Below are 72,089 nucleotides of genomic sequence, written 5' to 3' on the forward strand. Positions count from 1 at the left end.
TTCTAAAGTATGAAGACTGCATACAGGAACTCACTGAAATTAGTTGAATGATAGAAGTGGGGAAGGAGGGTGTGAACAAGTGAAGAGATGACCCCAGAATGAGTTAATCTGATTAAAGTAAATACATGTATTTTGAAAGAGCTAAATGAAACTAATTTGCACACCTAAAATAAATAAAAAAATAATAGCACAGTTCAAAAAGAAATGTACACTGCATGACTATGTAACTATGACTACTCTGAACATCACATTTACAATAAAAAAAAATTAGAAAGCAAAACAAAGCTGGGCAGTGGTGGCTCACGCCTGTAATCGTAACTACTCAGGAGACTGAGACCTGAAGATCCCACTTCAAAGCCAGCCTGGGCAGGAAAGTCCATGAAACACAGCAAAGAAAGGTGACTGTGATGGACTTCTTGGCCCGTGTGAGGCAAAAAGGCTGCAAGATTAGAGGAATCTTTTGAGGTTGTGGAGGATCTCTGCCCATGGTTCCCCAAAGAGGGAACAGTGGATTTGGCTATATGGCAAAAGGTAGATCAAGAATTTTAAAAATCATATAAAAATCAGAGGAAAACATGCTATCTCTCCTTAGACATTTTCTGTTTGCAATATAATTCGAGAGAGTCTTGGTCCCAATCACCAGATTGAAATTATTTCTATAAAATCCTTGTCTGAGGGGAAAAATAAAGAGACCCTCCTTTGTACATCAGATGTGGAGAGAGAGGATTGTCAGCCCTACTGTGGGAGTGTTAGAAACATTAGAAATCTGTGTCAGAGTTTTGACACTCTGTAAAGAAGACAAAGAGCTGGGTGCCAGTGGCTCACGCCTATAATCCTAGCTACTCAGGAGGCTGAGATCTGAGGATCATGGTTCAAAGCCAGCCTGGGCAGGAAAATCCGTGAGACTCTTATCTCCAATAAACTACTAGAAAACCAGAAGTGGTACTTTAGCTCAAGTGGTAGAGTGCTCACCTTGAGCTGAAGAGCACAGAGACAGTGCCCAAACCCAGAGTTCAAGCCCCACAACCTACAAAAAAAGACAAAAACCCTCCAAGGCCACAGCCACTCCTATGCCTATCCCTGTGAGAGCTACTTTCCCTATGATAAAGGGGAAGGCAATTACCCCCTGATCTTAATTCAGACTCCTATGTCTGCAATATAATTATCTATACTGACTGCTTAAGATGTGGTGGGAGGATACTGGGGATTTCCAACATTGTCCTGTTTTACAAGATGGAGACAAACAACAGAGGCTGTATTTGGGGGGAGAACTCCAGTTGCCATTCCTACAGGGGTTGGGGACCTTTGCTACCTGGGACAGGTGTTGAGCAAGTCTAGCTGGACTATAAAAGGACTGTTTGTTTACCCTGGAGTATTGATAATGATTATATCAGAGACATTAAAATTATGGATGGCTTAAAAAAAGGAACCTTGCTTGTTCCTGCTCATACTCCCATTGCTCAATTGATTTTGCTTTCTTTAGTTTCTCCTTCTAATAAGTCTCTTCAACCTAACAGGGAAGATAGAGGCTTTGGCTCCACAGATAAGGCCTTTCACTTCAAAAATTGGACAAGAGCAACTTAAGTTAGAACTCTACATAGAAAGGAAGCTTTTCACAGGCCTAATTGGCACTGGAGCTAATGTTTCTGTTATACCTGGCCTACAATGGCCTCCCTCCTGGCCAAAAGAAGATACCCTCACCCTGCTGCAGGGTACAGGCATGTCCAAAGTTACTCAAAAAGGTTCTGCCATGCTGTGGTGGCTGACCAAGGAAGGTCATCTGGGTGTCTTTCAACCCTTTGTTTTGCCTGATCTTCCAGTAAATCTGTGGGGCCAGAACCAGTTGTCTCTGATGGGTGCTTCCATCAACAGTCCCAGCCCAGTTGTTACTCAACAAATGCTTAATCAAGGGTATGGTAAAATGTTCCACAAGGGAAAGGAAGGTTCGAACCTCACCAGCCTGTTGCAAATTCAGACAGACAGGGCTTAGGTTTTCCACAGGGCCACACTGATAATGGCAGCTCTACATACAAAACCTTTACGTTGAAAGACCTCAACACCTCTATGGGTCATTGAGTGGCCCTTGCCTTAAAAAACTAAAAAACTTAAAGCTGCCAAGGGTCTAGTTCATAAACAGTTGTCACAAGGCCCCATTAAGCCTTCCACTAGTTCCTGAAACATCCCTGTCTTTATTATTTTTTTAAAAAACCAAGGAAATGGAGACTTCTTCAGGACTTGTGAGCGAATAATAAAGCTGTTTCCTATAGGTGCCTTGCAAGCTGGCTTGCCCTCACCAACAGCTATTCCATTATTTTTTTCTCTATGGTATTGGATTGAAAGGATTGTTGTTGTTTTTTTATTTTTTTTAACCATACTTCTTTATACAGGGAATGGGAAAATATTTGCTTTTTCTGTTCTCAGCATCAATATGATTGAGCCCTATGACAAGTATAAATGGACAGTGCTGCCTCAGAAAATGGCCAACAGCCCCATGGAATGCCAACTCAATGTGGACAAAGCCATACAGCCCATGTAAAAAGTACCCCTCTGCCTATGTAATCCATTACATGTATGATATCCTGATTGGAGTGTCAAATAAAAAACAAGTTGATCTTATTTTTTAATATATACAACAGTCTTTATGGCTGTACGACCTGATAATGGCCCCTGAAAAGTTGAGAGACAACATCCTCTTTCATATCTAGAGTATCACATCTTCCACAGCAAAGTTACTCTCCAAAAACTAAAAATAAGGACTGAACAATTACAAACACTGAGTGATTTTCTTTTCTTTTTTTTTTGTCGGTCGTGGGGCTTGAACTCTGGGCCTGGGCGCTGTCCCTCAGCTCAAAGCGAACGCTCTACCACTTGAGCTACAGTGCCACTTCCGGTTTTCTGGTGGTTTATTGGAGATAAGAGTCTCACGGTCTCTCCTGCCCGGGCTGCTTTGAACCGCGATCCTCAGATCTCAGCCTCCTGAGTAGCTAGGATTACAGGCATGAGCCACCAGCGCCCAGCTACTGAGTGATTTTCAAAAGTTATTGGGGGACATCAATTGGATTCTCCCCTCATTACAAATTAATTCAAAGCAGTTACAATCTCTTTTTCAGATTTTACAGGATGACTCTAACTCAGCCTCCCCAACGCCTAAAGTTGTTAAAGCCCTAAAAATTGTTAAATGGGGGTTGGGAATGTGGCTCAGTGGTAGAGTGTTTGCCTTGCATTCATGAGGCCCTGGGTTTGATTCCTCAGCACCACATAAGCAAAAAAAAAGCTGGAAGTGTCGCTGTGGCTCAAGCACTAGCTTTGAGCTGAAGAGCTCAAGGACAGCACCCAGAAAGAGTTCAAGTACCACACCCAACTTTTTAAAAAAGTTATTAAATGTACAATTGGTGAGGCCCACTTGTCCACATAGATCTAAACAATTGTTTTATATATTTTAAATCCTAGTAAATTCCCTATTGCTGTCCTTTGGCAGGATACTCCCATTAAATGGATATTTTTGGCCTTGCATTCCAAAAAATTTATTAACCCTTTAATTGCTTCAATTTCCTTACTTATTTCTAAAGGACATAGGCATTTTATTCAATTGACTGGGCATGAACCTAATGCCTTGGGCCTGCACATAACTAGAATGGAGTTTAATAGCCTATTACAGACCTTAAAATGACAAATTGCTATGGCCAATTTTTCTGGGCAAGTACTTTTTCACTTGCCTACATCACCATTACATTTTGCTGAGATCATTTGATTACTGCCTGCTCCTTTATTTATTCTTTCTTTTTGTCTGTCATGGGGCCTAAACTTGGGCCTGAGCACTGTTCCTCAGCTCTTCAGCTCAAGGTTAGTGCTCTACCACTTAAGCCACAGTGCCGCTTCCAACTTTTTCTGCTTATGTGGTGCTGAGGAATTGAACCAGAGCCTCATGCATGCAAGTCAAGCACTCTACCACTGAGCCATTTCCCCAGCCCTTCCTTTATTTATTCTAAGCCCATTGCTAATGTCCCCAATATGTTTATTGGTGGGTCTAAAAATAAAAAGGTGGAGCTCGTATTGTAATCCCCACGTCACACTTCCACCATACAGGTACAATATAATAACACTTTTGCACAAAGGGTGGAGGTGTTTTCTGATACTTTGGCTTTACAACAGTACCCTTTTGCTATAAATTTGTACTCAGATTGTCAGTATGTTGTTTCTGTTGTACAACACATTTGTGATGCCATTATTCTCACCTCAAATGAGGAACTGTTACATCTTTTTACAACCCTCCAACAGCAACTTTTATTGTACACAACTCCTGTATTTATTTGCCATGTATGCTCTCATTCTCTTTTACCTGGATCTTTAACATTTGGCAATGCCCTTGCTGATAAATTAACTTGGTTGGTGATACTTATTCAATCCCCTGTTGATGCAGCACTTGAGGCCCATCAAAAATTTCATCAAAATGCAGCTGCCCTTTGTAAGCAGTTTAGATTAACTCATAAACAAGCCTGTGCAATAGTTTGCCAATGTGCCCGTTATCCACTTGCACATGCTTCCCACACCATTGGGGTTAACCCACAGGGTCTTCTGCAGGGGCAGCTATGGCAAATGGATGTGACTCATGTTCCCTCTTTTGGCTACTTGTCCTATATTCATGTTTCTTTAGACACTTACTCTAGATTACTTCTTGCCTCCTATCACACAGGAAAGGCTTATAGAGATGTTACTAAACATTTATTTGAGCTATTGCCTTTATGGATTTGCCCCTACAAATTAAAACATAATGGTCCTACTTGTATTTCTCAAGCCTTTAAAACATTGTGCTCACAACTACATATTACTCTTACCATGGGTATCCCCTATAATCCACAAGGACAGGGCATTGTGGAGCATGCCCATACTACTTTAAAAAATCAAATTCAGAAGATAAAAAAGGGAAAATTCGCTACCCAGAAGATCTCACCACATACTATTACATTTTATCCATTTTTGTTTAAAAATTTTTAAATGTCTCAGAGGATGGCTTTAATGCTGCACAGTGCACATTAGAATTCTTATTTTTGGTGAATCAAAGAATAATACTTTTAGAGGTTGGGCTCATGAAAAATGGCTTTTACAAAATAAAATACTGTCGGGGACCAATGGTTCATGCCTGTAATCCTAGCTACTTATGAGGCTGATATCTGAGGATCATGGTTCAAAGCCAGCCCAGACACAAAGGTTTGTGAGACTCTTATCTCCAATTAACCACCAGAAAACTGAAGGTGGTGCTGTGGCTCAAGCGGTAGAGCACTTGCCTTGAGATGAAGAGCTGAAGTACAGTGCCGAGGTCCAGAGTTCAAGCCCCATGACCAGAAAAAAGAAAAAGAAGGAACTTTTTTAACCCTTTTGAAAATAATGTAGAGGATCAGATATTTTATGGAATGTTAGAATAAAACATTTCCATCTATATATACACAGAAATATTAACTACGTTTGGAATTCCTAGAACCAACATGGATGCCATTATATGGTTAAGTAATTAAATACATCCTGCAGGAGTTTAAAAACATGTTTGTGTTACCTCAGGAAGTGCTTAGTAAACCAAGACCAGGAATCCAAATCCTATATAACCCAGTCATCCCTAATAAGGCCTGAACTGTTTGCTTGAATTAAAAGAAGTTGTTTATGAAGAACTCTTTTTTTCTTGTGCCAAACCTAGGTCTTGAACTCAGGACCTGAGTGTCATCCTTGACCTTTTATCTTTTTTGTTGTTGGTGGTGGTGGTCATAGGGCTTGAACTCTGGGCTTGAATGCTGTCCCTGGACTCTTCAGCTCAAAGCCAGTGCTCTACTGCATGAGCCACTGCACTACTTCCAGTTTTCTAGTGGTTTGTTGTAGATAAGAATTTCATGGACTTTCCTTCCCAGGCTGGCTTTGAACCATGATCTTTAGATCTCAGCCTCCTGAGTAGCTAGGATTATCGGCTTGAGCCCCCGGCACCCAGCTATTTTTTTGGGAGGGGGTCCGGTTGTGGGGCCTAAACTTTGGGTCTGGACGCTGTCCCTCAGCTCTTTAGCTCAAGGCTAGCGCTCTACACTTGAGCTACAGTGCCACTTCCGGTTTTTCTGGTGGTTTATTAGAGATAAGAGTTTCACTGACTTTCCTACCCCAGCAGGCTTTGAACCACAATCCTCAGATCTCAGCCTCCTGAGTAGCTAGGATTACAGGTGTGAGCCACCGGCACCCAGCTTCCAGCTATTTTTTTAAACTAACACTAGTACCACTTGAGCTACAGCTCCACTTCACAATTTTTAGGTGGTCAATTGGAAATATATGTACTAACTTTTCTGCCAAGGCTAGCTTCAAACCAAGATTCTCAAATCTTGGCCTCTGGAGAAGCTAAGAATAAAAACATGAGCCCTCAGGGGCAAGCTGAAGGAATCTTTTCTCTTTAGGAAAAAGAGGTTTCACTCAGAGTCTCACCTCAGGCTTCCTAAATCTACCATAATTCCAATATTTTTTTTTCCAACAGAGTCTTTAAGTTCTGGCCATGTCTACATCTATAAGAAAAAGACAGTGGATTTACATAGCAAGATTTGCTATTGCTAGCTTATTCCTACCAGTCACCCTGTTCTCTCCACTGCCTCTTCTATAGAACCTTAGCAAAAAATAGGGAGATTGGCAGTCACATGTAGCCTTGGCTCTTCTATTTTTACACCATACTGACAGACACAGAAACATACACATAGACACAGGCACAAATACACACATAAACACACACATGGCCATTTGGGAGTCATTCACTTTCCCATCTGTCTTCTATAAACTGTGTTCTATAAAAAAGGGCTGGTTCACATACTGAAGTACTCCTACTAGGCCTCTCATATAGCTGGAATTATATGTATGAATCACAACATCCCATTTATTCAAAGGAGTTCAGCTGGTAACACATTTATTATTATTATTATTGTTGTTATTATTGCCAATACTGGGGATTGAACTCAGGATTTGAGGTCTCTCCTTGATATTTTCCACTCAACAGTGGTACTACTCTATATTAGACTCGAACTCGAGACCCCCAAGCAACCCCCAGAGACCACGACCAATGCAAACAGCAAAAGAGTTGTTTATTTGCAAGCTTTAGCCTGGACTCACAATTGTCACCAATGCAGTGGGTCAGAGTTGTGAGCCCCGACCACATATTCAGCAGGGTTGTTATAGGGTTTCCAGCATATAGGAGGGAGTTTAAGGTTCGTGAGTTTCTACATAATTGGTCAGCATTTCGAGAGCAAATTTCAGGGTAGGCTCATTGGTTAGGGGCATAATCATTTCCAGTAAAGGTAGGGGCTTTCCAACTTAGTAGTTACAGGATTGGTTAAATCATACATAGCAAGCAGATCATTAGTTGGGATACATAAGACTGACCACAGGAATGCAGGCAACAATATATTTTTAAACTGTTTATCAGTTGTGGCCAGGGGTTTATTGTTTAAGGTGGCTCCTGTGGTTGGGTTAGGTGGCCCTGACTCTACAGCCTCTTCTACCAGGAATCTGACCATCCCGCCCATTTTCCAGTAACTTTGTGTTTCTCAACCCTTGTCTAACTGACGGTTCTAGGGGTATAATTGCAGCTTCGATTGCAGGCTTTCTGATAACCTTTCGAGGACTGGTTTTTCCAATAATTGTTTTGTCCCTTAAGTTCAACCTGAGGCCAGTTTTACAGGAAATGATGGCTTGCTTTTAGAACAGAATTAGCCTAGTCCTTCACTCTACACCTTGAGACACTATTCTTCTCTGTTTTTGGAAATGCCCCATCTCCTGTGAGAAGGTTTGTCCAGATGATCCTTGGAGGCAGAGGCAGGCACTTGGCTGATAGGTATAGGTTACTGAACCTGTCAGCCTGGGACTAGGAATGTCCGTTGGGCCTGCCCCCATTAGAACCTTCTTTAGTCCATACCACATGTGTCTCCATGATTGTGTCCTTTGTCCTGTCTCCTGGCTCATCTCCAGTCATCATGGTGTCCCAATTCAGCTCTCCATGGGAGGTGAATTGGTTTGTTGGTATTGTTTTGTTTTGTTTTGTTTTTCATTTCTCTCTGGCCTATTTCCTAGCCATATTATGTGTATTTTGGGGCCTGTAGGCGTTCATAACAATGGGCTGCCTGCTGACTGCTAGTGGTGTAATAAAGACTCCAATATCCCATCTTCCAAAATGTGCCTTCTGGGATCATTTCACCTTACAACAGATGGGGTCTCATTGGGGATCCCAGTGCCAAGGAAGGCATCGGGGCTCCTTGAAGCCACTGGTGGATGGTCTTGGTGGGCCGGCTGCCAAGGGAAGGAAACCCATACAGAAGAGGTATGCCCTCCTGTGAAGTTCCAGGGCCCAGTAGTCTTTGCGCCACTCTGACAGCCAACTCATCGATGCTTGAAATTTCATCCAAACATCTTTTGGGAGTGGCTTAGAAATCTTCTGGAAGGGGCTGGGAAGGTGCCTCAGTGGTAGAGCGCTTGCCTTGCATGCATGAGGCCCTGGGTTCGATTCCTCAGCACCACATAAGCAAAAAGAAAAAAGCCAGAAGTGGTGCTGTGGCTCAAGTGGTAGAGCGCTAGCCTTGAGCTGAAGAGCTGAAGGACAGCGCCCAGGCCCAGAGTTCAGGACCCACGACCGGACCCAAACAAAAAAAAATTAAAAAAGAAATCTTCTGGAACTGTTTCTTTGTCCTATATTTTGTCTATGTATTTTTCTGAAACCTGAGACTACACAGTCCATCTGTAAATTGAAGTGGTAAAGGGAGATGTGCTCTCCCATTGATGGGTGCTGAGAGGTTTTGGTGGCCCTGAGTGGGAGTCACTCACTCAGCAGACTCTCATACTGTGGAGAATTCTGCAGCCTCTAGTGGGAAGATCTGTAGATCAACTCCCACCAAAAGTGCTCTCATACCGAAGAGAATTCTGGATATGGTTGTGTTGGGGTTTGCCTGACCTTAGCTGGCTTTTTTCTGTGTTTGTCTTGGTCTTGAGCCTCTTCTGTTTGGTCTTGTGTCTTCTCTATGGGGGAAACCAGATCCTGCTATGTGCTGTGTCCTACTCTGCATACTCTGAGAGTGTGCAGGAAGCTGAGGACCTGGTTCAAAACAACTAGCTAATCTTAGCAGTTTAAAAATTGTAAAATGCTCCCCGCTAAAATTGACAAAAGAAAGTCAGGCTGCAAGGTGAGTAGAGAGAGTAGCTCCATCAAACTGAAGGTATTCAAAGGTCAATTGATATGTAAAATGCTCTAGACAATTGGGACAAAAAGTAGAGTCAGTTACTGGGTGGGCTCCAGGGAATCCCCACCCAGCATTCTTCAATAGAAGTATTTAATATGCTAATATGAGGTTGAGCCTGGTCAAGAGCAGCTGACCCTGGAAAAATGTTGCCAAGCTAAGGTAATTTGCTTAAAAGTTTGTCTTAAATCTTAGTCATCTTAGTAAGCTTGGCAAAAATATCTCTTGCCACTAACAATTCAGGAAAATGCATAACTGGTATCTGTTAGTATTATCCACACATTTGGTCCTCAGCTCAACCTAGACCCGGGGCCTCCTATAGTAGGAGGCCTACTCAGGCAGGCAAGCCCACCTAATCGTCCAAAGTGACAGAGCCCACCACAACGAAGTTGTTAACAAAGAAGCAACTTTATTGAGAAGGTTCCTACACAGACCAGTCAGGGCCGAAGCAATTGCGGGAGCTGATACTGCAACCCCAAGAGGCCCCCATTCTTTGGTTTTTAAAGGCAAAATCCATGAGGTTGAGCCTGGTCACAAGCAGCTGACCAATGGGATCGTAACACACACAAAGGATTGTACAATCATACCAGACCACACACAGGTGGCCAATAGGCAGAGTTTACTGTAAGCATGTGCAAAAGTAAGGGTTTACCTTAAGCATGTGATATTGCCAGTTGGAGCCAGATTACAACCTGTTTTATGGGTCAGTCTTTTTTTTTTTTTTTTTGTCCGGTCGTGGGACCTGAACTCTGGGCCTGGGCACTGTCCCTCAGCTCTTCAGCTCAAGGCTATTGCTCTACCACTTGAGCCACAGTGCCACTTCTGGCTTTTTTCTTTTTGCTTGTGTGGTACTGAGGAATCGAACCCAGGGCCTCAGGCATGCAAGGCAAGCGCTCTACCACTGAGCCACCTTCCCAGCCCCTTATGGGTCAGTCTTTAACTGAACAATCAAGAGTGGGTTAGGTTGTTAAGGGGAGGGGGACCAGATGCATTTTCTTCATTCCAGGTGAACTAGGCCCTGCTTCTTTACAGGTTTTTTTTTGTTTTAGGGATTATAGAAAAAAACAAAAACCTTGGCTCCAACCAGCCCAGTTCTTGGAATGAAAAGAATGCTTCTAGGTCCCCCTCCCCTTATCTTAACCCACCTTCATTGTTTTGTTAAAGACTGACCGATTAGCCGGGCGCTGGTGGCTCACGCCTGTAATCCTAGCTACTCAGGAGGCTGAGATCTGAGGATCGCAGTTCAAAGCCAGCCCAGGCAGGAGAGGCCGTGAGACTCCTATCTCCAATAAACCACCAGAAAACCGGAAGTGGCGCCGTAGCTCAAGTGGTAGAGCGCTCGCCTTGAGCTGAAGAGCTGAGGGACAGCGCCCAGGCCCAGAGTTCAAGCCCCACGGCCGACCAAAAAAAAAAAGACTGACCGATTAAACAGGTAGCCAGTAATCCAGCTCATGCTGGCATGCTGGCTGGCATGCTGGCGACATCCCGAGTTTACTATAAACTCTACCTTTTTCACATGCTTATGTTAAATTCCACTAAACTCCCTTGTGTATGTTTACCTTAAGCTCCACTTTACCATTGAATTTGTGAGTCATTTAAACCAAAAGTGATAGGCTGGTTTAAACAACCATTATGTGACAAAGTGTAACCTCACTGGCCACCTGCGTGTGGTCTGGTATGACTGTGCAATCTTTTGGGTGTGTGAAAATCTCATTGGTCACCTACATGACCAGGCTTCACCTTCTGATTTTTGGAATGGAATCATACCAATCCTTCCAAACAGCTGGCCACTCCATCCCTTCACTCAGACCTACCTAGCAAGCACTTACCTCACTCACTTCAGCTCTCACTTTCTCCCCTAGATGCTCCTGCAACTTGAATAGGGGTATATGCCAACTGCTCTCTTTCCTGAGGAGATATGAAGTAAGGAGGCCAAGTCTGGCCAGCGCCATATCGGCCACATGGTAGATGGTAGGGTCTGGCATCTTATCTTCATGCTGGGGGAAGGACCCCTCCCCCACCCCCCATCGCCTGCCTAGCAAGTAATAGGCATGCGCAGACCCCTGGAGGCAGGGGCAGGCACTTGGCTGATAGGTTACTGAATCAGGGACTGGGAATTTTCTGAGGATCTGCCCTCTGTGCCAACGTATTTTAGGCCTGGACCAGCCTAGCCGCTGGACTCCATGCCACTTGTGTCTCTGATCCTGTCATGTGTCCCGTCTCCTGGCTTATCTCCAGTCATCATGGAGTCCCAATTCAGCTCTCCATTGGAGCTGAATTGGCTTGTTGGTATTGTTCTTGTTATTACTTTCCTCTTTAGCATGTTTCCTAGCTGGGTTATGTGTATTTGTGTGCTGTAGGCCTTTGTAACAACTGGTGGCCTGCAGCCTGTTCACTGTATAATAAAGACTCCAATACTCTATATTTTAAAATGTGGCTTTTGGATGATTTACCTTACAACAGATATAGCCCCTCTAATAAACCTTATAATAATCTTTCTCCTGTGCCTGCATCCCTGTGGTCCCCTGTGATGGTCATGACAGATTCTTACATTTGGTGCACAAAACCTGGGATAGGTTCCCCAGTAGGTATGCTCCCCCTCCACTTCAGACAGGGTACTGACTAGCTGCTCTGGGCCTTAGCCCATGGTCCTACAATGGAGTCGCCAGAGGACCACCAAGATAACTTTCTCCTAATCAAGTGCTGTAACTTCTGCCCATCCAACACTGGCTAATTCATTCCTACCCAGGTGAGTGACCAATCCAGAGGCTTAGATTCTGCTGTTCAGGCCACCAGGCCTGTGTGGGGGCTTCAGGGCCCCAGAAAGCTTGGCCAAGTATCTAAGCCACATTCCGAGGTTTCTCTTCTGTGTCAGTTCTCTGATGCGTGCTGAGAGATGAGTTATGGGTGGAAAATTTCTTACATTCCTCATTTTCATAGGGTTTCTCTTCTGTGGGTGTTTGAGGTTGGAAAGCCAGGTCTGACTTCTGAGAGGTAGCTTTTGTACATTGCTTATGCTCATTGGACTTCTCTGAATAATTGCTCTGAGCTTCCGTAGGGTTTAATTTCTTACAAAACAATTTCCCCATTTACTACATATATAGAGATGCTGTCTAGTGTGTATTTTCTGATATGTAGTGACTGTAGGTCTTAAGTAGAATGCCTTTTCACATGCAGTACATTCAGATATATTCCTTCCACCCTGAAGAATTTCTTTGTTATGGTTATAGGAGGGTTCTCCTACACAAACCCAATTACGTTTAAAGAATACAGTCTATGAATTTAGTACTTTCTCTTCTCCACCATATTCAAAATATGGCAGCTCATTTGGACTCCCATCATTTTGACTAAAATGCCCCAAATACTTGATGGATTCTTCAACTACACGAAACACACCAGGCCTATCGTCAGCATGCATCTCCTCAGGCTCACTATAGCAAAGCATGTTCTGACACTCAATGAAATCTTCAGCCCTCATGCCTAAAGAGTTCTCCTTAATCCTAATAAGCTCTGGTATATGTGTGGAGCTCAAACAAAGTTGTTACTAATCTCACGCTTTCCTCCACTGTGGTAGAATTTGTGATTGCTACTTCATACAGACATTCATCTGGACTTTCCTGGAAGGTCTTAAGCATGTCTTCCTTTTCTTAGACATCTAAAATGAGTCATAGAAAAAAATAGACAAAAACAGAGATCCAAAATTCCTTTTTATAAAGACAATAACATTTTTCCCATCCTGTTAGAGATTTTGAAATATCAAAATAAGAATTGATTTACGAGAAATATGTGCTTTGCTCTCTAATGTATTAACAAAGTAATAGTGATATTTTGCAAGGGAAAAGAATTTTTTTTCTGTTTCTGTTTTTTCTTCTTTTTATATCATAAGAAATATTTACTCAAACTACTCAACTACATAATGGTAGAGTTTTAAGCTGAGTACTTACCATATGCCTTTTGTATTCTTGGGATTTTTCAATTTTTTTATCACATGGGAATAAATGCATTGTTCTCTTTTATATTATTGAAATAATTTATATATTCTACTGCTTTGCTTCTCAATCAGTAGGTGATGAACAGGATGATTTTGTAGATTTGGAGAACATAGGATGTTTTAATCATCCCTTTAGCTTTTGCTTAAGCAGTAATGTTTCCTGAGAGCAAGGATTTATAATTACATCTCTTCAATTCTAAATTCTCACTAAGAATTACTTTGGGTATCTGTGGGAATTTTAAAATTCATTTCTCCCCATCTTAGACAAAGTCTCTTCAGATTTCCTTTTCTGGCATTCCATCCCCTCACAACCATGGAAGGCCAAAAATATTCCAGCTCACCTCCTACTCAATCATTCTCTGTAGACTAAAAGCATTGGTCTAACTCTCAGTCTCAGTGCATCACCAATTGCTACTTTCCTTATCATATGAGAGCAGCTCTGGTGTACTCAATTCCTACACCTGCATAGTCCTAGCTTCAAAGAAAATGAAATCTCATATTCTACATTTGAATTTTCTTTCTTTTGTTTCAGTATGATTTCCACAAAAAGAAAGAGAATTCCTAACTTGAACTCTACTGCCACACAGAGTTCAGTATGTCTCCATACAAATTATTAATTCATAAGTGTTTGAGACAAAGGATCACCTAGTTCTCTCCCACAAACAGGACTCAGGGGAATTAGGAACATTATTGCTCAGTACAGCACAAGATGAACTTATCAACTGGGTTCAGGCTCCAACATCACTATCCCAGATGAATTAACTCACCTGTGTAATTCTTGTCTGAGGCTACGCCTATCCATGGTTCTGCACCTTGCTCCAAATGACAATCTGAAAGACCCCAGCCCGTGCTTGCCCACTAGGTACCCCAAGAAAATTGCTGCCCCTTACCCTGCATACCTAAGAGGGTGGTGGGGCAGGATAAGTGCAGGCCGCTAACCAGGAAACGAAACCTCGAGCCTCTGAGTCACCGCCTGCAGACCCTAGCCTGACCCTAGTACATGCCTTAAAACCAGGCATTCCGGTAAAATAGCCGACCAACACATTCCTTCCTGTAACACTTAACCCTGATAGCGGGGTAGGGCAGGATGTAGTAAATCACTTGTCAAAATTAGGGAACGAACAGTTTCGGTGCATAACGACCCGCACAGACTTGTCCGGGCAAGTACCGACACGTCAGCCTTCCCCCAACCCCACCTACCCCATCTGGCTAGCTTAACCTGACCAATCCCCACCCTGAACATAATTTAAAATTAACCAATCATCCCCCTGTAACCACGCATCTCGCTTCTGTAACCCTGCTTCTGCTTCCCATAAAAGAGGATGCTTTCATGCATCAAGGCGCGCAAGTCTCCCGATAGACTTTGTCGCCCCGGGTACCCGTGTAACCGGTTCTCAGACACTCAACCCGAACCTTGTGGATCTCGAGGTTGAGTGCACCTGGGAGCCGAGGGCTTGCCCGAATAAACCTCTTGCTGTTTGCATCCGCACAAGTGGTCTCGTTGTTCCTTGGGGAAGGGTCTCTTCAGATTGAAGGACACCCCACGCCGTCGGGGGTCTTTCATCTGGGGGCTCGTCCGGGATAGAGACCCCCACCCAGGGACCACCGACCCATTTCCGGGAGGTAAGCTGGCCAGCGTCTGTGTGTTGTCTGCGTGTTGTCTGTAGCTAAGTTATGTTGTCAATTACTGTGCGCTTGCGAATCTGGTGAGTTCGGCCGTACTCGTCCATATCTGGCGGGCCCGTGGAGGAGCTGACGAGCTCGTACTCCCGACCGCAACCCCCAGGAGACGTCTTGGGGGTGTCCGGAGCCTGAAACAGTGGCTCATCCGGAGCCTGAAACAGTGGCTCATCCGGAGCCTGAAACAGTGGCTCATCCGGAGCCTGAAACAGTGGCTCATCCGGAGCCTGAAACAGTGGCTCATCCGAGGGCCTGAAAAAGTGGCCCATCTGGAACCCGGTCCTTTTGGACGCGTGGTTCGTCTGGGAGACGAGAGATCCGGACTCTCAATAAAGTCTCCATCTGGTTTTGCTTTCGGTTTGTTGGCAAAAACGCGCAGCGAAGCTAAGTGTTGTCTGTGTTCATCTTTTATTTGTGTTTGTTAAAATTTTTTTTAGCATGGGACAGACTGTCACAACCCCCCTTAGCCTTACTTTACAGCACTGGAAGGACAGCCCGAGCCTAGATTGTCAGGTTTTAGGAACTTGCTTGTTTGTCAATTATGAAATTGCCACTGACCACCTGTGAGTGGCCCCAGTTAGATCTCAGCCTTGGGCCTTGGCTCAGGGGGTCTGAGCGTGGGGGAGAACCTGCCAGTCTGAGGGGACGGCCGCTAGGGATTTTTCTTTTCCCTTGCCCCAGATGACTGGGAATTCTCCTCCGCCTTGGAAGGCCCCTGGGTCAACGTCTGCAGAAAAAAAAAAAAAAAATCCTCCGGAGGTAAATAGGGGGTTTGAGTCCCCTGGTAAGTGAATGGTGGTGAGAAGTTGCCCCATTCACTGAGACTTCATTTTGTCTTTGTGGCCACTTGGTTGTATTGTTAACTTTAGTGTGTGTTTGTTTTATGTTTTCTGGGGTAAGAAAGTTCTGGGTGAGTGTGGCAGGCTCAATCAGCAGCTTCTGGATTCAGCTTGCTGAGTGAGAACAGCACAGAGTTCCAGTAGGGATAAACTGGGGCTCATTAGTCCCCAACTCAGCCTTCAGTTTTTGTCTAGTTTTGTTTTAGAATTGGTACCAGTTTTAAATGTGGATCCTTGGTTTTTGTGTTTATCTGTGTTTTTGTTATTTAGTTAAACATCTCTGGGGGAATAAAAGTTCCAGCTGGGCTGGGTCACAGACCTGCTACGCCCACCCTCCCTGTGAGGCATGGAAGGTTACTGGGCTAGTTTGGTTCCCTTCAAGCCTCAGGCTGCATTTTTCTCCTTGTGCAGGCTGCTAGCAGGGAGGGTGTAAAAGGCCGTGTGTCTGGTTTGGACTTTTTCAACTAGTCCTGACAATGTAAAAATCTGGCCAGTTTAGTTTTAGGTGACCCCCTCCCCCAGCCCTCCTCCTACAGAAGGGATTCAAAAGACTAATTAGTGAATTGCCTTGCTAGATAAGCAAGCTCTGGGAAAATAAAGCCCAACAAAGGTACCTAGTTAAAAAGAAATACTGTCTTAAATTTTTGTCTAAGAACTTTAAAAGGTGTACATACGACTGATTTTGATTTTTGCGCGCTTTAAGATCTGTGTGAGTGCTTTGTGTGTGTCTGTGAACATGTTCAAAGATAAGAATTGTCAGCATGCTGTAACAATTGGGTGAGTTTAAATTTAAAATTCAAAAGGTTATGAGGTTTGGACATTACCAAAGATTTTAAAAAATCTTCACATTGTTTTAAATGGCTTTGTAAAGATTCTTTAACTTGCAAATTAGAAAATCTGGTATTTTAAAAGACTAATGTTTTAAAATGCATAAGACTGTTTATTCTGTAATCAAGTTATCTGGCTTAACAAAAATGCATTGGCTGTTTGGGATCTAATTCCCTTGGCTAAAATTTGGGGATAAATATTAAAAATTTAAATGTAAAGGTTAGTTTAACACTGTCAAAGATGTTACCTGTTCTGTCTGTCTAAAACTGTATTTCATTCGAGAACCAAGAGAAGAGATGGAGAAAAGAAACCAACAGAAGACCTATCTTTAGGGGTAAGGGGTGAACAAGCAGAAGTGCAGTTCAGCTGGCCATGCATGGTGGGACAGGCCCTGGGAAGGGTCCACGCAGGGTGAAAGAGGGTAAGCTGGCACAAGCGCAGTTCATCTAACCCTAAAGAGTCAGATTGGGTGTGCCCATTCCATAGAAGGGGCCGAACGGCCCATCTTTGTTCTCTCTTTTCTCTGCAGTCAGACACTGAAAACATGATGGTTAAAATGAGTGATGTGATGATCTGATTAGTATTGCTAAAACTTCCCCTTGGATGTGTTAACATTAAAATTAGAAAGGCCTTAAAAAGAGGGCTAAAAAGTTATTTCTATAATGTGACTTGCTTTTAATGTTTTACAATTAAGATATTTTTGAAAGTTATAGAGGTGTTAAGTCTAGCCTCGTGGTATAATGATGGTGACTGTAATTTTTGCATTAAGGAACAATTGTCATTTGAGTTTAAAAATCTTAATGTGTGTCTGCCTTAAAACAAGCAACCAAGAGGCAATGAGTGACACTTGGCCTCAAGATTTCAAGGGATCTTTTCAAAACGCAAATGAAAACTAAAGTATAAAATATTAAAGGTGATTAATAAGAGGCTTTTAAAAAAATAAAAAAAATGGATTTTGGGATATAAAGTTTAAATATAAAATTGTTCTTGACATTGGCCTCAATGTGCACAAAGGAAAAAATTAAAATTACCAAAATAATTGCTATTCTAGCTTGCTCTTATAGGTTTTTTTAAGTTTCCAGCAAGCCCAGAGCAAAGCACAGAGGATTCTTAAAAGTTTGTCAAATGTAACTTTGACTCTTAATAAGTTTCAGGTAAGAGCATGCTTAAAAGCTACTTCTATGTTGACCACCTTGTTGCTTTTAATTGGAGTAAAGTGGCCTTTTATAAGACGCATTGATCTGCAAACTGGTTTGAAGCCAGCCCGGGCAGAAAAAGGTCCCTGTGAGACTGTCACCTCTATTCAGCCAGCAGAGTACTAGCCCTGGACTAAAGAGTCAGGGGACAGTACTCAAGCCCCAAGCTCGAGACTCATAGTGGCAGAGTACTAGCCCTGGACTGAAGAGTTAGGGGACAGCATTCAAGCCCCGAGTCTGGGACTCATAGTGGCAGAGTGCTAGCCTTGAGCTGTAGAGCTGAGGGACAGTGCTCAGGCCCTGAGTTCGAGTCCAGCAACCAGCTAAAGGGAAATGCCAATAAGGCATTTATCCCAATGTGGAGAAGACACTCCTGGGACAAAAGCAATGGAGGAGCATCCAGAGGCAGTAAGCCACTGCTTGGATGGCAGAAATGTCAGATCCTAGTGTCATTTGTGGGTGGCCTTTCAAAACTGGTCAGAGCCGGGAGGTCATAGGAAAAAAGTTTGGAAGCATGCCTAATGTTCATGACTACCTTGTAAGGGACAGGAACTTGCCAGACCTCTGTGATAGTAAAAAGCTAATGTTATAAAATGTGGGGGATAGTTTAAATCTCAACCCCTTTATGTGCCTAATTGGCAGCTCTAATTGAGCTGACACTAGTTACATGAAGTTCATCTGCTCAGGAAAAAGTTTGCAAACCTGAGTGTGTTTCTATTAATATCTGTCTAAAGGCCTGCAAAGGTAACTTAGGCATCTTAGGCATTGTTGAGATCACATTCCTAAGCCATCTAGGAAGATGCTTTTACAAACCAGAGTGCTAAACAAGCTACACTACTGCTGTAGCCGGAGAAAAGGTCTGTACAGTTGTCAAAGGTTAAATATTGTTCTTAATGACATCTAACCCTGATGTCCTCTTTATAAAATAGGCTAAGGTTATAGGTTCCTGGTTAGGTAGGATCAACGCCCCTGAAGTCAGCTTGAAGAAGTTACAGAAGATTGACCTTCGCCCTTCTACCCCCATTTTAAGATCAAGGGTCCAGAGTCAGTTTTGGAAAAATGAGGCAAAATAGATAAAATAATTTTTTAAAGGCATAAAAAATAGTGCTAACAGTTGTTGATATGCAAGGTGTGGAGACTGCATCTGTCAGAGATGGTTACAAGACTAAACCTTCTGAGCCTTCTGTGTCCATTTACAAAAATATCTCGTTAGTAAAAAAGTTGTGATTTTGGTAAATTGTCCTGGGCTATTGTTTAATGATCTTAAAAACCAGCAGGATCAGAGCCTGCCAAGCCTATGCAATGTATCCTTAACCAGTCTGTGTAGAAATTTACAGCCCAGCATGAGGTGTGACAGTCCCTTGGAGCCACTGAGAGATCCTGCTGCTGCTGCTGCTGCTGCATACCCTAATGGTTAAAGTTCAACGACTGCCTGACAGCCACCTGGAGAAACTCCTGCCTAAAGATTTCATCACCTGAGTCTGCTTCCTGGTTGACTGCTGCTAAATCTAAGATCTTGTGGGACATTCTTTTGGGTGATATCCAAAAACCCTCTCTTCCCACAGTGGATATTGGGGACAAGGATATCACTGGCTTACTTGTCTTAGGCACTTCAGTGCATAGTGACTGGAAATCCACTCTATGGTCACAGCCTAGTTTGGCTCTGGTATGGTAATAACCTGAGTGTGTTATCAATGGAGGTAATACTCTTAGCCTTAAAATCTAGCAAGCTTCTACATCACAGTGGTGCCTTAAGGCTGTTCTAAGATAAAGGTTCCGCAAGCAAAAGGAAAATTGTGCAGTTTTAAACTACAGCTACAAAGATGCTCAGGGATTGTAAAGAAAGAGGGTGGTAAAAAAAAAGGCCTTGAAAAAGGGATTGTAAAGAAGGTAGTAAAAAAAGCCTTGGAAAAGGAATTGGGGAAAAAATTAATATCCACTTTGGATAAGAAAGGATTTAAGAAGTAAAAATTGTCTTTAAAGAAGACAAACCTCAGAAAGTTTAAGTATGTAGCAAATGGTATGAGTATGTCTTAAAATTGGAGCTTACAAGTACAGCTGGTACAAAGGATCATGGAACAAGTCCCCATGGTTCGCTACCCTGTTATCCTCCCTAATGGGACCATTAATTCTTACCTTAGGTCCCTGCATTATAAATCGCCTGATACAATTTGTAAAAGACCGACTATCGGTCGTACAGGCCCTAGTACTAACCCAACAATATCATCAGCTTAAATTAACGGAGGAAACGTCGGGTGAATGAAGGATTTCATTCAGGCAAAAGGAAATGGGGGAATGAAAGACCCCAGCCCGTGCTTGCCCACTAGGTACCCCAAGAAAATTGCTGCCCCTTACCCTGCATACCTAAGAGGGTGGTGGGGCAGGATAAGTGCAGGCCGCTAACCAGGAAACGAAACCTCGAGCCTCTGAGTCACCGCCTGCAGACCCTAGCCTGACCCTAGTACATGCCTTAAAACCAGGCATTCCGGTAAAATAGCCGACCAACACATTCCTTCCTGTAACACTTAACCCTGATAGCGGGGTAGGGCAGGATGTAGTAAATCACTTGTCAAAATTAGGGAACGAACAGTTTCGGTGCATAACGACCCGCACAGACTTGTCCGGGCAAGTACCGACACGTCAGCCTTCCCCCAACCCCACCTACCCCATCTGGCTAGCTTAACCTGACCAATCCCCACCCTGAACATAATTTAAAATTAACCAATCATCCCCCTGTAACCACGCATCTCGCTTCTGTAACCCTGCTTCTGCTTCCCATAAAAGAGGATGCTTTCATGCATCAAGGCGCGCAAGTCTCCCGATAGACTTTGTCGCCCCGGGTACCCGTGTAACCGGTTCTCAGACACTCAACCCGAACCTTGTGGATCTCGAGGTTGAGTGCACCTGGGAGCCGAGGGCTTGCCCGAATAAACCTCTTGCTGTTTGCATCCGCACAAGTGGTCTCGTTGTTCCTTGGGGAAGGGTCTCTTCAGATTGAAGGACACCCCACGCCGTCGGGGGTCTTTCACAATCAATTTAGGCTTAGGAACACAGTGCCCTGATAATAAGAAGTAGAGGAGAACTGTTGCTCATGCTGGGTAATCATTGGTCTAAGATCTCAGATATCCTGTTCAGAATGTTGTTCCTAAATCATATTTCTCATTGCTCACTGGCTCCTTGGCTCCCAGGCTTGGATCTATTTTGCTGGTTGTGTGGCTTGAAATCAGCTCTTTTATTCAAGGCTAGCATTCTACCAGTTTTGAGTCCCAGTTCTACTCCAGTTTTGTTTTTTTCTTTTGTTGGTTGTGAGTCTTGTACTCTGGGCCTGGGCATTCTCCCTCAGTGCTTCAGCTCAAGGCTAGTGCTCTCCCACTTGAGCCACAGCACTGCTTCTGGTTTTATAGCAGTTTATTGGAAATGAGAATTTCACAGACTTTCCTGCCCAGGCTGGCTTTGAAACACAAACCTCAGATCTCAGCCTCCTGAGTAGCTAGGATTACAACCATGAGCCACTGGCACTCGGCCCACTTCTAGTTTTTGAAGTTAATTGGAGATAAGAGTCTTATGTGGAATTTTTGGCCATTGCTGGCTTCAAACCAAAATCCTCAGATTTCAGCCTCCTAAATAGCTAGGATTACAGGTATGAAAAACTGTACCCAGTGACAGGTTTGGATTATAAATACCCACTTTAAATTGGTGATTTACAAAGCATACTTCCAATAGTGATATACATTCTGTCCTAGATTGGAATCAACATACAAAAATTACCTCAGGTTTGGGAAGACAGTCTCCTGTCCGAGGAACATAGTTTGGAACTTTTGTCAACCTGCTGGTTTGGATTCTTGAAGAATGAGAATAAAATTGCCTCAGGAGTTATATCATCAAGTTGAAGTTGTCTTTAAAAAGAAATTAAACTTCTTACAGACTGGACTCATGTCTAATAGAATTGAAAGTTTGATAAATATTCACATATATACTAAAAATGAACCACTTGGCCCTAGCAAGTTAATGTGACTTTTGATCACCCAAGAACACCAGGTTACTGTAGGTCTCCAGCATTATATCCCCATACCAGGTACTCTGAGCAATGTCCAGGTCCTGCCACTCCTCCCAGCTGAAGTTCACAGCTACATCATCAAATGACAACAGCTTTTATAAGGGTACATTTACATCAAGTAATCATGAGAACACCAAGACTAGAATTTCATTTTCCTGTATATATGCTTTTGTTTTACATAAAATATCTGGAGCTTGCTGTGCTGTTATCTATACAATGGGAGAAGGAAAAATCAAAGTAGAAATGTTTGTTTCTATTTTAACTTAGTCATTAATAATATGGTTTCCCTATGATATGTATCAAAAGAGACATACACTAAGTATAGAAAAATAAAAATAAATAAATACAAAGATAACATAAGCAAAATCAGTGATGAACAATGCAAGTAATGATAATATGAAATGGAATAAACATCAGCAGAAATTGTATGATTGCACCACAGACCATTGATAATTAACAGATCATATATCTCAATGTAAAAGTTGTATGCTGAAAAGCAAAGTCTCCAAGGACACGTTTAAAAGGCCATACAATTTTTTTTAATCTACCTTTACTACTGGAGAACTACTATTCCTTGTACTGATAGAACAGCCAGACAAAAAGTGAGCAGGAGCCGGGTGCCGGTGGCTCACACCTGTAATCCTAGCTACTCAGGAGGCTGAGATCTGAGGATTGTGGTTCAAAGCCAGCCCGGGCAGGAAAATCTGTGAGACTCATATCTCCAATAAACCACTAGAAAACCGGAAGTGGTGCTGTGGCTCAAGCGGTAGAGTGCTTGCCTTGAGCTGAAGAGCTGAGGGACAGCACCAAGCCCAGAGTTCAAGGCCATGACCGACAAAAAAAAAAAAAGTGAACAGGAACACATAAATGGATGGCATTATCTTAACCTAAATGCTATTTATAAAGTACTTGGTGTTACATTTACCAAGAGAGACACATTGAAAGTAAGTCCCGGGACAAACTTTCTAGAAATCAATATGAGAAATAAAGCTGTGATAAATACATTATAGTTAAATAATCTATTTCCAATAATCTCAGTGAAATAAACAATAGGGAAAGTACAATGGACATCGGCGAAATGTTTCCTACCATTGAGATTTATACAATATTAAAGGTAGCCATTTTCTTACTTCATCTTTGAAATAAAAACATATGTTTTTAATTATGTATGTTATATGCACAAGGGTATCTTCTGAGGGGTGGGGGAAAGCCAAAGAAATGGGTGCAAATAGGATGAAAAAGTGCATCAGTGGAGGTCATTCAACACTGATGAAAATAAACTATATAACTTGTGAGTAGAAATGGGGGAAAGTGCTTGGGAGAGAGTGAACATAAGACATTGAACAAAAGGAAATATCCTCATTACCTGACTCATGTAACTGTAATCTCTCTGTACATCTCCTCTATAATAAATTAAATTATTTAGAAAACAATTCTCCATGGAGTTGTGTTAGCCTAAACTATTTGCTTACTGAAGAAAATCTACCATAGTTACAAGAACAGTTACAATAATTAGAAATAAAATAAAACACTTAATTTGAAACATGAAATATTTTGAGTTTAGGTTGAATATAAATTCTACATAAACTAATAACAATAATTTTGTTTTATTGTAGTATCCAATTCAGTTAGTGGTAAATAGTCAGGTAAGAGAAAACAAAGTAAAATAAGTATTTCTGGCTCAAAACTGTTATCCTACCCTAGCTACTAAGGAGGCTGGGGTTTGGAAGCCAGCCTGAGTAGACAAATTAATCAGCTAATAAACAGGCTGGAAGCAAGGCTCAAGTGACAGTACCAATAGTGAATGAGGCCTGTGAGTTCAAGCTTCAGTCCTAGCACAAGAAAGGCATGGTGAGGCTGAGGTAGGTGTGTCACATGAGTTTTGAAATTAGACACCAATTATGGTAACACAGCAAGTGCTCATCTCAGACATACAGAGAAAAGAAAATGGGTGAAGGCGGAGGGGGGGGGAGGGAAGCAAAAGGATAGGGAAAAGAAGGAAGAAGAGGAGACAAGAGAGGAGTGGCGAGGAGAGAAAAAGAAAGGGAAAGGAGGACAAGAAGACAAGATGGTAAGACAGGATCATGAGATTACATTTGATTCCTTGGATAGGCCACCATAAGTGATTGATCCAAAGCCAAACAAGACTAAGTACATACAATTGAAATTTTGTGCACCAAAAGGCATGATCAACAAAGAAGAAAAAACATGGTATATGAGAAAATATTTGCATATATCTTTAAATAGATTACTAAATGAAAAGAATTAGAAAATATAAAATGAACTCCTATAATTAACCCCCAACACCAATCTGATTTTGAAATGGGAAAAAAAGACTAAAAAGAATATATACATATAGTTGATTAAAATATAAAAAGAAGTTCAATATCAATATTAACGAGAAAAATTCAAATCAAAATTACAATGAAATAGACACTTCACACTGTTAATATGTTCATAGTTTTAAGTAATAACAACAACAAAAATCCAAAGTCTAACAACTGCTGAAAAGGATGTGAAAATATGAACTTTGGTGCATCTCTGGCAGGAATGTAAAACAAAGATGGTATGGAGACTCCCAAAAATAACTATAGAGAGAATTAGGAATATGGTGCAGCACTTCTATTTCTAGATTTGTACCCAACAGAACAGAAAGCAGGGACTAGAACAAATATTTGGAGAATCACTTCACTAAAATGACTCACAATAACCAAAAGATAAAAGCACGTAAAACAATAGATAAATGCATTGAAAAGGAAGACAATTTGATTACATTTTACAGCAGCATGAACCTTGAATACAATAAGCTAAATAAAATACAACAGTCATAAAGGAGCAACCATGGTATTATTCCCCTTATTGAACTTTCAAGGATGAACAAACTTATTGAGGCAAAAAGTATGATGATTCCAGAGACTGGGACAGAGAGGAATAGGAGCTGTATACTTAATGATTACACAGCTTCATACGTGGACAATAAAAAATGCTGTACACGGATGGAAGGGATGCTCACACAATGAGGCCATGTGCAATTTCAATGAATTATACATTTAAGAGTGGTTTAGTAGCCAAATACCTATACTTCTGGAACTTGGGAAATTCAAGAAGGATTAGCCTACCTACCTAGGCTACATAACAAGTTCAATTGTTTCCTGGACTAGCAAGACCTGTCTTCAAAAGGAATATGGAAAATTCAAATTTTGGATTCTGAATTTTATCAGTGATAAAAGTGACTTATGTATCTATTTTTCCTAGTGAAATAGCAAGTGAATTGAAAGTGTTTGAAAACATGTTAAAACAGATTTTAGTTGGAAACACACATTAGAAATAACATTAATAACAAACACATTAACAAAAGACACACATTATTATAATCTATGCATCTTGCTGTTTGTTTTTTGTATATTTTTCACTGACTACAATTCAAATGTGTCACATATTCATGAATCATTTCTCCCAGTAGATTCCTAAGGATATTTTGCCATACATGTTGGCTACATTAGCATAGGCAAGTTGAACAGTAAGAAAAACTGGTTCCCAGAAAGATAATTTGAAGAAAAGAAAAAAATGAGAGGTATATGAAAGAGAGACTGAGAGAAAGAAAGAGGAAAAGAGACAGAAAGAAAAAATAGACCTGAAGAGAGAGAAAGAGAAAAATTGGGGGGGAGGGGGTCACTCATGGGGCCTGAATTCTGGGCCTGGGCGCTGTCCCTCAGCTCTTCAGCTCAAGGCTAGCACTCTACTACTCGAGCCTCAGCAACACTTCTGGCTTTTTTTTTTTTTTCTGCATATGTGGTACTGAGGAATTGAACTCAAGGTCTCATGCATGCAGGGCAAGCACTCTACCACTAAGCCACCTTCCTAGCCCCGAGAGAAAGAGAAATTTTTAAAAAGCTAATGAGTAGGAAATGGAATGAAGAGAGAAAATAGAGCAAAAAAAAAAAAAATACTGTGAGGACACTTTAGAAAAAAATAGGGATTTCAAGAAACACCGTAGACTATACCATCAAATATAGTCTTAAGTTTTAAGTAAGACAAAGACCACAAAGCATTCCAAGAAGCATGTATAGAGAGTAATTTAAGTACCTATAGCTTACTCCGTCCTCTACAGCATTTGAAGAGTACGTGACCACACTATTTCAGCATCTCCCATCAAACTTCATTAATATAGTTTAATGTTACTCATGGGGATGTGATACTGGACTAGTTGATAATGAACATTCACCTTCCAGGGGATTTCATCTCTTTGCTGTCAGTGACTCATATTACAAGTGTGACTATTTTTTCTCACATCAGAAAAAGTAGAAGCAAACTGAAGCAAATCAGCACTCAACTTACACAGAATGTAAGATTTTATATTTCGCTAAATCTATGATCAATCTTTATCTATTTAGGAACATGTTCCTGAAGCAGAATCTGCTTTTCTGTTCTTCAATCTTGGATACTCTTAGGTTCCCAAAATGGAATGTAAAATAAAGTGAGAAATCAAAAGTAACTCACCAGAAATCCTTGCATTCTTTCTTGCCTTTGACAATGAACAGGAGATACTGGAAGCATGGCTGGTAGAGAGGCAAATGAGGTAGTCAGGAAAGAACCTGTGTGATTGTGCCCCAGATTTTTCTTCTCAAAACATCATACATGGGCTGGAAAAGCATAAAGCTTTCTTATGAAAAAATAATGTTTTCTGTCTCAAATAGAACATTAAACTATCCACTAAAGATGAAACCACAGTCCATTAGTCAGTAGCTAGATAGTATAAAAGCAATTCATTTCTAGGTTACCGGTAGCTAGATAGTATAAAAGCAATTCATTTCTAGGTTACCATATGTGTGTATACACACACACACACATACACACACACACACACACACACACACATATATAGTTAAAACTACTATTCCCACAAAATAATTGGATAATTAAAACAATAAACATATCACATCTTCACTAAAACTAGTTATTAGTGAAGTACACTTAGGGATGTATGAACTACTTTTCTCTTAATGCAAAGATATGCTAGAACTTAACTCAGCATTTGTACTCTACTTCATTCATTTACATATTTAAACACCGTGGTAGTGATGTCTGTTATAATTCAGTTTTTTTTCACCCAAAGTTCTACAGGAAAAATGTATACAATATATATTTCTTGCATTACGTTTCCATAATGGTTTTGAAATGGCACATTTCTTTGTATCCAAATACTGAGAGCACCTTTGTACAATGACTTGCAATTTGTCATTTAACCTGCTTTGGCCAAAGGAGCATCAGCAAATACTCACTTTCCTAAATGGTCACATGAAGAACCTTGGCCATCCTGCTCGAGATATAGAACCTCATAAAAATGCAACATAAAATACTGGTCATAGGATTGACACAATCCAACCCCATCCTGAGCCAATGAACCAGAAAATTAAAGTCTTCTATGTTACTGAAACAAAATATCAAGCTGAGGACACCCTAAAATGTAGATCCATAAAACTTAAACTAAATAGCTATGTGCCTTTTGCTTGTACTTGTTGGTTGTCTTATTATAGAGGAAATGCTCTTATCCACACGTGTTTTTTTACACAATTACATAGAATGTAAACTTTTAATATAAAATAACATGAGCATTACAGTGATGTACGAAATGAAATCTACTCTGTAGATTTCAAAGTTTTTTGTTGTTTTGTTTGGAATGACAATATGAGTTATTAAAAAGCAATGTTTGCACATCAGTATTGAATTTTTCTACATCACAAGAATGTTTACAAAACTTAGAAGGTTTTACTATAGACAAAGTTGTCCATATTCACACTGCTTGAAACGGAGTGTTATAGATTTCACGGTGGGATATTTTCCAAAAATAGAAACAAAAGAACAACAAGAAAAAAAACCCCACACTTTCAAAGGATTTGTGTTCAAATGGAGACTACAACTCCCACAATGCTCTGTGCCATGCTGGAGGAAGTGGGATCTTACATGGGTTTGACCACTGCTAGACCCTAGGTCCATGGAGGGCATAAATGAATGGGGACCTTTCTCTTCCAGCTGTGGGAGCTGAGTTGGATTTTTTTTTTTTGAAAAACATTATTTGCCTCCTGAAATACTCTAAGACCAACCAGAAGATGGAAATGTATTGGGAGCATTAGATAAGCTGTTTTTTTAAAATTCTTACTTCTAATAATATATTTGAGGTTATGAGAATACATTTAAATTTTTTGATTAATGGATACATTTTGTTGAATGTAAATTATGTCTCTGTTTTGCCTTACATTTTTTTGTCGTCCTGGGGCTTGAACTCTGGGCCTCGGTGCTGTCCCTAAGCTCTTCTGCTTACAGCAGTGCTCTACCACTTGAGACACAGCACTGGTTTTGTGGCGGCTAATTGGAAATAAGAGTATCACAGACTTTCCTGGCTTTCAACCATGATCTTTAGATCTCAGCCTCCTGAGCAGCTAGGATTCCAGTGCCTGGATTGCCTAAAATTTCTGAATATCTCCCCTCTCACTTTAAAAAGGTATTCACAGCCATTAAACTTGGACCATTTTCCACTGCTCTAATTTATACCCTGGAAAAAAGTATCAGGATTGCTATAATCTTGTGTCAATTTAGATTTCTCAAAATCTAACAATTTCCCAGAAACTCCAAAACTCCATCTATGAAATCTTAAGGAGTTTTTCGTTATTTATTTCTGAATTTTGTCTTTCCTTTAAAGGATTTATTTTCTCTTTTTTTTTTCCTTTCCAATCTTCAGCAAGGAGTGGAAGTCTGATTAACACTTCTTTCAGAAATAAATAGTTCAAATAACTTAAGTATAAAAGAACAGTGGAAAATGGCCACAGTCTTATGATTGCAAATAAATGAGAAAAAGAATATAACTGAAAACAAAACAAAACAATTCATAGCATAAATCCTGTATTTCCCACATTTGTAAGGAAATAACTCTTTGAAAGAAACAAAAAATATCAGCTGGGCACCTGTGGCTCAGGCCTATAATCCTAGCTACTCAGGAGGCTGAGATCTAAGGATTGAGGTTCAAACCCAAGCCAGGCAGCAAAGTCCATGAGACTCATATCTCCAATAAATTACTCAGAAAACCAGAAGTGGCGCTGTGGATCAAGTGGTAGAGCACTTGCCTTGAGCTGAAGAGCTGAGGGACAGTGCCAAGGCCCAGAGTTCAAGCCCCACAACCGACCAAAAAAAAAAGAAAAGAAATCAATCAATGTTTGTTCTTGTATGGGTTGAGCAGACACAGCCTTCCAGAGGTTGGAAGCTGTTCCTCCACTCTGTCAGGATTTGGAGGCAGAGGGCCTGCATGCACTTTTACAGCTCAGTACCTGGGCAAACAGAAATGGAGTAGAGACACTGTATCCTGTGATGCATGAGGAAATGCCCATAGAAAAAACACCAGCAGCAAAAGGACCTAGCAGCGGCACTGTCACAGCAACTGCTGAGGGAGGATCTCCCATACAGTCTTCTACTAAAAGAGAAGCATCTGTTCCTGCATAAATGTGATAGGTTTGTCCCTAGAAATATAGAATTTGAATATTTGGAAGTAAACATTCCACAATCATTCCCATTCAACAGCTGAAGAATCTCATGTGACTTCATGCTGTAGTGTGTCCACTCTAAAAGAATTAGATCAACATTTCTTTTCATCTTACTTTCATCCTGTAAATACTGATGGAAAATTTCACAGATCTTGCTTCCCTTTTGGGTCCAGTCGTGGGCCTGAACTCTGGGCCTGGGCGCTGTCCCTCAGCTCTTCAGCTCAAGGCTAACGCTCTACCACTTGAGCCACAGTGCCACTTCCGGCTTTTTTCTTTTGTTGCTTATGTGGTACTGAGGAATTGAACCCAGGGCCTCAGGCATGCAAGGCAAGCGCTCTACCACTGAGCCAGCTTCCCAGCCCATCTTGCTTCCCTTTTGTCCCATAAAGTCCAGATACTTAAGATATTTTTATCTTAGATCTGTCACCACCAGGATCCAATGTAACTTCCAATGAATAGACACAGAATAAGTTTTTGTTCAAAGTGGTTTGCCCCTTTGGTCCATCGTTTCACTGCTTGGTAATCCCCAGACTTAGGTCAGGATAGAAGAAAGTAATGACTGCATGAAAGTACTGGATAGCCTTGCTTTTATTTCTTTCCATTAGGAGATTCATGTAAAAATTAGTGACCTCATCAGTGAACAAGTTTTTTAAGGTTTGATATCTCCCTCAGTAATTCTCAATTTGAAAGCACTACTGAGGATCTCATCCTGTGGGCCATGGTCTAGGGCATTATTGATTTTCTTTTCCAGGTCTTCAATAAGTTCAAGATAATCTGTTCTTCTGTCCTTCTCTTTGCCTAAGAAATTCTTTTTCTTGGCCTCAACTACTACTATTTTCCTCCTAAATAAGACATTGCTTCCAAGCTGGGCACTGGTGGCTCATGCCTGTAATCCTAGCCACTCAGGAGGCTAAGATCTGAGGATTGCGGTTCAAAGCCAGCCAGGGCAGGAAAGTCCATGAGACTCTTTTTTTTTTTTTTGATCGGTCATGGGGCTTGAACTCTGGGCCGAGGCGCTGCCCCTCAGCTCTTCAGCTCAAGGCAAGCACTCTACCACTTGAGCTACAACACCACTTCTGGTTTTCTCGTGGTTTTATTGGAGATAGGAGTCTCACAGTCTTTCCTGCCCGGGGTTGGCTTTGAACCCTGATCCTCAGATCTCAGCCTCCTGAGTAGCTAGGATTACAGGCGTGAGCCACCAGCGCCCTGCTCTAGGAAAGTCCATGAGACTCTAATCTCCAATAAACCACTAGAAAACCAGAAGTGGCACTGTGGCTCAAGAAGTAGAGTGCTCACCTTGAGCTGAAGAGCACAGGGACAGCGCCCAAGCCCAGAGTTCAAGCCCCATGACCGACCAAAAAAAAAAAAAAAAAGACATTGCTTCCAGGCAGAGTCAGGCTGACACTTCTGATAGGTCACGTTCTGCCGGATGCCCTCTTTTATTGTCATTTTCAGGTCTTACAGTGATCTTTTCTTTTCTTTTTTGTTGGACATAGGGCTTGAACTCTGGGCCTGAGGGCTGTCCCTCAGCTCTTCAGCTCAAGGCTAGCGCTCTACCATTTGAGCCATAGTGCTACTTCCTGTTTTCTGGTACTTTTTTTTATTGGAGATAAGAGTTTCATGGCCTTTCCTGTTATTTCCTTCTTTTTGAGTACCCTAGCTGATCTTGCCTTCCTGGACAACTAACAATTCTTCTTTGCATGTCAGTCTCCGCTGAAGATTATTCCTTCTTGTTCCTGCCATAACGCTGATGGTTTTGTCCATCTCTTTTCCCTTCTTACATTTTTCTCTGAATGATCATATCAGTTTCCTTGATTTAAATAATCCATGGAGGGCTGGGAAGGTGGATCAGTGGTAAAGTGCTTGCCTGGCATGCATGAGGCCCTGGGTTTGATTCATCAGCACCACAGAAACAGAAAAAGAAGGAAGTAACACTGTGGCGCAAGTGGTAGAGCGCTAGCCTTGAACTGAAGAGTACAGGGAGAGCGCCCAGGCCCAGAATTCAAGCCCCATGACTGACAAAATAAAAATAAATAATAAATAAATAAATAACCTATGGAGAAAATTCAAAAGTGTGTCTCTAACTTCTCAAAACTCCCATCACATGTATCCAAGTGCCTACGGTAGAAGTGTTCTTGCATGTTTCATAGGCACTTTAAACAATTTCCAAGAATGAAGTCATCATTTTTACCCAATATTTCTAGAATTTACCTCTGTATAATACTCATAAACATTTGGTCAGTTCTGTTTCTGTGATTTCTCACCTCCTCTCCAAAACAATGGGGACACCTCATACCCTTGCTACCCTCTTCAGAAATATCTGTTATATCCTGTTCTTGAGGTTTCCATGTTATGCAACTCTCTGAATTGCCCCTGCTGTGGCCACAGCCAATTGCTGTTCTATCATAGTCTTCTGAATTCAAAGTAAAACCAAAGGAAGGCAGGACACTACAGGGCTGATCTCATGTAACTGCCACTGATCTTTGGATAGTCACTTATTCCATTAGGAGATTTATTATCCATTTTCAGCATGTTGTTCTGAGATCCAGAACCTGTCAGTTCACAAGATGAAGAGTTCAAAAATACCTCTCCTCAAGAGGCCACATTTCATGTTCCATTACAAGCAGAAATCACCATGGGCATTGTAATGGGAATCCAAATAAGTTACCAACATTGTAGCAACTTTTTCAGTTGGTGAATAAAGCAATCTAATCTTTGTCTTTAACGGGTATTTTCATCAGTACCCACTGGAGAAAACAGAGTGTTGTGTGAGTGCCACCTCTTGAGGAGGGGCCAAACTCGGGGCAACGACCAGTTGCAGAAATGGAAAATGGCACCCAGAATCCTATTCAGCCCTGTTTACATACCAGACTGGAGCAGTGGAGGCCAACACACACGAGGTGAAAACCTCAGACCTCTTGCAGCCATTGCCGCCTTCGCAGCTTTGGCCACCACCATCAAGCCTCTCAGTCATTGCACATTGTGATGTTTCTTTGTTGGCGGTAGACTCTGCTTGCCTTTGCCTGTTATCCACTTTCTGGCTTGATCTTTCAATTAAAGCTTCTTAGTTCTTTTTGAAGCATACAGGGCTCTGTATTGCTTTATCTCTAGTCTGCCATCTAGGATTTTCATTTTCCCTTTTAAAAATTAGCATATATATATTTATTTACCTCCTCTGTGATTTTCCTCATTAATTTGCATTTTGAAATAACTCATAAGACCTTTGAACTCAAATAACATGGTTTTAGAAAATACTCTATAGCCATGAAGAAAAACCATTTTGAATTGTACATTTTTAAAATGTAATAACACCTAGACACACTTAGCACCTAAATCTTAAAATCAGTCTTGTAGTTTTATTTTAAAGTACTCCCCCACCTTGTTTATACCTGCTGTGCCAGATGATTCATGGTTACAGTGATAAAAGTTTTATGAATTAAAAATATCAGATAATTTAAAATTCTGAATATGTCTACTGGCAAATGAATATATTTGCCAAATGCTTGACAGACCCGTGCACAACAATAACAGTCACAATAAAGTATATTAATTTCAAAGATTGATTATGATTTTACCTAGGGACAGGGTGCCAAGATATCACAGACCTTTGTCCCACAGCTTTAAGAAGGATTTCATGACCAGACAAGTGGTAGAAAACAAAAAGTAAAAGAAACAGCTTTGTGGGCTGGGAATGTGGCTTAGTGGTAGAGTACTTGACTAGCATGCATGAAACCCTACATTCCATCCCTCAGTACCACGTAAATAGAAAAGGCTGGAAGTGGTCCTGTAGCTAAAGTGCTAGAGCACTAGCCTTGAGCACAGAGAGGCTCAGGGCCAGTGCCAGCTCCACCCCTAATGAAAACTGGGTACTTAGAATGGAATATATGTCACAAAATTTCTTCAAGATTCTGGCTGTATTTATCATATAAGTTGACCTTTACACTCCATAGGTTGGCATTAGTCTTGAGAGCCTCTAAAGAGAATTGGAAAGTTTTAAAAATGGTTTTTGTAAAGGTAATGTACAAATGGGTCACCATTTTGTAAGTTAGGTAAAGTGTACATTTCTTGTTGGACAATGTCACCACTTCCTTTGCTCTCTTCCAGTTTTCCCCCCTGTTCTTGCTCACAAGTTGTCAACATCATATCTACTGGGTACCACTGCTGCTTTTGATTCCCCATTTTCCCTCAATTTCTGTGTCCTCTTACTCTCCCTCAAAAATATGGATAAATCGGGGCTGGGAAGGTGGCTCAGTGGTAGAGCCCTTGCCTTGCATGCATGAGGCTCTGAGTTCAATTCCTCAGCACCACATAAGCAGAAAAAAAGCCGGCAGTGGCGCTGTGGCTCAAGTGGTAGAGTGCTAGCCTTGAGCTGAAGAGCTGAGGGACAGCACCCAGGCCCAGAATTCAGGCCCATGACCGGACCCAAAAAGAAAAAAAAATATGGATAAATAAACAAACAAGACAAAAAGACAAAAACAAATCCTCTTGTTTTCATTTTCTGGAATTCATTTCAATATAAAAATCAGCAGCTTTATGCAAGCATCAGGCTTTGCTCACACATACATGACACTTATACTTCCTGCACCCAGTCATAGCTCACACCAGATTCTAAGGTCCACAAAGTAATTCTTTTCACTTTCCACAGAAAGGAGCTGAGGATCAGAAAGATTAAGTGACTTTTTGGGAATGCTGGCTGAGCATAGCGGCTCACTCTTATAGCTTTCTTTACTCCAGAGAGTGAGATCTGAAGATCATAATTTGAAACCAACCCAGATTGACAAATGTCTAATGGTAGACATTCACCATCAGTTAACTGTCAGAAAGCCAGAATTTTGTGTTTCAAGCAGTAGAGCTACAACACTACCATACTTAAATGAGAAACTTAAAGGATACTGAAGGATAGTGCAAATACAATGATCTTAAGAACAACTACTGTCCCATACACACACCAACACCACCAACACACACACACACACACATATTAAGAGAGATATTAGTACTGAAATCCAAATACAGTTTTTATATTTGTATATGCTTTATTATTGGCTTTAGTAAGGTTTGACCTGATAGTCTCTCTACCTATGAGCCACAATTCAAGCACTTTGTTGCAATTACTACCCAGGTTTGTGTACAGAAATACATTTTCCTAGTTAAGGATACCTCCTTTTCCAACAATGGTGCATTGTCTCTACTTGGCCCAGGTTCTTCTATTGAGACCCAGTATCTTACACTATTTGTCCTGCATGGCCTGTAAGTTGATTGGTCCAGTAGATCTCAGCCATCCTAATAACTAGGATAATAGGTGGCAGCTATTGTACTGGATGGTACCTGCTTTAGGAAAAGTGCTCTGAGTTCACCATTCAGTGGAGGTTGTTAGAACTCACCCATTAATACTTTTTGTTCAGAATTGGGAACTTCATATATCTAGGACTGCAGGGGGAACATGGTGTTATTTCATAATGGTTTGATTTTTTTTTTTTTTTTTGCCGGTCATGGGGCCTGAACTCTGGGACTGGGCGCTGTCCCTCAGCTCTTCAGCTCAAGACTAGTGCTCTACCACTGGAGCCACAGCGCCACTTCCGGTTTTCTCTGTTTATGTGGTGCTGAGGAATCAAACCCAGGGCCTCATGCTTGCAAGGCATGCACTCTACCACTGAGCTACCTTCCCAGCCCACATACTGGTTTGATTTTATGGCAGCTTGTACCTATTGCCTACTTTAAGCCCTGTATGAAGAGAAAGGGAGCTCCTGGGAGACAAATGCCTGTACTAACTGCTGCTCTCAGAATACAGAAGTGAAAAGAAGACTCAAAGAGCCAAATAGCATAGACACTGAGCTCTTAGAAACTCAGGCTATCTGGTACCTTACATTCAATGTAGAAAGTCAAAGCCTACAGGGCTTGTAAGATCCATTTATATTCCTGAACATGGGATTCCTTTCTCCTCAGCCCTTTTGACTCTTTGTATCAGGGTTTGTTGGTGTGGCATTCTTTCCTGTTAACTTACTATACAGGTTAAAACATTATGTACACCAAACAACAGGTTTCCTTTGTCCTCCTAGATGTTCTACATTCTGTTACCTTCCTGTTTGGGAGCTTGTTTTGTACTTGGACCATCATATACATATCCTTACTAAGGGAATAGCTCACAGACTGTGCAACGTAGTTTCTCAATGATGATTAACTCACCCAGAGACTGAGCCTTGGGAGGTTGGTTTTAGGCCTTTTTGAGAGGCTTTGGCCTAGGCACTGTGGGCAACATTGGTGGAAATATCCTCAGAGCAATCCCACAGACAGTGAGTGAGCCCTGATTAGTATGTAGTTATTGACAGTTCTACCTAGGAGTGTGAACAAATGACTGAGTCCTTTTTAGCTTATTGCACAATATGGAAATTGGAAACAATTATCAGCTTGTGAATTCCTAGCCCAACTTCCTGGCTATTCCTAGGAACCACTTTCAGGAAATGGCGAGATTATCATGATCTCAAAAAGGAGTTGTTATTCCCAGGCTCAAATTCTAGGTATTCTTGTTATATCATCTCACTTGCCCTTTATACCAAATAGATGTGGCGAAGGTCATATTCCTCAAAGACCTGATCTTGTGCAGGCAAGTTGTCACACCATCTCATGATAGAGAAGGATGGAACAGTTCTTGACAAATGGGTCCTTAAGTGATTGTTCTTAATATGCTAATCCCATAAATGTATTTAAGAAGATAGAGGTGGTCAAGACCTCACTGGGCCACATGCACATGTTTATCATTGTCTTCACAGTCCACGATTACACAAATATCATGTGTGACACTTCAGTGTAGCTATGTCTACAAGAACTATGAAGTTTTTCCTGCCCACCTATTATTTAGAATTGCTCTGTTTTCTGCTCCCAGAATGCACCAATGAATTGAACTGTGCAAACTTTCATTCCTGGCAGGCAGGATTTGATGAATAGAATGACATCTGCTGGAGGGGGACCCAAGAAAACCAGGTTTTGCTGAGAGCAGCTTACTCAGAAATATTCAGGCATACCTAGAGATGGACAGTGTTTCTGCACCTTTCAGGTATCAGCATCTTCTCACTCCTCAGGATTCCTTTTGAAAAGTCACATCTTCAGTGATAAGGAAGGGGAAGAAAATGATGTGTTTAGTGGGCCAGGGGAGACATTTTTAGAAGTAAGGACATAGATGGCTTGCATAATTTTCTTTCAAGAAATATAGTGGCTACTGGTGGGCTCACATCTGTAATTCTAGTTACTCAGGAGGCTGAGATATGAGGACTGTGCTCTGAAGCCAGCTGGGTCAAGAAAATTCAGGAGACTCATCTCTAACTACTAAAAATAAAAATAAAAAGCCGGTGACTCAATGAGTAGAGCAGTAGCCTGGAGCAAAAAGAGCTCAGAATCAGTGCCCAGGTGCTGAATTTAAGCTGTATGACAGGCACATAAACCCCGATCTCCACCCCCTCACACACAGAAGGAATACAGGAAAACTAATTAGCAACCAGACTGGCAGCTGGTGTGTGTGTGTGTGAGTACACAGGAAAATAAGAGAAGTAACAATCTGCAGGCAGTCAAGATGGTTCCAGGATGAGAAGTCTATTTTATCACTTCCATTTTCCTGTCATGCTGAATGCCTGCCCCTTCAGCAGGTTGAATTACAAGGAGAGCCTGTGGGAACTGGCAAGGCTGCCATGAACTGGTGTTAGGAAGAGTCATCTCATGTGTCATTGTTGGAGGTGACAAGAGTGTGGTTCAGCTCTCACTCTGGACTTCCCTACCTTCCAAACTCACCAAAGTCAACAGTAGGAAGACAAAAGATTCCCTAGATGTTTGCGACAGTAGAAAGTTGTCCTGCCATTCCTATTTAAGGCCCCTGGAAAATACAGCATTGAGAGAAGCAGCTCAAGCACCTTTGGCTGCAGACAGGAGTGGGCTCCTGCTTCCAGGCCACCCAACCCAGCTGTGCCCCCCTGGGAGCATTCAGCAGGTCCTGATATTCAGCGAGGAAATTACTGGATCCCAGACTGACTCGTATTTGTCCAATCTCTTTGTTCCAACAGTTCTGGAGCCCTCTGGGAACCTGGAGTCACCTGAGGGTACTATGTCTCTACCTGAGCTTTGTAAGCATCCTATCTCTAAGTGTGGCTTTGTATGCCACATTGCAATACAATGCTCACATGGAGAAGTTAAAGGACACTGAATCTTAAGTTTTATGCGTTCCTTGAATTCATTTGTGAAGTTTTCTCCAATGATACAAATGTAACAGATTTTACTTCATGTTTAGAAAACATTGCTTTCTGAAATACTTCACATTATGCAATTTTCTAAAGTGATAGAAACAACAAAGGACTGGTTTAAATTAGGACGTGTTAGAACAGTGTGAGTAGTGTTAAATATGTTCTACAGTTTGAAGGATAATGGAGGAGAACTCCAGGCAGCTGTCCATAATTAACACAGAGCACTGTGTTGCCTCCCAGGGGGAGATATGGTGGGTGGGAAAACATGGGGTCCAGCAGTGTGTGATGAGCCTTTCCTTCCCAGGACATAAAAAACACCTTTCTTCTCTGGGAGGGAAGGTATCTTCCTCTGCAGTCTGCCCAGGTGAATGCTTGGACATTTACTTCTGGAGAACATTTGTAATCCCTGTGCTCACCTTCAGCCCAGAGGAGAAGGCAGGTCTTAGAGCCCATGGACCCAAGCCCCGCCCCAGGTGACCTTTAGGATCTGAGGAGTCTTCTTTGTCCTGCCCCCAATAAGTTCTCCTCCCTCATCTGGTCTCCCCAGTGACCCTGAACCTGTATCTGTGTTCCACATTTCTGCTCTGTCCCCTTCCCCAACAGCAAAGTGGATTGTGGGGACACAGTGTAAATGAAGTCTTAAGAGAAACTGGAAGCACACATAGAGACCTCAAATTTGACCTACATCTCTGCACATCCTGAAATTTTGTTAGTTTTTTACTTACTTTTGCTAATTTATTTGTTAGGTACTTATTGGATTGTATGAACAACATATTTTGTTTAGTATGGTATTGAATATAGCTACATCACCTATAGTTTAGTGATATAATGTAAAAGATAAGGATTGGTTTCAATAATGTCCATTAAATGTTACTGATTAGGTCCCTTGCAATTAGTTGCTTAAAGTTTCTTTTTTCCTACAAAAGGAAAGTCCTGTTAGGAAAACATCCTAAACTGAAGAGGAACATGGAATATAAAATTCACCCTAATGATTGTCCCTCCCATAACTCCTTTCCTATTTCATCATTCAATCTCAAGGAAACTCAGCATCAATAAAGTCAACAATCTATTTGTCACTGTTCCTCTGGGGATTTTATTGGATGAAATCTGTTTGCTCTCTTTGTTCCTCCCATTGGTGTGACGATAGGAACAGGATTACTGAGGTCTTCCAGAATGACTTGGATGTCAGGCCTTTATACCTAACAGCCCCACTCTCTGCTACTATCAAATGCATGCTTCCCATGCCTTTCTCTTAGAATACTTCATTCTTTTTTTTGGTGGTCGTGGGGCTTGAATTCTGGGCTTGGGCGCTGTCCCTCAGCTATTCAGCTCAAGGCGAGCGCTCTACCACTTGAGCCACAGCGCCACTTCCGGTTTTCTGGTGGTTTATTGGAGATAGGAGTCTCACGGTCTCTCCTGCCCCGGCTGGCTTTGAACCGCAATCCTCAGATCTCAGCCTCCTGAGTAGCTAGGATTACAGGCGTGAGCCACTGGCGCCTGGCTGAATACTTCATTCTTAAAGGCTGGAGAGATTTTGTGGTTCCAGAAAGACTTGTCCTTTTTCTTAAGGATTTTTCTACTTTCAAATCCATTTTTTAGTCCAGGATATTCTGTCACATGTACACCTTCTCTCTCTCTCTCTCTCTGTCTCCCTCTCTGTCTCTCTCTCTCTTTCTCTCTCTCTCCTTTCTTGCTTTATCTCTCTGTCCATTTGTTAGTGATCTATGAGCTTTAACATGCTTTTTTACTTCTGTTGGGTTTTTGTTTTGTTTTGTTTTTTGTTGGTGTGGTGCTTGAACTCTTGGCTTGGGCGCTGTCCTTGTGCTCTTCAGCTCAAAGTGAGCACTCTACCACTTGAGCCCCAGCACCATTTCCGGTATTCTAGTGGTTTATTGGAGATAAGAGTCTCGTGGGACTTTCCTGCCTTGGCTGGCTTTGAACCACGATCCTCAGATCTCAGCCTCCTGAGTAGCTAGGATTACAGGCGTGAGCCACTGGTGCCCAGCTCTCTTACTTCTGTTGGTATATCTCTCTTCCTCTCTCTTCTTACTTCTCTCTGTGTGTCTTTCTCTGTCTCTTGTCTGTCTCTCTCTGTATTTCTCACCCTCTGTCCATTTGATTGTCGTGGGTCAAATATAGGAGCTTTAACATGCTTAGCCTCTAATCTCTATCTTCAGCCACTTTATATTCTCCTATTTTCTATAAAAGTTAGAAATAGGGGCTGGGAAGGTGGCTTAGTGGTAGAGCGCTTGCCTTGCATGCCTGAGGCCCTGGGTTTGATTCCTCAGCACCACATAAGCCAAAAGAAAAAAGCCAGAAGTGGCGCTGTGGCTCAAGTGGTAGAGCGCTAACCTTGAGCTGAAGAGCTGAGGGACAGCGCCCAGGCCCAGAGTTCAAGCCCCATGACCGGACCCAAAAAAAAAAGTTAGAAATATTATATTTTATTGAGGCATTATTTGGATTTTGTGGGGTGTGTAACAACATTGGGTGTTGTGTTGAAGCCAAGGCCTTGACTAGTGATCTTCTGTCCTCAGCCTTCTAAGTGCTAGAAATACAGGCTGATAATTTGAGATACAATATTTAATCTTTCTTTTGTGTCTTTACTTAGGTATTTCCTTTTCTTTTTCAAGCTCTGCATTCATTTATTCATCAGGAGTTTTATAACATAAAGGGTGTGCATTTCTCAGATGTTTACTACCTTTTATAAATGTCTTTTTCTTCTCTTTTTGTTGTTGTTCTGGTAGTGATGGGACTGTGTCTCTTCATTAGGTGATCCAACACACTCATTTGACCTTTTTACTTCAAGCTGGTGCTTTATCACTTGAACTATACCTCCAGTAGAGTTTCTTTGGGCAGCTACTTGGAGACATTGGAGACAAAGTCTCTCAAACTTTTCTGTTTCAGCTAATATATAACTGTGATCCACAGAGCTTCGCCTCTAAAGTAACTAAGATTATAAGCATGAGACAAAGGCTCCAAATGCGTTTTGAAAATAATTATTTCCCTTTCCTCTTCTTATCCTTGTCACAGTGCTTCTCTACTTTGCATTTCCTGGCTTTAATGATTTCCCAGTGACATTTATTATCTCTTGAATAGAGTTTCCTTATTCTGTGTTTCTCTCTGTACTTTTGGGATCATCCAAGCTTGATATGACTTTTTTTTCTTACTTTTTCCTAATTTTCCTTGCCCTGTAGATAATTTTCAAGACTGACCACTTTCATTTCCTTGGGGGTATTACTTTGTCCTTATTCTGTTTTTCATCAAAGGACCCTTGTATGGAACTGGAATTTATTCTCTTCTTTTGCTCAATTTTTTTTTGTCAGTTGTGGGGCCTGAACTCTGGGCCTGGGCACTGTTCCTCAGCTCTTCAGCTCAAGGCTAGTGCTCTACCACTTGAGCCACAGTGCCACTTTTGGTTTTTTCTGCTAATGTTGTGCTGAGGAATCAAACCCAGGGCCTCATGCATACAAGGCAAGCGCTCTACCACTGAGTCACCTTTGCAGCCCCTTTTGCTCACTTTTGTATGAAATTTGTTTATAGAAATTTTTATAAGTGCAACATTTTCAGCAAGTTTTCTGTCCAAGCAGAGTTTCTTTCTAATGTGTCTGTACAATGCTCACAAAGATGTTATTTTTTTTTACCTCCCCCCATTCTTTACCCCAAGCTTTCTCTCTCTTCACCTCTACATGAGGCCTTCTCTATTGGGCCCCTACTCCTGCTTGTTGTTCCCTTGTGTGAGGCCTGTCTTAGAAGGAAACAGCAGCTACTTCTAGACCTGTTGTCTTTCTCCTAAATTGGTACTGATCTGCAAAACTTTCAGAAACTATGTATTTTCTTTATCTAAAAAAATTATTTCCTTTCTGAATTATTGGACTTTATTTTCCAGTAAATCAGTCTTCATTACAGTTACAGGAATTATTCATCCTTTCATATTAGTGCTTGAGTCATTAGATTTCAGATTTACTTCTTCTCAGTTCATTTCTTGAAAGAAACCAGATTTCCCTATGGCAGCTGATTCCTAATTAGCTGATATTGATTTTAAGTCCTGTAGATCCCAGACCTTCCCATAAAGTTCATGTGAACCTAAACTACAACTCATTGACAAGGGTGTGTTTAGTTGTCAGAGGTGAAGCTTTACCCCAGACCTGGATCCTGAAAGATTGTTCTTTCTTACCCATATTATTTGTAGAAATATATTTAGGAATAAATTCTGATTATTGAAATTTTGATTTTCCCTAGTGATTTTTTTCAAAAGTAGATTCAGTTATAAAAATATGTGCCGCATAGTATATACAGGTATTACTCATTCGTCAAAGGAAATAATGCTGTTCTTTGATAGAATTTTATTAGAGGACATTGTATTTAAGTGAAGCAGAAAAGACACAGCAAGAAATATTACATGGTCTCACTTGTCACATCTAAGCAAGTTGAACTCTAGGAAGCAAAGAGGAGCGTAGTTGTAGCTAGTTTGGAAGATGGGCAACTCTAGGTCAAAGGAAGCAAAGTTTCACTGATATACAATGAGTAAGTCCTGGAAATCTAATTAACAGTAAGATTCTTACAGGAGGTAATATTGACTGGTTTAGCTGTAATTAACATTCCAGTGTATAATCATTGACATGGGTTCCCTTGGTTCTTATGTCACATAATGTGTTGTCTTTATGGATTTATATTGAATCAATTAATTTCAGAATTTTTTATTTTTTTCACCATTATTTCTAGATGTATCTATTTTTCAACTGATTTGTTTTAGCAAGCCCTTGAAAATAGATGCTTGAGGGGTTAAGAAGGTGGCTCAGTAGTAGAGTGCTTGCCTTGCATGCATGAGGCCCTGAGTTTGATTCCTCAGCACTACATAATCAGAAAAAGCCAGAAGTGGTGCTGTGGTTCAAGTGGTAGAGCACTAGTTTTGAGCTGAAGAGCTGAGGGACAATGCCCAGGCCCAGAGTTCAGGGCCACTACTGGGCCTGAACAAACAAACAAACAAAAAAAAGAAAATAGATGCTTGAATTTTCTGTGAGTTCTCTTCATACAAAGTATATGCCTTGTTAAGTGTATTAGCTTTATGGTGGTAACCACTCAAAGGTTTTTGGTAATATGAAAATATCACATAGTAGTCCTCCAAAATATGCAATTTTCTATGACAAATTCACTTCGTTAAGGGTTAAATATTTTGAAAATTATATCTATACTTGCACCAGATTATTTTTGGAGCCTACGTCGTTCAACAGATTGTTATGTGTTCGACAGATTCTTAATCATAGGCATAATAAAATGTATATTTTGAAAATAGATCAGAAATTTGTCATGTGTAGTCACAGTCATGAAATACCACTAACAATTCTCAATGTTTGAAGCCAAACTTCCTATTATCAGTCATATATTAGTAAGATTATTTGTGATCTTTCATTTCATGAAAGTGACTGATGTGGTTTTCAATTATATCAACTCAATATAAAGTTATTGATTTTTTTACATTCTCCTGAGAAGAAGAAAATTTACATAAGTGTTAGTCAGAAAGAGTTCAGCATGATGAAACTGAAATATTTCCAAAAACAAGGATGGCATAAAATTATTTGTTATGTTTAAGTTTACATGATTCCTTATGTATTTATGCTCAATGAATAATGTTTTAAAGAAAAACATATTAAGATTGGCCCTTTTCTTCCTGCTTTTTATCAATGGGCTTTTCATCGGAGCAGCCAATGTAAATGAGTAATAAGGTGAACACTATACTAAGGAATGGCTGAACAGCACAAGTTGGTCTTTGCAGGAAACTTGATCATGGGGTTTGGCTCTCAGTGTCCACACAGATTCAGCTCTCCTTAGTTGGTGGCATGATTTTTCCTGTTGTTGTTTTATTCATTGACTTTGTCTCCCTCCAAATGAAAGGTGCCTTGGCTATTATTTGCCATATGACACTTGGCTGGTTTCTGTAATTAAACCATGTCAATGTGCTCTATCACTTCATGATCCTGCATTTCCTGACTCTATCAAACTTCTTTACCTGTATCCTTCACCTGGTCCTGATCTGTAGGACCAGCTGTTCCTGGACAGCACACTTGTAGGCCCTTTAGAAGATCATCTCACTTGTGCAGGTGTTCAACATTCCCTGGCAGAAGCATTTCTATCAAGTACTATAGGGGATTCAATATCTCTCACATTTTCCCTTATCACAACTCATGCATCTCTACCTCACTAGGTGAAGAACACCAGCGTATCTTCCTGTCACACTACAACAAGCTTGCAGAGCTCCTTCATGTCATTGACAGGAGGTTAAATCCAGTACCTCAGGTGGGGCCTCCAGCACATAAATTCCCTGTCCTTCTCAGGTTCTACCCTTGTTTTTGCATTTTCTTTACATAGACCCAAGCACACCCTCTGGTCCCACCTCATTTTGTAGCTGAATTTATAGCTTCTGTCTCCCATAGCAGGCCTAGAACCTGCCTGATTTAAGTTTCTTGCAACTCAGTCCTATTCCAGTAGCCTTCAAATGATGAGAAGGCTGGTCACTGGGAGTGTTTTATTGTGAAAATTATTTCACATATCAAAGACCTTATTATTATTATTAAGTAGTTGTACAAAGAACTTCCCGTTCTACAAAACAGTATATGAAGACAAGGTGTCTGACAACATTGTCACTCATTGCTCCTAACCCATCCCTTCTCTTACTTTTCTTTTAAATTGAGATTAGATGATTACATAAATTTCTCATATTTCACAGTATTGTGGAATAGTGATACTTAAAGTCAAAAACATTAAAACCTTCACAAAGCAAATTGTCATTATGATGGTCTATAAAGTTTGTGAATTCTATGAGCTTTGACAATACAAATTACTTCTTCCACATCAAGTGATGTTTACATTTCTTTCCTTTTGCTTAATGTAAGCTGTTCCCTCTTTTTTTTTTTTTTTTGGTCAGTTGTGGGGCCTGAACTCTGGGCCTGGGCACTGTCCTTCAGCTCTTCAGCTCAAAGCTAGTACTCTACCACTTGAGCCATAGCACCATTTCTGGCTTTTTCTGCTTATGTGGTGCTGAGGAATTGAACCCAGGGCCTCATGCATGCAAGGCAAGCACTCTTCCACTGAGCCACTTTCCCAGCCCAAGCTGTTCCCTCTTTTCCTCTCATTCCTCCCTTCCCATCACTGTATTTGGGTTGCTCAGTTTATTTTCATCTGTGTCCAGTGCAGCTGATGGGCCTTTTGTTGTATGTTGTTCGGTTTCCCACTTGTTCTGTGTCCTCCTCTTGGCTTCCCTCCTTTGCATGCATATATCCACCATATATATGGTCAAGAACATGGAGTCATTTAGTAATGATACAACAAAATGAGTGGCTGTCCTTTGTTTCTCAAGTCCTGTTTACTTTGTCATATCTCCTTGCATTTTGGCTTTAGCATCCACATATCAGAGAGACCATGTGCCATTTGTCTGTTTGTTCTTGGCTTAGCTTGCTCAAAATAATTTGTTCTAGTTCATTCCATTTCTCTGGAAATGCCATCATTTTGTCCTTTCTAATAGCTGCATAATATTCCATTATATATAGGCACCACAATTTTTGGATCCACTCATCAGTAGTGGGGCATCTGGGTTGTTTCCAAATCTTGGCTATTGTGAACAGTGCTGCACATGTCTCAGCATCATTTTATTTTATTTTATTTGAGAACATACTGTACAGAGGGGTTACAATTACATGGGCAGGATAATGCATACATTTCTTACCAATCAGCATCATTTTTAATTGAAGTGAATGTAGACATTGATTCCAATCAATAAGAGCTACTACTAAGGTCTCAGACACATCCAAGGAATTACTGAATCAGATACTGAGGTAGAGCTCATTTTGCAACTCAGGATTTTATTAGTACATAATCTGGGCCCTGACACTATCATTAAAAGCTGCTCATGAGTGCTAGCCTTGGACAAAAAAGGCTCAGTGACAGTGCTTGGACCCTGAGTTCAAACCCCACAACTAAACAACAAAACAAAACCAAACTCATGGACAGTTACTGTTCTACTCTCTGTTACTCCCAAGATGAAATTGTGGGCTGCATCTACCCTCATCCTCTCTGAAAAGATGGAAGGCTTATTACTTTCACTGCCAAAAAGTTAAAAGTATACCAGTGTGACATATTGGCTATGGAAGTTAAATGTGCTTGAAGAAAATGGTGAAAACTGCTTTTTTTTTTTTGTCTGACTTTTTCGTTTTTTAAAAGCAAATGACTTTCTCATGCAAATACTTCCTATTTCTCGAAGGTAAAACTTGCCTCGAAAGTGCTGGAAGTGCCAGGCGCTGGTGGCTCACGCCTGTAATCCTAGCTACTCAGGAGGCTGAGATCTGAGGATCGAGGTTCAAAGCCAGCCCGGGCAGGAGAGACCGTGAGACTCCTATCTCCAATAAACTACCAGAAAACCGGAAGTGGCGCTGTAGCTCAAGTGGTAGAGCGCTTGCCTTGAGCTGAAGAGCTGAGGGACAGCGCTCAGGCCCAGAGTTCAAGTCCCACGACCGACAAAAAAAAAAAAAAAAGAAAGTGCTGGAAGTGACAGGCTTTTATAAATCAAAGGGGAAGAAATTATATTTTCCATTTCTGTCCCTATGCCTTATGCAATCCTGAAGCATATTAACAGAGGTATTCATAGGACTGTCCTGTCATTTAGAAACGAAGTGTATCTGTAACTAGGTAGGGTATGTGGATTTGTTAAACTCATGGAAAGACTGGATGATAGAAAAGTTAAAGTTCTGATTCTTATCTCCTTGAAAAGTAGGCAAGCTTTAGCTTCAGAAAACAATTCTTATGAACCATTTATTTAGAATCTCTTGGATTAATTAATTTTTAAATGGATGACACAAATAACTCCATTTAGACTCTGCCAACATCCCCACTTATCTTAACAATTTACTTCTCTAGTATTAGAATCTGAATGGTCCCTCATTGCTGGAATAAAGTTTGTCCGTAGAAACCTTTTTTGTTGCCTGGAAGAGATGTCTTAGTCGTTGTTATCCCAAGTTGGCGTGAAATGACAGTTGAGAAGGGATTCAGTGCTAAAAAGACCTTTTAGGATCAAATTGGGAGAAATTAGCTTAGGAGGAATGTTTCTGAAACTGGTCTTGAAGTCGGTTAAGGTTGTTTTTTATCCCCCTATTGTTGGGTTAGGTAAGAGGAAGGTTAACTGGAACACATTTTTTACCTACATAGGAAGTATCCATGAATACTCCCCCCCCCTCACCTGCTGCTTATGTATATCAGTTAATTTAAAATAATGAACACATGGACAGAAGCTTTTAAGTAGCTAGGCTTGTTAACCTGAATAACTTTGAGGATGCTAGCTTTTTAAAGCATTTTCCTTATTCCATCATAGAAGCCTTATATTAACTTGGGAAACAAATATATTTAACAGACAAGAGAGCCATCAATACTTAGCTTATCACTTTACAAATACAGAGCACAGAGTATGTTAGAATCACTTAAAATAATAGTTTGTTTACTCTGCTATAAAATATAGTAGGTATTTGGCTTAAAAGGAAAAAAAAATCTCTTCCTTAAATCAGTTGCTTAAGAAAATATTTATTGGGGCTGGGAAGGTGGCTCAGTGGTAGAGTGCTTGCCTTGCATGTATGAGGCCCTGGGTTTGATTCCTCAGCACCACATAAGCAGAAAAAGCGGGAAGTGGTGCTGTGGCTCAAGTGGTAGAGCACTAGCCTTGAGCTGAAGAGCTGAGGCACAACGCCCAGGCCCAGAGTTCAGGCCCACTACCGACAAAAAAAAAAAAAAGAAAGAAAAAAAAGAAAAAGAAAATATTTACTAACAGCAGAGCAATATTCTTAAGATAGCCTTGTTACTACAGAAAAAGAGAATGAGATATTATATAGAAAATCATTTACATAACTCTTGAATTATGCTTTAACAACACAAAAATGTTATAAGCTCCATATAATTTGTTTTAAGACTTAGTAAGTTATATTGTAGCATTTTGTTCTATCCTACTTTTTCTGTGAAAGTTGTGCTGCCTGATTTCATGGCCAGGACACCGTCTTGAGCTTTTTGTTCACTGCTAGCCCTGTATCACTGGGTCTACAGTTCCACTTCTGGATTTTTTTGGTAGTTATTTGGACAGAAGTAGCTCAAGGCCATACTGCCCAGGCTGGCTTTAAACCAACATCCTCAGATCTCAGCCTCCTCAGCAGATAGAATTAAAGGTATGAGCCATCAGTGCTCAGCCATCCTTCTTTTGTTTAGGAAAAAAATCCTTTGCAATAGTGTTTACCCTACATAATTGTTTTATTCAAAAACATTTTCTCCTATTATCTTTTTTTTATTGTGAAAATACCGAACAGAGAGGTTACAATTACATGACCAAGGTAATGAGTACATTTCTTATCAAGCATTGTTGCCTCCTCCTTTGTTTCCCCTTCCCATTCCTCCTATTATCTTTAAGAATTTGTATAAAGGGTTTCCATTCCACAGCTTTGTGAGTATAGTGCATCTGGGTCACTGTCACCCTTTATTATTATCCCCATCTCCCTCAAACACACCAATCCAAATTCATCTTAATTACCTTGCATAGAATACATTACCAACAGATCTATCTTGAATGAATTGGATCTTGCGGTTCATGCGTGTTAATTCCAGCAATATGAGAGGCCTAGTTAGAACTATAGTCTGAAAACCATCCCTTCTCAGAAAGCATCCAGTTTATAAAAGGTGGACCAATGAGCCACTTCCAACTAGCTTGTATATGTATGTGTGTATGTGCATGTGCATGTGCGTGTGTGTGTGTGTGTGTGTGTGTGTGTGTGTGTGTGTCTGCGTGTATGTCTATGTGGCATAAAAGGTAGAAAAACAGGTGCGTCCCAATTTTTCTATTTTCTTATATTTTCAATATTTTTTCTAAGCCTTTGCAGTCAAGCAAAGGGATGAACAATGTGAGCAGACAACACTTAAAGTGTAATTTCACTGTCTTCATCTTGTAAATATACTCATGGTCAGGAATAAATGGCCCTGTTTGAACAAAATAAATACTAGAATTGTGGAAGGCCTAGGAAACCTGAAATGAGACTCTGGATGAAGCCTCTATTTCCCAGAGAGAAAAGATTTCTTCAGGACAGCACAAAGGGCTCATGTTTTTATTCCTAGCTTTTCTGGAAACCAAGATCAGAGAATCTCCTTTGAAGCCAGCCCTGGCAGGAAAGTCAGTAGAAATCTCTGCAATTAACCATGAATTGTTGCTGGGGCTCAAATGGTAGACCGATAGCATTGGTTAAAAGAAGATAAAAGGTCAAGGATGGCACTCAAGTCTGGAGTACAAAACCCCAGAAAAGCACACAAAATTTTCTTCATGTAAGTAATTTAAGCAAACAGTTCAGGCCTTATCAAGAATGTCTGGGTTATATAGGATTTGGAGTCCTGGTCTTGGTTTACTAATTAAGCACTTCCTGGGGAAATACAGACATATTTCCAAATGCCTACAGGACATATTTACTTTTACTATATACTGGCATGTAACATGGCTCTAGGAATTCTAAACTTAGGTCAACTTTTGTGTGTCTATGTAAATGAAGACAGTATATTAGTGGATTTATTCCAACAGTCTACAAAAATATCAGAGCCTTTGTTTACATCATTTTCTAAACGATTCAAGAGTTTGCTTTTTGTAAAAGCCATTTTTCTTGAGTCCTACTTCTAAAAGAATAATTGTTTCACCAGATATCAGACATTCTTCTTTTGAATACTGTTTATCCCTCTCTTCCTTCATTCCTTTTTTCTCAGGGTCTGGGACTGTCCCCCACCATCTTTACTAAGGCTAGTCCTCTGACTTCAGGTACAACTCAGAACTAAATATCTTAATGTTGACCAAAACCTTTCCAATCATTAGATTTGTAGCTTTTTACATTATCCTTTAAAGTAAAGGGGCAATGGAAACTTTCTAAAATGTTGAAAAATATTGTGCAGTCTGAGCTGAGGATCACAGTTCAAAATCAACATTGCAGTAAAGTCAGGCAATACTTCAGACTTTACCTTTAATTACTAAACAGGCAAAACTGGAGCTGGGCCTTCAAAAGAAGAATACCATCACTGACTGAAAAACCTCAAGAAAAATTGCAAGGTTCTTCACCCACTACCTGGGGGGCGGGGGGGAGGTGGGGAGGGATGCCCAGGAAGCAAAAATTAAATATTTTGCAAATCTGGTTTACCTTGAATTAGTGAGATATCGTGTGTGTGTGTGTGTGTGTGTGTGTGTGTGTGTGTGTGTGTGTGTGTATTTCTAGTTACATAGACCAAAGAAAAAGGAGTGTAATCTCTGAAACATCCCTTGAGATTTATCTAATTTTACCTAGTTTGCAAAAAGGTCTAAGTAAATAAAAACATTTGGGGGCTATGGGTAATGCTCCAATTTAAGGCATCTTTGTATCAAGTGCAAAGCTACAAATTCATCATCAATAGTGTCACCTAGGTGCTATAAAGAAAACAAACTGAAAAGTAGTTCAGAGAAAACTCATACTACAACAGTGAGAAACTTAAATATATAGCATGTCATGAGTACAATCACAATAAGTAAGTGAAAAGAAAAGGTTTCCTTCACTTATCATTACCTAGCCTAACAAATCCCATTGTGTTCAAAATAAGGGCAGAAATGTTTCTCTTAGTGCTAGTTTATAGACAGGTGAAATGTACAGCAGAAAATTTATAAGGGACAGCAGAGGAAGTGAACGTCCTCTCAGTCAGACCCTGCACAGTGCTATTGAAAGTGAACTAAAGTCACTTGTAAGATTTTGAATTGTAGGGAAAACATTGAGTAACTTAAATAAGCAGACTTTTTATGTTAAAAGAAGAAAGAATAGTCTGGTCTATAGTATCTACATTCCATAGTTCAATACCCAAAAGTGAAAAGGAAGAAGGTAGAAAATGGAATGACATGAAGTATTCAGTTACAGGTAGATAAGGAAAAAAGGTATTGAGTGAAAGAAACATAGAGGAACAAAGACAAAGACGAAGAAATCAGTTTGTTTGTTTTTTTAAGCTTTGGTTGTAGGGTTTGAACTCAGGACCTGTTGGAACTCAGGTATGTGACAGGACTAAGTAGGGGAACTGAAGTCTGTGAACCATCCCTTCTCAGAAATCATCCAGTTCATAAAAGATGGGAGAATATGCCACTTCCAAATGGTGTGTGTCTGTCTGTCTCTTTGTCTTATCTGTATGTCTATGTGCTATAAAAGTAGAAAAGCCAATTTTATGGGTGCTTTTCAATCACCTTATTCTTTTCTAGTCCTTTGTAGACAGGCAAAGGAGTGAACAGTGTGAGGGGAGGGGCTAAGCGAGCAACCTAGCCAGCTCTAGGAATGTAAGTTCACTGCAGTCATGGCCAGGACTTAATAGCCTAGGTATTCTGAGATTGTTTTTGTCAGTCGTGGGGCCTGAAATCTGGGCCTGGGCACTGTTCTTCAATTTTTCAGCTCAGGGCTCGCGCTCTACCACTTGAGCCACAGCACCACTTCCAGCTTTTTTTTTTTCTGCTTACATGGTGCTGAGGAATTGAACCCAGGGCCTCATGCATGCAAGGCAAGCACTCTACCACTGATTCACCTTCCCAGCCCTCCCTGAGCTTTTTGATTGAAGGATGGCACTCTGCCACTTTGAGCCACAGAGCCACTTCCAGTTTTCTGCTAGTTAATTGGTGATTCATCTCACTGACTGTCCAGGCTAACTTTAAGCCACAATTCTGACATCTCAGCCTTCTGAGCAACTAGGATTACAGGCATGAGCCACTGATACCTGGGTAAAAGTCAGGTTTGTGTATTATTTCTACTAAACCAAATATATCAGTAATCAGTTCATTTTAATCATGAGCTATAACATCAAAATATACCTTTGAAAATTTCAAGTTCATATTGTTAAGCATGTATCACTATTATGTTTATATATTCACAAGGTAGTTTCTTTTTTTGTGGGGGGGGGCCCAGTCGTGGGGCCGGAACTCTGGGCCTGGGCGCTGTACCTCAGCTCTTCAGCTAGCACTCTACCACTTGAGCCACAGTGCCACTTTCGGCTTTTTTCTTTTTGCTTATGTGGTGCTGAGGAATTGAACCCAGGGCCTCAGGCATGCAAGGCAAGTGCTCTACCACTGAGCCACCCACCAAGCCCCAAGGCCAGTTTCTTAATGTTTGTAGTAGTTAAGGTTCAAACCTTGGGCCTCACCCATGTAGAGCACATGCTTTACTCCTGAGCCACCATCCCCCATCTCTTGAGTAGTTGACAGTAACGTTTTCAATATGGTTGAACAATTTTGTGTGCATTTGTGTGGCCTGCAGGTGAACTCAGGGCTTGAGGGCTTTCTGAGCTTTTTTTCCTCAAGGCTAGTGCTCTAGCCCTTGTGCCACAACTCAGCTTCTACCTTGTTTTATAAACTCAGATTTTGTGCTTGTTGAATTTCCTTGCTCAGAGCTCGCTACCTCTTATCCCATGTCCACAACTCAGCTTTTTTGGTGGCTAATTGGAGCTAGTCTTGTAGGCTTTTCTGTCTCGGGTGGCTCTATTCCTTGATCTTCACATCTCAGTTCATGAATATCTAGACTTAGAGGCAAACACCACCTTTGGCTGTTTCTTTACTTTTATGTCTGATGCAGCATAAAACAAAATGAAATTTAAAGTGCTCAGCTTTACAAAAATATGTCTACTTCTATGTGGACCAGTATGTATATATAAAGAGGATACTAAGCACATTCCCTGGCTCACCACTGCTATGAGCATTCTTTACAATAACCTAGCAGTATTTTATCTATGTGCACATGTATGCATGCATGTTTGAATGTGTAGATATATAAAAACATCCATATATGCACAGAAACAGAAACTTAGTTTGGAGGCAGGATCTTAGTATGCAGGTTGGGTTGCTCTCAAACTAGCAAACTTCCTGACTTCGCCTCTTAAATTAAAATTTTAAATAAGCCTACCCAATCACAATTGGTTTACTGTTATTTGAAATGAGTTCACTGCCATCCTCAAATGAATAGTGACTTAATGAAATACCCCCACAACCCTATTACATCTAAGAGCAATTCTTTTTTTTGGGGGGGGGGGTCTGGTCATGGGGCCTGAATGCTGGGCCTGGGCGCTGTCCCTCAGCTCTTCAGCTCAAGGCTAGCACTCTACACTTGAGCCACAGCGCCACTTCCAGCTTTTTTCTTTTTGCTTATGTGGTGCTGAGGAATCGAACCCAGGGCCTCATGCATGCAAGGCAAGCGCTCTACCACCGAGCCACCTTCCCAGCCCCTAAGAGCAATTCTTTTTTTTTTAACCATACAATGAAGTTTAATTGTCAAGTATACATACAAACACAAGCTTGAGAAACAATGACCAAAATGAACTGTTAGGAATTAAGCATTTGCACAAATCTTTTTGTAGAAGTTTATAGCTCTTTAAGTTTCTCCTAGAACTCTTTCTTTTTTTTTTATTGTAAAGATACTATACAGAGGGTTACAGTTACATGAGTGAGGTAATGAGTACACTTCCTCTTGAACATTGTTACCCCCTCCATTGTTTTCCCCCTACCATCCCCTCCCTCCCTCCCTTCCCCGAGGTTCTTTTTTTTTTTTTGATTGCGATTAAGTGATTACATAATTTCCGGAAATTCACAGTATTGTGGAATAATGATGCTCATTTAAAGTGACAAGTTCATTCTAACTTTCCTGGAGCAAATTGTCTATCACAGTCTGTAACATATAACGGTGTTCACATGTTATATACCATATATGTGATCAGCAGCATGGGGATATTTAGTAGTGGTTCAACCAGATGAGTGGGAGTTCTTTGTTTCTTAAGTCCTGTTAGTTTTGTCGTATCACCTAACATTTTGGATTTAGCATCCACTTATCAGGGAGACCATGTACCGTTTGTCTCTTCGTTCTTGGCTTACCTCGCTCAACATGATTCCTTCTAGCTCCATCCATTTCCCTGCAAATGCCATTATTTTGTCATTTCTAATGGCTGCATGATATTCCATTGTGTATAGATACCACAATTTTTGGATCCATTCATCTGGGTTGTTTCCATATCCTAGCTATTGTGAACAGTGCTGCAATAAACATGGAGGTGCACATGTCCTTGTATATTGGTTCCTATTGTTCAGGGTAGATGCCTAGAAGTGGTATGACTGGGTCGTAAGGGAGGTCAATCTTTAGCTTTCTAAGGACCCTCCAGACTGCTTTCCAAAGTGGTTGTATAAGTGTACATTCCCACCAGCAGTGTAATAGGGTTCCTGTTTCTCCACATCTCCTCCAGCATTTGTCGTTGGCTGATTTGTGGATGTGGGACATTCTGACTGGGGTAAGGTGGTATCTCAGCTAAGAGCAATTTTTAAAAGTGAATTTTGCCAGGTGCTGGTGGCACACACCTATAATCCTACTCAGGAGGCTGAGATCTGAGGATCATGGTTCAAAGCCAGCCAACACAGAAAACTCTGTGAGACATCCTATTTCATATAAACCACCAGAAAATCAGAAGTGGCATTGTGGCTCAAGTGGTAGAGCAATAGCCTTGAGCTGAAGAGCTGCAGGACAGTGCTCAGGTCGAGTTCAAGCCCCACAACTGACACATATGTGTGCATTTTGCACATGTATACACACTATATTAATTTCCATACGTCACAAATATCCAATTTTAAGGCTTGAACTCATTGCCTCAGGGCTGTTCCTGAGCTTCTTTTCCCAAGGCTACTGCTCTACCAGTTGAACCACATCTCTAATTATACTTCCCACATTTGTGGTGATCATTTGGGGATAAGAAGCTTATGGAATTTTATTCTGAGGCTGGTTTCAAGGCTCAATCTGAGTCTCCTGTGATCAACAGCTTTAGATATTTTTACTTACATGTGTTAGGTTATTTCTGGTACTTAGGATGGGTGTGCATTGCCCTTCACATGGACTATGAGTTCCCATGGTGTTCATTATACTGCATACAGCTGACATGTTGCTCATCATCTGATTTTAAAAATGAGAAATAGTATTTTACTGATGTTCCAATCTCAAGAAGCTATTTAAGTTTAGCCCATTGTAAATCATGTGCACATAGCAGAACCCATGTATACATGGTTTATTTATTCAGTCAATAAACATTCTCAGTCTCTTAGAAAGTGAGATGGTTATTTTTCTTTGTTTCTCTTTTGCTTCTTCTGTGTGTATGTCTGTGTTGTGTGCCAGGAATGGGACTTGAATGCATGGCTTGGTCACTGTCCACCCTCAGCTTTTTCCATTCAAGGCTGGCACTCTACCAGGTGACCCACAGACTCTACTTCCAACTTTTCCTTGGGTAATTGGAGATAACTATCTGTCATTCTTGGGTTGACTGGCTTTGAACTGTGATCCTCAGATCTCATCAACAGGTGTGAGTCACCAACCTGAGGGATGATTTATTCTTTTCTTGAACAATTCTGGGCTTGAACTTGGAGCTCAGATGTTGTCCCTAAGCTGTCTTACTCAAGTGGTTTACCATTTTGAGCCACAGTTCCACTTCTGGATTTCTTCTGGTTCACTGGAGATGAGTTTCTTGTTCAGGCTCATTTTGATCTATGATTCTTTGATCTCTAGCTTGTCGAGTAGCTTGGATTCTAGGCACAAGTAATACTCTTTATTTTTTTGCTTTTTGTTATTTTTGGACCTGAGAAATGACATCTACTTAATTTCTTTCTTTTGTAAACCAACTTATTGCTTGCACAGTAATTTACAGTCAAGGACTGCCACAAGACATGGAGGTATGCTCACACCATTTAGTTGTTAAAACAAGATCTTGTTCCAGTTTTTTTAGGCTGAATTTACTCCAGATTCCTGATGGAGTGTGCATAGGACACTCCTGGGGTTCTAGAGCGATGATTGAATTGAAAAGCTCAGACATCCTGGCTCTTCCACCCACACTGAACATTGGTAGCTCTCCAGAGAGGCAGGATAGAGCCCTCATTTCAAATGGCCTAGCCTGCCAGTGTGGCTCAAGAGGTTCTGCAGGGAGGACATGGAGATGTTGGTTCCATAGGAAATGAATGAGCTGGGAGCACTGGCTCATGGAGAGCAGGATGGCTCACTGGCATCTTTATAACCCAATCCCACACAGAGCATCGCATATGAACCAATCAGAGAGTAGCTTCTGATAGGATTTCTGAGCCACAGCAATTACACCTTGGTTGGAAGTTTCACTCCAGATTAATTCAAACAGTGGATTTAACCAAAAGTGATAGGATTAAAGGGGTGACCCACACAGCCCAGCTTCTTTTTGAAATGTGAAAAAGGATGCACCAAAGACTTCCCTTGCACACTTTAATCCTTCCAGACCTGTCCACAAATGCTCCACTGCCCTGAGCCTGAAAAGGATTCAAAAAGATCACACGAAGACTACAAATAGAGCTCCGAAGACTACACATAGAGCTCCGCTATAACCCAACAATCCCACTTTTGGGCATTTTCTCAAAGAATCACAAACAAGGCTATACTAAAGCTACCAGCACAACTATGTTTATTGCGGCATTATCCACCATAGCTAAGATATAGAACCAACCCAGACACCTCTCAGTAGATGAATGGATGAAGAAAATATGGTGTGTTTGTGTGTATATTTTATATATATATATATATATATACATACATACACAATGGAATTCTATGCCTCCATCAGAGCAGAAACACTCAAAAGCTATATATATATATATATATATATATATATATATATACGAACAGATAAGAAGATGCTAAGTGAAATGAGCCCCAAGACATGGATACAGCTTTTCTTTTTTTAACAAAGTTTTTCTTTGTTATACTGTGATTTTTTTTGCATGTTCTTCCCCCTATAGTATATCCCCTGTTGTCACTGTATTACGTTTTGGTATCCTGCATCTTGTATATACATTCATCTAATTTGGGGAGAGGAAGGGGAATAACAAAATGTAGAAGAAACAAAGACACAGGATGTCCCATTGCAACGAAGATACAGACAGTATGTTGGAAATGAACTTGACAACTTCAAGATGGGGGTGGGAAGGGATAGTAGGAGATAAAGAAAGGAGTGGGTAACGATGTTCAACAATAAATGTGCTCATTACCTTACACATGTAACTATAACTCCTCTGTGCTGCACTTTTACAATACAATAAAATTTAAATGAAAAGAAGAGCACCCAGCCCAGTCTTGATATAGTCAGAAAAACAGCTGTTTACCAGAGAACCAAATAAACATAGTAAGAATGAGAAGGCACAGGCCATAGAAAGGTGGGTAACATGGCAGGAACTGCCAAAACTTTTCACTCCTGTCAATACTTAAGGACTTAACTCCCAATTAAATGAAATAGATTGATTAGTTGAATCAAAAAACAAGACCCATCTATCTGTCTTCAAGAGGCACACCTTGCCAACAGAAACAAGTATCCTGAATGTGAATGGGTAGAATAAATTCTATCAAGGAAATAGTCCCCCTAAGCAGGCCAGAATAGCAATATTAATATCAGATAGAATATACTTCAAATTATAATTAGTAAGAAGAGACTAAGAAGGCCATGACATACTAATAAACGGACCTTTCCTATGGGAGGATATAACAATCTTAAATACCTATACCCCAAATGAATACCCCCTTCATCAAACAGATACTACTTACCCCGTAATATACACAGATCCAAACACATTGATTTTTGGTGACTTTAACAGACCAAAGTCACCTATAGATACATCAACCCAGCAAAAATTAATCAGAGAAAACTTAGTATTAAAGAACTGCCTTGACCAACTAGACTTCACAGACATCTACAGAATATCTCACCCAGCAGCATAAGACTATACATTCTTCTCAGGAACAGATGACATGATCTTGCATTGAAAGAAACTCAGATTCCTCTCCCAACTTACTTGAGCTGATTGGAAACTGGCAAAGCAGCAGGCTATAATATTAACACAAAAAATTCAGCAACTTTCCTGTGTGCCAACAATGAGAAGAGTGAGGCTGAAATCAGTAAAGCAACCCCATTTGTAACTGCCTCATAAAAACAAAAGCTAAGAACTTCATTAGATGTGAAGGGCCTCTATGATGAAAAATTTTAAAACCTCAAGGGAAATTAAAGCACACTGAAAGAAATGAAAAAACTTATGCCTCTGGATTGGGAGGATCATCATCATGAAAATGGCAATACTACACAAAGCTATTTACAAATTCAACACAATACCCTTCAAAATCTCGACAATATTTTTTAATTACATAGAAGAAATGATCCCAAATGCATATGGAATTACTGGAGATGTTGAATAGCAAAAGCAGTCCACAGAGGGAAAAACAGGGCTGGAAGAATATCAATACCAAGCCTCAAACTCTCTAACAAAGACATACTACTACTACTAGTAATAGAACCCATAGACCTGTGGGTAGCCTCCAAATATTTGATAAGGGAGACAAAATCTCAAAATACAAGAAACCAATGATGCTGGCACAATTAGCTATACATGCAGAAAACAATTAAATCCTTCTATATCACTCTGCACCAGATTAGTAACAATTAGATTAAATGGATGACCAGATACTCTGAATATATTACAGGAAGGGATAGGGAAAACACTAAGTCTCTGTGGCACAGGTCAAAACTTCCTAAAGATCCAGAATTGAAACAAATCAAAGGAAAACCAGAAAAATGGGATTGCATAAAACAAGCTTTTCTGCATACCAAAGAACCTTGCTACATGTAGACATATGACTTCTGGCTAAATGTTTTTCTATATTTGTTATACTCAATTGTTTCTCTGCTGTATGTGTTCTCAGATGCAGTGAAGACTGATTCTGATTTAGTAATTACACATTTGTTAAGTTCTATTTTCTACTGTGAGTCAGTTCTCTAATAAATAGGAATGCCATCCAGCTGACTTTCTACATTTGTGCTCATGTTTCTCTCTTCAAAATGACAGCCTGCTTTCTTGATGAAGGATTTTCCACATCTGTTACATTCATATGATCTCTGCTGTGTTTTCTGATACAAACTTAGTTTTGTGAAACTCTTGTTTTGAAACTTTCCACATTTGTTTCTTTTGTAACAGTTCTCTCTTGTGGGTGTCCAATGATAAAGCCTGAGCAGTGTCTTCTGGGTGAAAGACTGCACACTGGGCTACATTCTTAAGGCTTCTCTCCTGTGTGGGTTCTTTGATGCAAACTGAGTTTTGTTTCAGGTGAGAAATTTTCCACATGTATTACATTCCAAAGGTTTCACATGAGTTGCTAAAGTGTGAATGCTAGGTGAAGGATTTGCACATATACTACATTCCTAAGGTTTCTAACCTATGTAAATTGTTATGCCTGCTGAGGTGTGAACTCTGTTTGAAGGTCTTTACATATGTTGCTTTCATAAGGTTTCTCTACTGTGTGTGTTCTCTGATACAAAGTGAGTTATGACTTCTGTCTGAAAGTCTGTCCTGTTTTTTACTTTCATAGGGTTTCTCATGAGTGTGTCCTCACATGAGTATTAAAGTTTGACTTCTGAGTAAAGGGCTTTTCACAGTTCTTACATTCACAGGGTTTCTCTCCCGTGTGACTTCTCTGATGTTTAGTAAGGTCTGCCTTGTAGGTGACTTTCTACATGTTGCATTCATAAGGTTTCTCTCCTGTGTAAACTATGATGTAAAGTGACATGTGACTGCTGCATGAGACTTTCCATACCTGTTGCATTCATGTTGCTCTTCGGTGTATATTCTGATGTGAAGTGAGGTGTATCTTCTGTCTGAACAACTTCCCACATTTGTTACATTCATAAGGTTTCTCTCCTGTGTGTATTCTCTGATGCAAAATGAGGGGTGACTTCCTTACAAAAGCCTTTCCACATTTATCACATTCATAAGGTTTCTCCCCAGTGTGTCTTCTCTGATGTAAAGCAAGGTTTTCTTTCTGTCCGAAAGATTTTCCACATTTGTTACATTTATAAGGTTTCTCTCCTGTGTGTACAGTGTGATGAACAGCAAGTTGTGACTTCCAGGTGAAACACTGTCCACATTCCTTACACTCATAAGGTTTCTCTCCTGTGTGAGTTCTCTGATGCAAAGTAAGGCGTATCTTCTGTCTGAACGACCTTCCACATTTGATACACTCATAAGGTTTCTCTCCTGTGTGTTTTCTCTGATGCAAAAGAAGTTTTGATTTCTGTCTGAATGACTTCCCACATTTGTTACATTCATTACATTTCTCTCCTGTGTGTATTCTCTGATGCAAAATGAAGGGTGACTTCCGCATGAAAATCTTTCCACATTTATCACATTCAAAAAGTTTCTCCTCTGTGTGTCTTCTCTGATGTAAAACAAGGCTATTTTTCTGTCTGAAAGACTTTCCACATTCCTTACACTCATAAGGTTTCTATCCTGTGTGAGTTCTCTGATGCAAAGTGAGGTGTGTCTTCTGTCTGAACAACTTTCCACATTTGATACATTCATAATGTTTCTCTCCTGTCTGTATTCTCTGACACAAAAGGAGTTGTGACTTCTTTTTGAATGACTTTTCACATTTGTTACATTCATTACGTTTCTCTTTTGGGTGATTTCTATGAGTGGAAAATTGCCTATATTCCTCATATTCATAGTTTTTCTTCTGTTGGTGTTTGAGGCTGTAAATTCAGGTCTGACATCTGAGAGGTAAATTTTGCACACTGGATATACTCATTGGAATTCTCTGGATATTTGCTCTGAGGCTTCATAAGGTCTATTTCCTGACTGAAAGATTTGTCACATGTACCACATGTGCAATGTTTCTCTCTTGTGTATCTTTTCTCATGTGTAGTGACTGTAGGTCTTAAGTTGAACAGTTTTCCACATAGACTACATTCAGGAGTTTTTCTTCCTCCCTGAAGTATTTTCTGAAAAAGAGAGCAGAGTTATAATAGCATTCTCTATATTCATTATGGTTATATTCATTCTGCCATATGAAAAGTTACTAAACTCACTCCTTCCTCCACTGTATTACTATTTGTGACTAAGACTTCACACGGACTTTCATCTGGATTTTGCTGGCACATCTTATTCACGTCCTCCATTTCTTGGATATCTAAAATAAGTCACAGAAAAAAAGACAAAACACAAATGAGATCCAAAGATTCCTTACTGTAAAGGTAAAGACATTTTTTCTCATTCTAATTATTACATATTTTAAAATATCAGAGTAGGAATTGATTGGTGATAAATATATGCTTTTCTCCATAATGTCTTAATTAAGAAAGTAATACTGATGCTTTACAATGGAAAAGAATGTGTTTCAATTTTCTTCGTTTTATAACAGAGGAAATATTTCCTCAAATTACTTACCCATGTACTGTCAGAGTAGTAAGCTGTGTATGAACTATACCCTTTAGTATTCTTGGGTTGTTTTTCTCAATTTTTATTTTGTTTGGCATAAGGGAATAGTTTTTTTTTTTATTTCCTTGAAATAATTTATATATTTTGTTTTATTGTTTCTCAACCATTAGGTGAGGAACAAAAATATTTTCCATTCTCAGAAACCATAATATTGTTTATATATCACTACTTTGCCTATCAAGTAAGCAGGAATTGTTCCTAGAAGTAAGGTTTTACACCTACATCTCTTAAGTTCTAACTTCTTACTAAGAATTATGAGGTATCTATGGGAATTTTAAATTTTCTTTGTCTTCACTGTGGATCAAAGTCTTTTTAAAATTCCTTTTCTGATATTCCTGCCTATCAGAACCATGGAAGAACAAAGATTCTTCAGCTCATCAGCCAAATAATCATCTTCTCTAGACTAAAAGCTGCAGTTCTGAATCCCAGTGTATGTCTTCCAGCACTGATGATCTATTTTACTCATCAGGAGAACAGGCCTGGTGTACTCCTTATTTCTTCATACCTACACAGTCCTAGTTTCAAAGAAAATAAAATCTTATTTTCTACATTTCTTGTTTAGTTTTTCTGTTTCAGAATGATTTCCACAAAGACAAAGAGAATTGCAAACTTTATCTCTATAGCCACAATAAATTAAGTTCGTGTCCACATGAATTCTTGATTTACTAGTCTTTAAGACAAAGGATCATCTATTTATTTGCCACACAGGACTTAGAACTGGGAAGATTATTGCTCAGAACAGTGCAAGACGAATCTACCAACAGAGCTCTGGCAAAAACATCACTACACAAGATGCTTTAAGTCACTTGTGAAATTTTTGCTTGAGGCTTCTCTTATCCTTGGTTCTACTGCTTGCTCCAGTTTGACAATCAAGTTAGGTTTAGGAACACAGTGCCCTGTTAATAATAGTGAAGAATTATTGATCGTGCTCTGTCATCTTTGCTGTAAGATTTGACAGTCTATTCACAAGGTTGCTCCTAAATCTTGTTATTTCTCAATGACTCCATGGTTGACTTTCCCCCAGCTTTGGATTTATTTTTCTGGTTGTGTGGTTTGAAATCAGCTATTTTGCTCAAGGCTAGCATTCTACCAGTTAGAGTACCAGCCCCTCTTTCACTTTTTGAGTGATTAATTGAAAATGAGTGTCATGGGGTCTTTTCTGCCATTTCTGGCTTCAAATCAAAATCCTCAGTTCAGCTTCCTGAGTAGCTAGGATAACAGGCCAGCTCCATTGTACCTAATTGCCAGTTTTGAATTATAAATACCCATTTTAAATCTGTGGTTTCCAGATCATCTTTCCAACAGTGATATACATTATATTCTAGATTGTATAACCATTTACAATAATATGCTCAAGGTTGGGAAGACAGTCTTCTGGAATGCTACATCTAAATAACATAAATATTCATATATTTACGAAAAACAAAGCACATGACCTTACAAGTTAATGTGACTTTTGCTCACCCAAGGACACAATGTTATGGTAGATCTCCAGCATTACATCTCTATACAGGGTCCTCTGAGCAACGTCCAGGTACTGCCACTCCTCCCAGCTGAAGTCCACAGCCACATCATCAAATGACACTAGCTTCTGTAAGGACACATTTCTGTCAAGTAATTAACCCTGAGTCACGAGAACACCAAGGCTGGAATTTCATTCGTCTACAGATAGGCATTTTATCTTATATAAAAATGTTTGGAGCTTGCTGTGTTATCTATACAGTGGGAGAAAGAATGATCAAGGTAGAAATGTTTGCCACTGTATTAACTTGGTAATTAAAATACAAGGTTTCCTGCTGGGAAGGTGGCTCAGTATTAAGAGTGCTTGCCTTGCATGCATGAGACTCTGGGCTTGATTCCTCAGCACCACATAAGCAGAAAAAGCCAGAAGTGGCTCTGTGGCTTAAGTGGTAGCGTGCTAGTCTTGAGCTGAAAGCTCAGGGACAGCACCCATGCCCAGAGTTCAAGCCCCACAGACAAAAAAAAAAAAAAAAAATAGTTTCCCTAATACATCAGAACACATTTCTAAGGAGATAATAATCTGGCATGACCACATTAAGTCTAGGTAGTAAAAGAGTATGTTTAGCTTATTTTGATAAAATTTCCTATGTATCAGGGTGATAATGAAGTAAACAAGAAACTTTTCTTGCATTTTCATATTCTGCCTCACTTAAAAAGTGCTCTCACATAAGCAAGCACAACACATTCAGGATATTATATCGAATATATACCATATTCATCAACCTACGAAAAGCAGTATTCATGTGAATGTAAAAGAGAGTTAACAGTACTCAAGAAAGTAGCTAATGAATGATTTGGAAATTTTAAGATTTGATTTAGCACATAAAAATATTTTTGTTAACTGTTTTTGTTATTAAAATTTTTTACAATAGCATTGACTTTTATTTATTCATGTTAAGTCACCTGAAATGATATCTGCTGCATTTAATGCTCATTAATGTAAATAGCTGAACAAACCCACGGATGCCCAATATCTCATGGTTATATTCAACACAGCCTCATTACAACTCCCACAACAGTACTTTATTTTGTAAACTATAACCCACTATTACTCCCTTTTCCCCTCCCCCCAGCTTCAAATGCACATGATAAAGAGGTTTAGTTAGGGAATGTACATGGAAAATAATAAAAACAGCTTTCCATTTACAAAATATATTCCCATACTGATTAATTCAGGCAGCTAACTGGTTTATGAAACTTTATTGAAGAAAAATAAATCAATTACTAGCAGAGCTATCAATCACTTCTCCAGTAATACCTTGCATCATTTATTCAGTGCTATATTAAGCAGTGTATTGGAAGACAGTTTAATAGCCTCCTAAGAATTTAAATGAAAATTACAAAATGTTTGACACCCTATTTTGAAATACAAAGGGTGTTTGACTTCTAATTTCCACTCTCTGGAGAAGAATAGCTCACTTCTTTATTGACCTGTATAAAATACACCACATTTTCTGTTCTGCTGATACTCTAAATTCAATATCAATTCTCCAGCCACATCAGTTAGGAGCATAAAGTACATGTAACCTCAAATCTCTAACAGTGGAAGGCTTCAACAAGAATGGATGCTGCTAGAATGTTGTTTCCTTTGATGTGACAACTGAGAATCCAGCTCCCGCCCCGTCAGGTGGCTTCTTCATCATGTTAGAGTAGTGAGGAATGGTTTGGTTTCATAATCAGGTTAAGAGTGAATATAGGTTGGGTGGGGGTTGGGGGGAAGATGGGAAGGGATGGGAAGGGGAAACAAAGGAGGAGGCTACAATGCTTGATAAGAAATGTATTCATTATCTTGCCCATGTAATTGTAACCCCTCTGTACAGTATTTTCACAATAAAAAAAAGAAAAGCACAAAAAAAAGAAAAAAAAGAGTGAATATAGGAAGTAGAGCTGTAGCTCAAGTGGTAGAGCGCTAGCCTTAAGCTGGAGAGCTGAGGGACAGTGCTCAGGCCCAGAGTTCAAGCCCCATGACCGACAAAAAAAAAAAAAAAAAGTGAACATACTGGCTGTATAATACAAATGCTGAACTTTAAAAAAAAATTTGAGTCTTGGGCAACTGCTTTCTTGTAACTACAGTTTCTAAAAGCAGTTATTGTCCAAAGCTGGAAAAACTTAAGTCTACTCAGATGAGAATGTAAATGAATGGAGGGAGGGAGCTAAGTGAAAAATAAAATTTAAAAGAAAAGATGACGTCTGATAGGGGAGCAGCCAGATAAGAAATCAAAAAAGGAACAGTAGTTTCAAGTTCATTCCAGCTATAATGCAGGTTATTCTGACTTTTAGGTAGCATCACATGACATACTTTTGATTCTATTCCCGAGATACTCTGTTGTATTTGTCTCTGTATGTTTTATTGTCCGTGCAATCTCTGGCACTAGGAGCTCATCTAGGATCGGATCACATAGAAGTGAATAAATGGATAAACAAACTTTAGAAATAGTTAAAGCAGGAGACCACTGTGACCTTAGAATATCAAGACAAATACTGTCAATATTGTTAATATTTGGATGATAAATTCTTGTTGTAAACGCAACCTCAGATGGTTTGTTGGGTAGTCTGTAGGAAAATGAATTGTTAAAAAAATACACCTCCATGATATGGGCTGTCATTACATAACAGAATATAAGAGAACATTATTCCTTATTAATCCATTTCAACACCATACTCAGTGCTTTTCTCCTGGCTCCTCACTATCAAAGGATCTGTCCCAAACTCTTGATTATCCAGGTGGCTGGGGAAAGACTATCTTCATCTTACACTGGCTTTCCCAGACACAGGCACAGAGGGGCCAGGGGCCCGTGGAGCAGTGGCCTCAGCCTCCTCCCCATGCAGCAACTGATGCTTCCCCAGCCTGAAGAAATTCTAATGATTGAAATGTGGTCATAGATACCCTGATACTTCCTTCCTCTGTAAGAACTGCTACATGAACTTTTGTAAACATTGCATACCTCCTACAATAAGAAATTTAGGTGGCAGAGGAATAAAATGTTCCTTGACTACAATTGCATTTTATCAGTCCTTTATTGAAGGATGGAGGCAAAGGGCAAAAGGCTTATAGAACATTAAAAAATGACAAAAAATTGTGAAATATGACCACAAGCACAACAGAGAATAAAAAGGATAAAAAGTGATGCTACCTAAAACCTACAGAAGGAAATTTTAAAAGTTGGAATGAAATATAGTACTAATTTGTTTTGCAGAGGCTAAAAGGAAAGTCTTTTGATTCCCATTTTGAACCCCATTACAAAGGAAGAATGGCCAACAATCATCCTACCAATCCAGCCATGCGTGACAATACCAGTGGTGAATGCTGACTAGCACACAAAAAGGAAATATATGTGTCAAGTGTTGAAAGAAAATAATCTTCAATAGATAATCCATTGGGTAAAGGAACTCTTCAGAAAATGTAGATTGGAGATATTTAAATGGAAAGATAATTCATTAATAACACATCTGCATTTTAAGACTGTTACAAAAAATTATCCTGCTTCAAAAGAATAAGATGCCAACATGCATGTACACATAGGACAAGGTCATTAAAAGGAAATATGTAGAACATATGTTAGGTTTTAGATAATCTTTCTGAAATGATTCATGGAAGAAAAACTAATTTATTAAGATTCAATATACAAATGCACAAGTGTATTATACACAAAGTATTTGCACTAGGCATATGTATCAATTAATACTTTACTTGCTTGATAAATATGAAGGCCTGAGACCAACGAATTAATTCTACCAAAAGAAAATAAAAAGGCAATAAATTTAGGGCTGGGAACATGGCTTATAAAGAGTGCTTGCTTAGCATGCATGAAGTAATGGTTTTGATTCCTCAGTACCACATGAACAAAAAAAGCTGAATGTGGTGCTGTGGCTCAAGCAGTGAGTGCTAGACTTCAGGGAAAGAAAGCTTAGAGAGAATGAATGCCTGAGATAAAGGAACTGTGCAAAAAAGGCCACAGAATTGTAATTTTTTAATCTTCCATTACTATTGGAAAAGTAATACTCCTCTAATTTATAAACATCAGGATAAAACATCAGCAGGACCATACATATCACTGGCATTATTTCAAACTAAATGCTGTTTATAAAGTACTGCAGTGTTAATTTTACGAAGACCAAAACAACAAGAGTAATTCTCAAGACAAACTTCCTAGAAAAAAAAATGAGATATAAAGCTAGGTTATAAACACATTACAGTTAAGTAATATATTTCTAAAAATCTATGAGTGAAATAAACACAGGGAAATTAGCATGAATATGGGAGAAATGTACATTATCACTATGTTTTATAGGCTATTAAAAGCAGTCACTTTGTTACTTCACCTTTGAACTAAAAACAAATGCTTTTAACTATGCATGATCTATTCTCAGGTGTCTTTTCTGGAGGGTGGGGGAAAGTCATAGAACTCCAGGGAAACAGGGAAAAAGTACAGCAGTGGAATTCATTAGACACTAATGAAAATAAACTATACAACTCATGATTAGAAAAGGGAGGGAGGAATTGTGAGAGAGTAAGGAAAGGAAGACACTCTGTGAAAGGGAATATACTCATTACCTGACTCATATAATTGTAATCTCTCTGTATCTCTATAACAATAAATTAAATTAATTATAAAACAATCCTTCCATGTAGTTGTGCTAGCCTAAACTGTTTGCTTAGTGAAGAAAATATACCAGTTAGAATAGTTACAACTATTAGAAATAAAATACAAGACTTAATTTGAAACGTGAAATATTGGAATTGAGGTTGAATATTAATTCTATATAAACCAGTAACAATAACCTTGTTTTAGTATCAAATTAACTGTTAGTATTAAATGTTCAGGTAAGAAAAAAGCAAATCAAAACAAGTGCTCTAGCTCAAGACTGTTATCAGACCCTAGCTACTCAAGGAGGCTGAGGTCTGGAAGCCAGCATGGTAGACAACTCAAATTCATTTGAAATTTTGGAGTTGAGGTTGAATATTAATTCCACATAAGCCAATAACAGTATATGCTGGTAAGAAAAACAAAAACAAGTGTTTCAGGAACGAGAATGTATCCTAGTTACTAAGGAGGCTGATGTCTGGAAGCAGCCTTGGTGGACAACTCAAATTAAGTCGCTAATAACAGGTTGGAGGCATGGTTTAAATGAGCGTGTCAACAGCGATTGAGGAAGCTGACTGACTGAGTTCAAGATCTAGTACTAGCACAAGAAAGCATTGTTGGGGCTTTGACACTAATTGTGGCAACACAGTAAGTCCTCAGACATAAAGAGAAATGAAAATGAATGGAGTGGAGAGAGGAGAGAAAAGGGGCAGAGAAAAGAAGAGCTGACAAGACAGTAGTGGAAAAATAGGAAAAAAGAAGGGAAGGGAAAGGAAAAGAAGAGAGGAAGGGAGGAAAGTTTCATGACATTAGACTTGACAGTGACTCCTTTGATAGGACACCAAAAGTGTTTGATACTAAACAAAATCAAATTTAGTGCATATAATTAAAACATTGTATATCAGAAAGTGTGATCAACAAGGTATTAGTTTTTCTCTAAATAGATTACTAACCACAGTGAATTAAAAACATAAAACAAGGGGGCTGGGAAGGTGGCTCAGTGGTAGAGTGTTTGCCTTGCATGCCTGAGGCCCTGGGTTTGATTCCTGAGCACCATATAAGCAGAAAAAGCCAGAGGTGGTGCTGTGGCTCAAGTGGTAGAGTGCTAGCCTTGAGCTGAAGAGCTGAGGGACAGCACCCAGGACCAGAGTTCACATAAAACAAAATCCTATAATTAACCACCCCCCCACCATGACACAAAATCTAATTTAAAAATGGAAAAAACTGAAGATACTTTTCTAAAAAGTATACAGGTAGCTCATTAAATACAAAAAAGTTCAATGTCAATAGTTATTAGAAAAATTCAAATCAAAATGAAATATCTACTTCTTCATACACACTTTTATTAAACAAAAACAAAAAAGTTTCCAAAGTCTAACAACTGTTGAGAAAGATGTGAAAATAAAGTGAATTTTGATGCATTTCTGGCAGGAATGTAAAAAAATCAACGATGGTATGGAGACTTCTAAAAGAACTAAATATAGAATTACATAGGAATATGGTCTAGCACTTCTATTTCTAGATTTATACCAGTGGAAGTGAAAGCAGGGACTAGAACAAATATTTGGAGAATCACTACACAACAACTACTCACAATAACCAAAAGACAGAAGCCTGGAAAGAATAGATAAATGTGTTTAACAGGAAGAAAACTTTAATACATTTTACAGCAGGGATAAATCTTGAATACAATAAGCTAAATAAAATACACCAGGCATCAACTATCAGCCATGGTATGATTTCCCTTACTGCTCTTCCATGGATCAACAAACTCATAGTCCCAGTAACTATAATGGTTCCAAAGACTGGTAGGAGCTGTGTATTTAATGATTTTTACAGCTTCATTTATGGAAGGTAAAAAATGCTGTAGATGGATGGAAGGCATGACCATAAAACAATGTGGCCATATGTAATGGTTAATGTAGCCAAAAAGGATGGAATATACCTATACTCCCTGAATTTGGGATTACCAGCCAGCCTAGGCTACATAAAATTTCAAGAGCAAGCTGGACTACATAGCAAGACCTGTCTTCAAAGGGAATACGGAAAAATCAAACCATAAGAAAAATGTCAATTCTAAGAGCCATAAAATTTCAAGAGCAAGCTGGACTACATAGCAAGACCTGTCTTCAAAGGGAATACGGAAAAATCAAACCATAAGAAAAATGTCAATTCTAAGAGCCACTGCAGCAAAGGAAAATTTGTAAGAAAAACTAGTTCCCAGACACAGCATTCGAAGAAAAGTAAAAAATGAGAGACAGATGGAGGGAAGACAGGCTGGGAGAAAAAAAAATACAGAGAAAAAAATAGATACATAAAAAAAGATACAAATAAGCAAAGCTAGAGAGCAGAAAACAAAGATTGAAACAGAAAATAGTAAGGGGGGGGGGGAGGAATCTTGTGAGGACACCTTAGAAAAAATAGAGGGATTTCTAGAAAAATCATAGACCATATCATCGCCTATAGCCTAAGTATCAAGTAAGAAAATGACCACGAAGCAGTCCAATAAGGTATGAAGAGTAATTTAAGTACATATTGCTTACTCAGTCCTCTAAAACACTCAAAGACTTCATTAAGACAGTTCAATGTTACTCATGAGGTTGGGATCTCTGACAAGTTGCTAGGGAACCTTCATCTTCCATTAGATATCACCTCCCCTAGGTTACTGAATCACATAACAGTGTGACTACTTTTTCTCACATAAGAAAAACTAGAAACAAACTGAAGCAAATCTGCACTTAACATAGACAGAATGTCAGATTTTATTAAAATATGCTAAACCTAATAGCCATCTTTATGTGATTTATGAACATGTTCCTGAAGCTGGATCTGTTTTTCTGTTTTTAAATCTTGGACATCTTTAAGTTCCTAAGATGGAATGTAATACAAAATGAGAAATAAAATGCAACTCACCAGAGAGTCTTTCATTCTTTCTTGCTGTTGACAATGAACAGAAGATTCAGGAAGCATGGCTGGGAGAGAAGGCAAATGAAGTAGTCAGGAAAGAACCTGTGTGATTTTACTGAAATTTTCCTGCTCGAAACATTATACATGGGAGGAAAGGCCTTCTTATGGGAGAAGAATCTTTTATGTCTCAAGTAAAGCATCAAACTCTCCACTAAAGACAAATCCACAGTCCTTAGTTGCTAGATACTGTTAGCCCAATAAGCTTCTTTCCCATAGCTAAGCATACGCCTTCCCTTTTCCACAGCTTGGCATGCTCCCTTCCTGGTCAACACTAGGCAGTTAATAATCAGCCTCCCTCCAAGCCCCCTTTATCTTTAGATGGCACTCTTCTGGGGTAGCTACTACAATATAGGGCAGCAAGAACTCCCTAGAGTGACCTTAAGGTCTGGGCAGCTGCAGAACCCCTTATCTACTATTTGGGCAGCAGCCATAAATCCTAGTCCACCATGATGGATCCCTTGGTCCACATGTCCACACTGGGGTCTCCACCTCCTAGCCCCTAGTTATATAGGTCACCGCAAACAATAGCCGGTACTTCTTCTCACTCTTCACTTGTGAGAAGGGGTCTTGCCAGTTCCACTGCTGTCAATAAACCTTTCTTTGTTCTTTGTACCTAGATGTTTACATGGGTCTCTGGCAAAGTCTAATATACCCTAACAGATAGTATAAAAGCAATTCATTTCTCCATTAATGTACATACAGAATTCATAAAAACTGATGTTCCTACAAAAATAATTGAATAATCAAAAAGTCACATCTTCACAAAAACTAGCTATTACTCAAATGCACTTAGAGATGTATGATCTATTATTCTACTAATGCAAAGATATCCTAGGACTCCACTGAGCATTTGTATTCTAACATTCATTTACATATTTAAACACCATGGAGAACACAAATATTGTAACTCAGTATTTTTCACCTAAATTTATAGAGGGAAAATGTGTACAACACATATTTTTTGTGTTATACTGTTTCAATGATGATTGTCAGATGGCACATTTCCTTGTATCCAAATACTCAGAGCGCCCTCATGAGGGCAGAGAATCAAGAACAGTTATGATTCCTGGAGAGTTGTCAGATTGTCTGAAGAACTCTTGGGCTTTCAGTGACCTTGAAGGTAAATTAAAAAGGCTTAGGGACAGGCACTGGTGGCTCATGCATGTAAACCTAGCTGAATCAGGAGGCTGAGGTCTAAGGATCATGGTTCAAAGACAGCCTGGGAAGGAAAGCAAGTGGAATCTTATCTACAATCGACTACAAAAACCCTGGATATGGAGCTGTGGCTCAAGTGGCAGAGCATGAGTTTTGAGCCAAAAAGCTCAAGGGCATCATCCAGATTTGAGTTCAAACCCTAGGAATCACACACACACACACACACACACACATTCGATAGATCTGTCAGACAGTGACTCTCATTTACATGCCTATGTCCCTTCAATGCACTTCCATGGAGACTGAAGGAATGCTGGGGAAGAGGGATCTACTCAGTGAAGACAGTATGTGGATAGAGAAGAATAGACAGCAATGAAGGAGTGATGCTTCCTCAAGGTTTCCAGGGAGTCCATGAAATGATTATATGTAAGGTGTATGATGTTCTAGGGGATCAGCAGAAGAAGAAAAGGATAACGGGGTGATATGGGGTTCTGTGCAAGCCTGAACTTGCAGAGCCTTGAGTTGCAGTGAACAACCTCCTCCTGCTGCCCTAATCCATTTGGTCATCCCTCTATTTTGCTTTCTCCTCTAAAGAAAGCCACAGGTGTTGAGTGCTGAGGAGCAGAGCCATGGAAATGGTAAAAGGGTCAGAGGGTGTTGCTCAATGGGCATCATTGGCACCCACCAAGGCAGCAGTGGTTCTGAATCTACACCAGCCATGCTTCATGGCCTGCATGCAGAGGCCAAAGAGAACAGAGAGACCATAGGAAAAAATTGTGCATGTGTGTCAATTCTGGGGCTTGAACTCAAGGTCTGGGCCCCCTCCTTGATCTTTTGTTTAAGGCTAGTGATCTACCACTTGAGTGACACCTCCATTTCTGGCTTTTCAAAAGGTGGTTAATTGGAGATAAGGGCCTCACAGA

At 40.0% G+C, this 72,089-nt stretch overlaps 1 long non-coding RNA gene and 1 pseudogene across 1 annotated transcript; both read right to left on the reverse strand.

Annotated features, from left to right (window-relative positions):
• Positions 1-29,253: 29,253 nt before the first annotated feature.
• LOC122096762 lies at positions 29,254-32,293 on the reverse strand (annotated as a pseudogene).
• Positions 32,294-61,802: 29,509 nt separating this feature from the next.
• Positions 61,803-70,059, reverse strand: LOC122096771. Its single transcript, XR_006145384.1, has 3 exons — positions 69,958-70,059; positions 62,402-62,528; positions 61,803-61,833 (listed from the first exon to the last, which is right to left on the reverse strand). It is a non-coding gene; the product is annotated as an uncharacterized LOC122096771 (long non-coding RNA).
• Between the last annotated feature and the right edge of the window lie 2,030 nt (positions 70,060-72,089).

The sequence above is a fragment of the Dipodomys spectabilis genome, unplaced genomic scaffold (genome assembly GCF_019054845.1).
Source record: "Dipodomys spectabilis isolate Male_0828 unplaced genomic scaffold, ASM1905484v1 ptg000388l, whole genome shotgun sequence".
Lineage (NCBI taxonomy): Eukaryota > Metazoa > Chordata > Mammalia > Rodentia > Heteromyidae > Dipodomys > Dipodomys spectabilis.